General features: G+C 39.5%; 5 protein-coding genes across 7 annotated transcripts in view; all 5 read right to left on the reverse strand.

The window, feature by feature from the left end:
- The window catches only part of KRT26 (keratin 26), a 5,196-nt gene extending 4,399 nt beyond the window's left edge, over nucleotides 1-797 (reverse strand). The window contains exon 1 of the mRNA XM_014833882.3: nucleotides 279-797. Coding sequence (XP_014689368.3) covers nucleotides 279-797 — 519 coding nt within the window. The remainder of the gene's footprint in view (nucleotides 1-278) is intronic.
- Nucleotides 798-7,781: 6,984 nt separating this feature from the next.
- Nucleotides 7,782-12,584, reverse strand: KRT27 (keratin 27). Its single transcript, XM_014833883.3, has 8 exons — nucleotides 12,080-12,584; nucleotides 11,511-11,593; nucleotides 10,989-11,145; nucleotides 10,557-10,718; nucleotides 10,352-10,477; nucleotides 8,492-8,709; nucleotides 8,224-8,273; nucleotides 7,782-8,104 (listed from the first exon to the last, which is right to left on the reverse strand). Exons 1-8 carry the CDS (start codon nucleotides 12,521-12,523, stop codon nucleotides 7,962-7,964), a joined length of 1,383 nt encoding a protein of 460 aa, XP_014689369.2. The 5' UTR covers nucleotides 12,524-12,584; the 3' UTR covers nucleotides 7,782-7,961.
- A 10,864-nt stretch (nucleotides 12,585-23,448) lies between these two features.
- On the reverse strand, nucleotides 23,449-32,071 carry KRT28 (keratin 28). The gene is made up of 8 exons (XM_070482154.1): nucleotides 31,557-32,071; nucleotides 31,028-31,110; nucleotides 30,311-30,467; nucleotides 28,097-28,258; nucleotides 27,891-28,016; nucleotides 24,848-25,065; nucleotides 24,071-24,126; nucleotides 23,449-23,790 (listed from the first exon to the last, which is right to left on the reverse strand). Exons 1-8 carry the CDS (start codon nucleotides 32,004-32,006, stop codon nucleotides 23,648-23,650), a joined length of 1,395 nt encoding a protein of 464 aa, XP_070338255.1. The 5' UTR covers nucleotides 32,007-32,071; the 3' UTR covers nucleotides 23,449-23,647.
- Nucleotides 32,072-39,700: 7,629 nt separating this feature from the next.
- On the reverse strand, nucleotides 39,701-44,910 carry KRT10 (keratin 10). Of its 2 annotated transcripts, none has more exons than XM_070483236.1 (8): nucleotides 43,538-44,910; nucleotides 42,647-42,729; nucleotides 42,124-42,280; nucleotides 41,870-42,031; nucleotides 41,650-41,775; nucleotides 41,103-41,320; nucleotides 40,415-40,723; nucleotides 39,701-40,058 (listed from the first exon to the last, which is right to left on the reverse strand). In XM_070483236.1, exons 1-8 carry the CDS (start codon nucleotides 44,147-44,149, stop codon nucleotides 40,052-40,054), a joined length of 1,674 nt encoding a protein of 557 aa, XP_070339337.1. In that variant the 5' UTR covers nucleotides 44,150-44,910; the 3' UTR covers nucleotides 39,701-40,051. The 2 variants fall into 2 exon arrangements, with proteins under 2 accessions (XP_070339337.1, XP_070339336.1); XM_070483235.1 differs by having other exon boundaries at nucleotides 40,395-40,723.
- Nucleotides 44,911-56,183: 11,273 nt separating this feature from the next.
- Nucleotides 56,184-62,893, reverse strand: LOC106826315 (keratin, type I cytoskeletal 10). 2 transcript variants are annotated; one of them, XM_014833571.3, is made up of 8 exons: nucleotides 60,020-62,893; nucleotides 59,129-59,211; nucleotides 58,606-58,762; nucleotides 58,352-58,513; nucleotides 58,132-58,257; nucleotides 57,583-57,800; nucleotides 56,898-57,203; nucleotides 56,184-56,541 (listed from the first exon to the last, which is right to left on the reverse strand). In XM_014833571.3, the coding sequence occupies exons 1-8, from the start codon at nucleotides 60,629-60,631 to the stop codon at nucleotides 56,535-56,537; spliced, it is 1,671 nt and encodes a 556-aa protein (XP_014689057.3). In that variant the 5' UTR covers nucleotides 60,632-62,893; the 3' UTR covers nucleotides 56,184-56,534. The 2 variants fall into 2 exon arrangements, with proteins under 2 accessions (XP_014689057.3, XP_014689055.3); XM_014833569.3 differs by having other exon boundaries at nucleotides 56,878-57,203.
- Nucleotides 62,894-70,097: the final 7,204 nt, after the last annotated feature.

Raw genomic sequence — 70,097 nt, forward strand, 5'->3', positions numbered from 1 at the left:
AGCTTTTTCAATTATGGGTACTTTCACCACTCTTCATCAAAAAGTATGAGCTGAGAATAAGATCAACAAAGCGATTATGTCTGTTTTGAAACTAATTCTCTTTCATTAATTAATTAATTCTACCAAGTTTTATTCACAGGTACTGTCCTAAGCACTGGGAAACAGAATGAGCCAATTCTCTATCATGTAAATTTGGTAAGCCCAATTTGTATTTTGTCTTTTTTAGGTTATGCACATGCAAAGTCTGTGGCAACAGTACACGAATCCGTATTTCTTACCTGCCTTTTAAGATCTTCAACGACTGACAAGTATCTACTGTGGTCGTGAGCGAGTTCCCGGCGAGAGCCAGGCCCGTATTCCTCATGCCAGCCGTTGATTTTCTGCTCCAGGTCTGCGTTTACTTCCTCCAGAGCTCGCACGTGGTCCAGGTAGGATGCCAGGCGGCCATTGAGGTTCTGCATGGTCACCTTTCCATTTCCAGAGAGGAGGCCATGTTCATTTCCAAGAAAACCAGCACAGACGCCGCTTCCCAACCCTCCACCACTACTACTGAAAGCTCCTACAGAAGAAGCACTGCCAAGAGCACCAGGAAAGCTGCCTCCTGCTCCCAACCCACCGTGTGTATTGCCAGCCCCGAAGCCTGTTCCTCCACCAGACAGACGACCAGAGCCAGCTTGCGAGCAGATCCGCCTGGATCCGCTAGAAAGTCGGAAAGACATGGCGACACGAGAGCTGAGTGACCCTTTCTCAGAAAGGAGCAAAGCCAAAGCACACCGCCCCGTAGAAGTCAGCTCCATTGGCCTTTTATAGGATTCAGTAGGTCATTTCAGTCTTAACTCTGCCAATCAGTCATAAAATGTTACTCGTACCCTAATTGTTGTTTTTCATAATTGGGTGATTGTTAATAGTGTCCAGTCTGCAGGTGGAAAGCTGCCCAAGGATATCTTTGTATATGAAAAGGGTGCCAGGTGGAGCAATACTAAATCATAGTGTCCAAGCTCAAGATTAAATATGAGTAAATGTACATCTTTTTAACCTCTGGAATAGATTCTACTTGTTTCCCCCGTATATAACAAAGGATTAATAATTCAAATGAGAAATGTCTACTGCTTTTGTCCTGGAAATGCTTATGGACTATCTCTATTATTCATGCTTTATTGAGTGTTTTCTTATTAAAATCACATACTCTCAATATATAGCGATCCTTTTGTGGTGGGAGTTCTTCAGTGGATTTTTAAAATTGAAAACTGAAATAGAAGTTCTGTAGTACTTTGCTCATCAATTTAACTAAAATTAGTGAATACGCGACATTGACAGAAAATCATTTGTATTGAGATTTCTTGGTTTAGTGGAGGAGCAGAATGTCCATTTAAAGAACTTCTGAGTCTCCAAGTTGTTCATGTCCCTACCTCAAAAATATTGTTTACTGCCTTTTAGTTTAACTCTATGTGTTTAAGACATTATGAATTACTTTGAGAAGCGAGTTTCATATTGATAAGTGGAGAGCAAAATATATGAAGGAGAGGGGTGTTTTCATCACTACCTAGAAAACCAATAATTATGGTTCTCTGCATAGCAGATTAGCTGTCATGGGTGAGCAGACTCTTCATTCTCGTGCCTTGATGCCCGTGGGAAATTATCCCGTCTGGTTGTGCTTCATTTCCCTATTGAGCAGACGAAAATAATAATGTTGAACAGTCTCAAATGAATGTTGAGAAGTTCCAGTAATTAATGACTATAAAACAGTCTGAAGGGCACAGACATTTTATAAATGTTAATTATTTAAATTATTATAATAAAATGGACATGTCAGACAGAGTCAGGTCTCTATCACTTATAATGGTACAAATTGATTGGTTAACTGATTATGGTTTTGAAACAATAAGTTTTTCTGAATGAGATTTTTCAATGTTGTGAATATTGAATACTTAGAAAAACATCCAACATTATTGCCCCTAAAGATATGGAATATTTGATGGATCAGAACGCTTGGATTTTTGACCAAAAATATTTTGAGATAATTCATATGAAACTGTAATTCAGACAATGTTGGCACATATTTAGAACAATGTGTGATATGTTAAGAAGCGCAGCTCATATTCAGAGACTTCTTGCTGATTTTGTTGTGACTTGGTCAAAATTTTAATCTTTCACCCCTGTTTCCCATGAATAAAACAAGAAAAATAGAGTATATGTTGTCAGCGTAATAGTTTATAAGTCTTGAGTTTCTTGGATAAGAGGTATTATGAGACTGCAAAGTATTATTAACATATCTCTAGATATTTTATAAATGCTCATTAACTTATAATCTTTTGTGAAATAAGTTAAGCACATATTATTAGAACCATTTTGGAGATGACTTGGCCCTGAAGCTAAGTGGCAACACAGATCACAAAGCATTTCTATATCAAAGCAGAACTGGAATGCATGATGCTTAACTCTTTCTTGAAACATTGTTGTCTATTTACTTACAAGGGCAGATCTCTTGAATTTTCTTTTTTCTTTTTTTTTTTGAGGAAGATTAGTCCTGAGCTAACTACTGCCAATCCTCCCCTTTTTGCTGAGGAAGACTGGCCCTGAGCTAACATCTGTGCCCATCTTCCTCTACTTTATACGTGGGACACCTACCACAGCATGGCGTGCCAAACGGTGTCACGTCCACACCCGGGATCCGAATCGGTGAACCCTGGGCCGCCAAGAAGTGGAATGTGCGAACTTAACCGCTGCGCCACCGGACTGGCCCCTTGAATTTTCTTGATCATAGATTTCCTCTAAACTAATACTTACTACAGAAGTTTATGTATACTTTAATCCTTTCAGGGAGTGAGGGATAGACTTAGCAAATTTTCTAGGCCATTGCTACCTGTATGTTTCTTCCCTGAGAGTCATTTTATTCATGGTAAGAAACACAGATTCAGCTGCATATCATTTCTTGAGAATCTATTAGGTATTAGAACGTTCGTTATATAATGTGTATACTGTAGGTACTCAAAAACAATTGAATTGAATTAAACTTTAAGATACGCACTGTTAATGTCTGCTTATCTCAGGATACAGGTTTTCATTACATCATCTTATTCTAATGATCATACACTAATTTTTCCCCTGATGAATTTAGTATTTAGTTTCAAACGTGCTTCAGTATCTTTTGCCGTTGGTTGAATTCACATTGTACATTCCTGCTAGCCAAGTTTAGAAAGTATTTTTCCTGAACATGGATGTGGTTTGTTTTGTCACTAGATTCTTAGTTTTTTCTAAGAATCAGATTCTGGTGTGTGCATTCTTCCCACAAAATGGCTGGTTTGGGAAGGAGTCTCTGATGACTGCTTAGCCTTAGCCTGAGTGGAGGTAGAATGCACTTAGTTTTTAAAATCCCTTTTCTTGCCAAAAAGAAGGTTCTTACTAGCATGGTATTATGTTGTTAAGCACACAGACTCTGAGCCAGACTGCTGGGTTAGCATTCCAGCAACTGCAGTTATTAGCTGTGTGACCTTGGGCAAATTATTCAACCACTCTCTGCCTCAGTTTCTTTTATGTGTGAAAAAAGGGTGATAATAGTACCTACCTCATAGGATTGTTGGGAGGATTAAATGATACTTAGATTAGAGTTTAGCACATAGTAAGTGCTGGGTATCACTATTATTGATTTTTTCCTGGCAGTTATGTCAAAAAGCCCTAAATATACTTTTGGTTTTGTTGCCCATTGCTTTTGGTGTCAAATCTAAGAAATCATTGCCAAGGCTAATGTCAAGAAGCTTTCCTCTATGTTTTCTTTGAGGAGTTTTACAGTTTCAGGTCTTATGTTTAGGTCTTTAATCCATTTTGAGTTGATTTTTGTGTATAGTGTACAAAAGGGATCCAATTTCATTCCTGTTACATGTGAATATCCGGTTTTCCCAGCACCATTTGTGGAAAGACTCTCTTTCCCTCACTATGTACCCTTGGACCCCTTGTTGATCAGTTGACTGTGTACAGGTGGGTTTATTTCTGGGCTCTCTAGTCTGTTCCATTGGTCTATGTCTGTCTTTATGCCAGTACCATACTGTTTTTTTCCAATTTTTTTATTGTGGTAAAATACACAGAAGATAAAATTACCATCTTAACCCTTTTTAAGTGTATAGTGCAGTGGTATTAAATAAATTGATAACATTGTGCGAACACCATCCATCTCCATAACTGTTTTCATCTTGTAAAACTGAAACTCTACATCCATCAAGTAATAATTCTCCATTTCCTCCTCCCTCAGGCCCTGGCAACCACCATTCTACTTTCTGTCTCTATGAATTTGACTACTCTAGGTACCTCATATAAGTGGAGTCATCAGTATTTGTCTTTCTGTGACTGGCTTATTTTACTTAACATAGTGACCTCAAAGTTCATCCATGTTGTACCCTATGTCAGAATTTCCTTCTTTTAAAGGTTGAATAATATTCTATTGTATGTATATACCACATTTTGCTTTTCCATTCATCCATCGATGATCACTTGGGTTGTTTCCACATTTTAGTTATTGTGAATAGTGCTGCTGTGAACATGGGTGTACAAATATATCTTCAAGACCTTGCTTTCAATTCTTTTGAGTATTTACCCAAAAGTGGAGTTGCTGGACCATATGGTAATCATATTTTTAATTTTTTGAGGAACTACCATTTTGTTTTCCACAGCACCTATACCATTTTACACTCTCACCAACAGTACACAAGGTTCTGATTTGTCCACATCCTTACCAACACTTGCTATTCTCTGTTTTTTTCATAGTAGCCATCTTAACAGGTGTGAGGTGGTATCTGATTGTAGGTTTTTTTTTTTTAAAAGATTTTATTTTCCCTTCTTCTCCCCAAAGGCCCCCAGTACATAGTTGTATATTTTAGTTGTGGGTCCTTCTAGTTGTGGCATGTGGGGTGCTGCCTCAGCATGGCTTGATGAGTGGTGCTTGGTCCATGCCCAGGATCTGAACTGGCGAAAGCGTGGGCCGCTGGAGTGGAGTGTGCGAACTTAACCACTTGGCCATGGGTGGCCCCCTGATTGTAGTTTTGATTTGCATTTCAAATCGTTGCACTAATGATTAGTGATGCACCATCTTTTCACGTGTTTATTGACTGTATATCTTTTATAATGTTTTAATTTCTGTAGTTTTGTAATGTATTTTCAAATCAGGAATTGTGATTTGTTCTTTCTCAAGATTGCTTTGGCTATTCAGGGTCTTTTGTGGTTCCACATGAATTTTAGGATTATTTTTTAAGTTTCTGTGAAAAATGCCATTGGGATTTCAATAGGGATTGCATTGAATCTGTAGATCGCTTTGGTAGTTTGGATGTATTAACAATATTCATTCTTCCAATTCATGGACATGGGATGTCTTTCCATCTATTTGTGTCTGCTTTAATTTCGTTCATCAGTGTTTTGTAGTTTTCAGTGTACAAGTCTCTCACTTCCTCAGTTAAGTTTATTCCTAAGTATTTGGTTCTTTGTGATGCTCTTGTAAATGAGATTGTTTTCTTAATTTCTGTTTAGATAACTTGTTCTAAGTATAGAAATGCAACTGACTTTTTAAATGTTGATTTTGTGTCCTGAAATTTTGCTGAATTTGCTTTTTGATTCTAACAGTTCTTTTGTGAAGTCTTTAGGGTTTTCTGGGGTTTTTTTTCCTTTTCTTTGCTGAGGAAGATTTGCCCCGAGCTAACATCTGTTGCCAATCTCCCTCTTTTTGCTAAGGAAAATTTTCCCTGAGCTAATATCTGTTGCCAATCTTCCTCCTTTTTTGTATGTGAGCCCTGCCACAGCATGGCCACTGATGATTGGTGTATGTCCGTGCCTGGGAACCATACGTGGGCTGCCAAAGCAGAGCATGCCAAACTTAACCACTAGGCCACCAGGGCTGGCCCAATGGTTCTGTACATAAGATTATGTCATCTGTAAATAGAGACAGTATCACTTCTTCCTTTCTGACTTGAGTGACTTTTCTTTCTTTTTCTTGCCTAATTGCTCTTGCTAAAACTTCCAGTACTGTATTGAATAAAAGTGGCAAGAGTGGACATCCTTGTATATCAGCAACAATCCTGATATAGAAGAAAAGCTTTCAGTTTTTCACCATTGAGTATGATATTAGTTGTGGGATTGCCATAAGTAGCCTTTATTGTCTTGAGGTACATTCTTTCTATACCTAATTTGTTGAGTGTTTTTTTAATCATGAAAAGGTGTTGAATTTTGTCAAGTGCTTTTTCTGTATCTATTCAGATGATCATACAATTTTTATCTTTCCTTTTGTTAATGTGGTGTATCACATTTATTGATTTGTGTATGTTGAACCACTCTTGCATCCCAGGGATAAATTTCCCTTGATCACAGTATATGATCCTTTTAATTTGGTTTGCTAGAATCTTGTTGAAGATTTTTGCATCTATGTTCATCAGGGTTATTGACCTGTAATTTTATTTTCTTGTAGTGTCTTTGTTTGGCATTGGTATTAGAGTGATGCTGGCCTTGTAAAATGAGTTTGGAAGTGTTCCCTCCTCTTCAAGTTTTTGGGAAGAGTTTGAGAAGAATTGGTGTTAATTTTTCTTTGACTGGTAGAATTCACCAGTGAAACCACCTGATGCTGTGCTTTTCTTTGTTGCGAGCTTTTGATTACTCATTCAATCTCCTTACTTGTTGTTGGTCTGTTCAGATTTTCTGCTTCTTCGTTATTTAGTCTTGGTTGGTTGTATGTTTCTAAGAATTTATCCATCTCTTCCTAGATTATCCAATATGTTGACATATAAATATTCTAGTATTCTCATATGATTCTTTGTATTTCTGCTGTCAATTGTGATGTCTATGCTTTCATTTATAATTTTATATATTTGAGTCTTCTCTCTTTTTTTCTTGATTAGTCTGGCTAAAGATTTGTCAATTTTATCTTTTCAAAAAACCAACTCTTTGTTTCGTTGATTGTTTCTATTGTTCTTCTGGTCTCTATTTCACTTATTCTGCTCTAGTCTTTATTATTTCCTTCCTTCTGCTAATTTTGGGTTCAATTTGTTCTTTTTCTAGTTTCTTGATGTGTAAAGCTAGACTGTTTATTTGTGATCTTTCTTCTTTCTTAATGTAGGCAGTTATCACTATAAAGTTCCCTCTTAGTACTGCTTTTGCTGCATCTCATAGGTTTTGGGATATTGTATTTTCATTTTCATTTGTCTCAAGATATTTTTTGATTTCCCTTTTGATTTCTTCTTTCACCATTGGTTTTTCAGGAGTGTGTTGTTTAATTTCTACATACTTTTGAATTTTCCTCCTATTATTGATTTCTATTTTCATACTATTGTTGTCAGAAAAGATACTTGATATGATTTCAATCTTCTTAAATTTGTTAAGACTTGTTTTGTGGCCTAAAATTGTGGAGTTCCCCACTTTCCCTATCTAGTCCCCACATCTCTCTTTTCCCTTCTACCTTCAAATATGACCATTTATAGTTTTTTTCCTTTATTTTTAGGATGTTTCTGATTCTTTAATTTCTTACTTCTACTTCTATGAGCATGGTGCACTCAGGGATTAGATTCTACTAATTGTTTTATTCTCATTACCAGCATGCAGTGTGTGTGCTTAATAAGTATTTACAGAAGGAAGGAAGAAAGATTTAAAATTTTACAGAGATGTGAAAAAGGATTCCAACTAGTTTTTCTGTTAAACTTACTCCTAACTTGTGAAGATCATTGAATCAAACACAAGAAATTAAAAACAAAATTCAGCTCCCATAGGGGGGATGTGTTTAAAATGCAAAGATTGGCCAGAACCAGTGAAGATGACTTGCAACAGGAAGAAATTTTATTGAAACACCACCATAGAGAGAGCCAAAGAAATGTTACTATTCTAAAAATAGTTCATCTTAATTCACTGGAAGAAAGGCAGAAAAGTAAGAAGGCCCTTATTTAGGAACCTAGCTTCAATTTGATATTTTAATTTAGGGGCCATTCTTTCGGGGTTCAGGAGGGCACCCTCTGCTCACTCTTCATGTTGTTGACCTTGGTAGATTTCTCTTCCATTGTGTGAACTCTGGAGGAAAGAACTTTGCCACGAGGATCTATTTCTTCAACAATTGTTTTAACCACGGTGGTTTTAGATGAATCTAAAATGACGCGTGTGAATTGTTAGAATTTATCAGATTCACAAAGGGGGAATAATTAACTTTTCATTTTAAACACACACAAATAAACACTGGATGCTCAACACCGCTTTTGTTTTTACCTTTTATCTGATTTCCTGGTCCTCCGTAGCCTTTTGATTTGACACAAGAGCTGTAAATATATAGAGAGCTTGTATTAACTATTCCACTCTGTGTTTTGCTGAGGAAACTGGTAAACAACGATTTAACATGGGAGATCATTGGATTCTTAAATAACACTAGAAGGGCTTTATGTACACATGATGTAGATCACAGATACTTTGTAGTTGATTTAAAAAAATGTTTAATAACCTTAAAATCAATTGTTTTCTCAATGGAAGCAGCACTTACCCATCCTCTCCATCTATCAGGCGGCAGTAGGTCTCAATTTCTTTTTCCAGGTGGACCTTGATGTCCAGGAGCTGCTCGTACTCCAGCTTCTGGCCCTCCGTCTCAGTTCTGACCTGGTGCAGCTGCTCCTCCAGGGCCCCGATCTGAACCTGGATCTGGGCGAGCTGAGCACAGTAGTTGCCTTCGGTTTCTGTCAAGGAGCACTCCAGGGAGTGTTTCTGTGGATCAGTAAGAGATAGTTTAGTAGAAAATGTTTTGTTTTAGAATAAGGCAAAGCACTTAAGAGGTATTTAAGAGCGTTATCTTTACATAACGCAAATAACTGTATTTACCCGAAAGATTCCACTCGTTCAATATTAATTGTTGCCTTTATTGGATGTCATATGATTTTTCTATTTGAGATAACACAGTTGGTGGTGAATGTTACTCATATGCCCAGGAGTCTTAGCAAAGCTGAGGTTGTTTCCTCTGGGGCACAGTCTGAAGATCCCTCCCCCTCACCAATATAGCCCATGTCTATAGAGTCCGGCACAAATTTTCACTTTCCCCAGGAAAAGAAGTCCCCCTACACTTTGCCACTTCATTGCTAATCATGTGACAGCCTTGTCTCATGAGGATTATAGGTCTTCTATTAAATACAGGGTTATTAAAAAATAACCCTGTAGCGAGCTGCATAAACTTTCCAGAGGTAGAATGACCCGAAGAAAAGGATGACCTTTTTAGGCTTTAAACAGTTTGATTCACTGGCTTGTGACTCCAAATGGGTCCATATAGGGTTTATCCCACGGAGGGGTGCTTGCTGTCATTTTACACGAATGAAGATGAGAGTGTCTTATGCTTTCCTCTGCAAGAATTTTTTCCTTTTTTTGAGGAAGATTAGCCCTGAGCTAACTGCTGCCAATCCTCCTCTTTTTGCTGAGGAAGACTGGCCCTGAGCTAACATCCGTGCCCATCTTCCTCTACTTTATATGTGGGACGCCTACCATAGCATGGCTTTACCAAGCGATGCCATGTCCGCACTCGGGATCAGAACTGGTGAATCCCGGGCAGCCGAAGTGGAACATACGCACTTAACCACTGTGCCACCGGGCCGGCCCCTCTGCAAGAATTTTTATATAAAGTCTTAATTTTATATACATTCATAGCCTCTTTTGTGGATAAACTCTGGAGGATTACTAACCATAGTGGAAAAAGTATAGACTTGGGGAGTTAGAAAGTTTGGAGAGAAGTTCTAATTCTTTCATGTCCATCTGTGGGTCTCTGGGAAAATTGTTTAACTTCTTTGAATCTCAGATTCTTCTTTCGGAAATAAGGACATGAATTATAAACTCTGCCCTGCCCAAGCCCCAGGCTTCCTGTGGACTCATGTGGGTTAGTGCAAACCCTTAATGAAAAAGGTTATTCCGGCCATCACGTATGTTTAACTTTATAGGCAAGCTTCAGGCCTCTATTTTGCTTGTTAATGCCACTTCAAAAGGAACTTGTAAGTGCTCTTAATTAAGTAGCCAAAAGGAATGCTAGATGAAGAAGCCAGGAGGGGCGCAAACGTATTTTTGCCCTCCATGGACAGTAGTTTTTGATCTTTTGACTTGAGAGAGAAGATTCAGGGTAGAAACTATTTTGTTTTTCCAGTACCTCAAAATAATTGTACTTGCTAATTTCGAATGTTTCAGAATTATTAGCACCTAGCTATAATTTTCAGGCAAAGAGGATTCTACTGTGCAAAATGCAAATGTGTCTTATTTCAAGCATAATAATGAATGGATAGTAGCAGAAACAAGCACTATCATGCAGCAGAAAACCCTCTTTAAATTTTTTCTCAATTTCTAAAGTCAATCTTTTTTTGTAATTTTTTCTTACCGTTGCTAAGAGGGACTGAAGTTCAATCTCCAGGGTTTGAAGAGTGCGTTTCATCTCAGTAAGTTCATTCCGAGCTGAGCTGGTGGCACCAGCATCGTCAGAAATCTGCTGCTGCAGCGAGGCGCTCTGAAACGGCGGGAGGCGCGTTAGGGCAGGGCTCGCATCAGCACCCAGCACCGCGTGAGCGCGCGCAGCGTGACATCACCTTCTCGTTGAACCAGGCCTCCGCGTCCCTGCGGTTCTGCTCGGCGAGCGCTTCGTACTCGGCCCGCATGTTGTTCAGCAGAAGCGTGAGGTCCACGCCGGGCGCCGCGTTCATCTCCACGTTCACGTTACCGCCAGCTGCACACTGCAGGGCCTTCATTTCCTGAAAGAAATTTGTTTAACCGTGGTGGGATCTGAACATTTTTAAAGGAGCCAGAAAGACATGATCCATATGGTTTGAAACTTTTTTTTAAAGGGTTTGTTTCTTTTTGAGGGGGATGAATAGAAACATTTCAAACAATCTAAACCATATGGAGAAACTGACAAATTCCTTCTTGAATATGGATTTAAATTTATAAATTGTCCTCTGAAATGTATTTTCAAATTTTGGGAGGAAGGCGGATTGTGAAATCGGGGGAGACGGGACATCTACCTCCTCGTGATTCTTTTTGAGGTAAGCCAGCTCCTCGCTCAGCGTTTCCAGCTGGATCTCTAGGTCGGTTCTGCACAGAGTCAGCTCGTCGAGGACTCTGCGCAAACTGCTGACGTCCGCGTCAACGCTCTGGTGAAGGGCTTGTTCATTTTCAAACCTGAGAACAGTATTTGAAAGTTTCAGCGCATTAGTCAGATCACTTTCTGGGTCATAAAACTCAGACTAAGCTTTGCGGTCAAACTGTTAAATTATACTGAAAACTTCAGTTAGATCACCCGTAATGCAAGGAATGAATTTCTTTGAAGCCAAGAGAATGGGGACACTTAAAATTCTCTTTCACATGGTCTTGACATTCATTTGTGTTAGTCCCCAGATTCCCCAAGTAAAATATATGATTCAGCTGGTCATTCTAACATGCATTTGGTTTAAAACAAATGAAAACAAAGAATTGAGCTGACCTCAAACAGTCTGAATAAAAGAGGGAAATGCTTCACTTTTTTGGTTTCTCATCAGCTTACTTACTTCAGTCTGAAGTCATCAGCCGTTAGTCTTGCATTATCATTTTGCAGGATGACATTGGCATTACTTGTAGTTGCAGAAATTATCTGAAAAATGGAAAGTTAAAGAGTGAGAAAATACTTTAAAAAATTTCAAACTTCAGCATTTCAGATTTCCTTGACATAAAGTCCCCCATGAAATTAGAGTAATATTTCTGGCATTCTGTCTCCAATAATAAGATGATTCCTTTGAAAATGGGAAATTTAAGTATGACCTCTTTTTCTCTCTACCCCACCCGTAAAAAACTCTTTCTATATAAAAGCTTATAAATATATAGTTTGAGACATTGGGTAGTTTTTGATATTTTAATATTACTGAAAGCGTAAACATGTATACCTCATACCAGATGGTGGGTGAGCCATGTTCAAAGATTAGAATTTTAGTGAAAATTATTTTTAATATTAATAATGAACTACCAAAAATTAGAAGCTGAGAGCAAAGCTCTGCTGTGTGTGATAGCTTATACATGTGTGTACGTATGTGGTGGCTAAATACTCTTATGGGTGTTAACCCTATGCCCTTGTGCTGCTTACCTGGTTCCTAAGGTCGTCAATTATTGGAAAATATCTGCTGTAGTCATGATCAAGACCACGGCAAGAGCCAGGCCCAAATTTCTCATACCAGCCCTTGATCTTCTGCTCCAGGTCAGCATTGGCCTCCTCCAGAGCACGCACATTCTCCAGGTAGGAGGCCAAGCGGTCGTTGAGGTTCTGCATAGTCACCTTCTCATTGCCAGATAGGAGGCCATGTTCACTCCCAGTGAAGGCAGCACAGGAAGCGCTTCCCCCGCCCAACCCCCCGCCATAGCCACCTGCAGATGAGCTGCCCCCAAAGGCGCAAGAGAAGCCGCTTCCAATGCCTGGCAGATGGCCTGTGTTTCCAGCCCCAAAGCCTGCTCCCCCACTAGAGAGCCGCACAGAGCCGGCTGCCCCGCAAGAGCCAAGGCGTCTGGATGCGGAAGAAAAGCGCACAGACATGGTATCCAGACTGGAATGCTTGCTCCTGGAGGAAAGCTCTGATGGCAAATGTCCTACTCAAAAAGTTCAGTTTGTCTTTATATACACTTCATCAGGGTGTTTCTTGATGAACTTTGCTACCCATAGCAAAATGGTGTTTGCCAGCTCATCATGAATTATTCATAATTGGGTGATTTTTTTTTTTAATGAATATCTTTACCCTACTGTGTCTACTTCTGTAGGTGGATAGTTACCTTGGAGTTATTTGTTATCTCTGAAATGAGACAGTATTACGGAGATTATTATAGTGATGTATTTCAAATGCAGTATGAGTAATCCTTCCTGCCTTCCAGGCTGCAGTACTCTAAAATTCCTACAAGAATAAAAAAGTGTGACAGACAGACTTCTCTCTCTCTTGCTCAGACCAACAGCATTGCATTTTCTCCAGCAAGTGAGGCATCATAGTCATGGTTGTCTATGGATAATATGATCTTTCTTTCAGGGATGTTGAAAATAATTTCAAGACCATGGGCTCTTGGTACCAGAGGAAGGAGGCCAGGTCCTAAATGAAAATTGAGGAATTGGAAGGACTCTTCTTTGGAGACAGAATGTCTTCCCTTGATGTAACTTCCTGAGTTACCGTTTCATCTTCACTGGTTTTCTGTCTAAGCTCTGTCGTTAACCAGGTTAAGTAAAGATACTGGTCAACCTCTCGGGGCTCTGGTTTCCTCATCTGTAAAACGAAGGGACTAGACTGTGGCCTGAATATTCTGTTTTTTACTTCTAGATTTCCTGTATTTTTACATTTCTTCCTTTCATTATTTCTAGAAAAATTTTCCGCATTCTCTTCCTACTCACTCCCCAATTCTGGTCCCACCTCGCGTCTGAAATTAATTCCACAAAGATCGTCAATTATAACACATCTCCAGTCCGATCTTGTTTCTCATTTTTATTCTCCTACCTCCTCTTGGACACATTTGATACTGACCACCCCAGTCTGATGAGTTTTGAACCCTTGCTGTCTGAGAATACTTCTACATCTCTGTTTGCTCCTCCTCCTTCTTCGATTCACAGCTTCTGTGCTCTAAATTTTCTCCTTCCTTATAGTTTTGTGCTTGGCACTTCTGCTTTCTACACACTCTCCCTTTCTGATCTCATCACTTCTTGTGACTTTGGCTCTCTATGAATGGCTTCTAAACATACATCTTTAGCACTTTTCTCTTCCCCTTTCTACACCCACACTTTACTATGCCCACCAGACATTTCTACTTGGATGTCCTGTCGTGACTTCCAACTCAACAAGCAATCACCTTGACATCAAAATTTGATCTTTTGCATCTTTCTTCATTGGTTCATTAGATATTGGTGGAATTACCTTGAGTCATGCTCAAGATTACTAAGAAATCTTTAATTGCTATCGTTTTTTACCAGCCTGCATCTGATCAGTCACTAGGTCCTATTGAATCTGCTTCTGCAGCGTCTCTTGAAGCATCTTTCTCTGTTCTCTTTTCCTTGTTACTATCATTTTCTTTCAGCTCAATTATTAAAACCTTAATTGGGTCCTCATTTCAAGTATTTTTCCTTTCCATCATTGTCAGTAGGCAGATGGGTACCAAAGTACCATTCCTGAAATACAACACCATTCATGTAATTGAAGGAACCAGGCCCTTGAATCAGATATATCAGCATTCATATCCGAGTTCTGCCATTTTCTAGCTGTGGGACCAATGCAAAGTTCATTCTCTGAGCCTTGGTTTTTCATTTCTAAGATGGAGATATTACTTGTGTTGTGAGGCTATTACATGGTAGTTAAAGATGTAAAGTAACTATGCTTGTTAATAACATGTAGTCAGAAAGTATTTCTTTCCTTTTTCCATTCTCCTCCTGTTTAAAAGCCATCAACTACACATTAGATGAAGCTCCCTTGCCTGACATTTAAGACTCTTCTTGATGTAGGTTCTACCTACCTGACTTGCCCGTTCTTTTATTTTATTAATCTCCTCACCCCCACCTTTTTGTCTTGGCTCATGTTATCTTCTCTATTGGAGGTTATTTGAGATCTTGCATTTACCAATAACAACTGACATCACTTTCTATTACATAGAATGAAAATGAAGTTTCTAAAAATATAAATTTCCGTAACCTAATAAGTAAATTTGTAGAAAAGCAAGCCAGAAAAATCTGTTGATCAATCAAGAAATCACATTAATAAAGCATTATAATTTATTGTAAATAAAATTATGACACCAAAAATGTTATCTTTTTGCAATTTGTAACTTTGTTATTGTATCTCTATCACTATTACCTCTATTATCTGTTATGAATAATAAAATATTTTTAAAGAAAAAGTATTTATGTTTTAGTACCTCTAACTGAATTTTTTCCTGACTTTTGACCAAGGAGCTCAACATTTTCTTTTTGCACTAGGCTCTGTAAATTATGTAGGCATTCTGGTTGTTGGGTCTTTCTCTAGGAAAACTGAAGCATCCTGAAAAGACCTCCAGGTACAGATATGTGAGTGTCTCCCACAAAAAGAAGCTCACCACACAACCACCCTGGAGTGAAATACACACATGCCTACACAGAGCCTCCAAATATTTGAGGCCTTACTCTTGAACAGAATTCCAAAGATCACCATACACTGAAAACACTCCAGCATGAAAGACAAAGACTCAAAGAAAGAAGGAAAAATAGCACTCAGGGGAAACAGAGACAATAAAGGAAGCTGAAGAAAACTTTAAATAAAAAAGAAAAAGAAACTACTTGTATTTAATACCTTTTTAAGTAACAAAAATACTGCCTATTTGAAACATGAACAGAATATCATTAAAATTGAACAGCAGAGCACAAGAAAGCGCTCTTAGAATTAAGAATGAACTACCAAAATCAAACTTTAATAGATAGGTTGGAAAATAAACCTTAAAAAAATCCCTCTGACAGTGGAACAAAGGACAAACAGATGGATCAAAGAAAATATTAGACAATTAGAGGTTTGGGCCAAGAACACCTTTAAGTGGGTCTTCCAGAAAGAGAGAGAGGAGAGATGATGAAGAAATAATTTTATAACTGTATTCTATAGTACTACTCAGAACTAAAAGACAGAGCTCCTAAATTGAGAGAGAACATCAAGAACCATGAGTAATAAATGGAAAGGAACCACAGTGAGTCACGTGTACAGGATATTTCAGAGACCTGTAGAGAAAAAGAGAACATTTAAAGCGTGTCAGGAGAAAAGACAACACACATGCAAGGATGAGGAAATCAGAAAGGCTCAGGACTTCTCAACAGCCCTGGAGGCCTTGATTCCAGTGAAGAATGCTTTCAAAATTCTGACCGAAAGTGATTCCAACCTAAAATTCTCTACTTTGACAATTAATCATGAGTAAGAGAGGAATAAAAATATTTTCAGACATGAAAAGTCTCAAGAAACTTACCTCCCTCGCACACTTTGTCAGGAAGCCACTAGAGGGAAAAATGAACAAGGAAAGAGAAAGCTTAGGGTTTGAATACAAGAGTTCACTGAACGAACGTCCCTGAATGGTAGCTGGGTATCAGGTCTAAAAAAGAAATAGTCCATATTCAGTAGGAGGTTGGAGGATTCTGAGTGAGGTCTTCAGGGGACAGATGAAAATGACTGATGATTTTTATGTTGGAAAGAGGTGTGAGAGATTAAGATACATAAGAAACCAGGTTAGTAAAAAAATTAGAAAAATATTGCTTGCATGAGGAACACAAAGTTGTACAAGAAAACATAATGAGCATACCACTTGACACAATAATGAACAGTATTTACTTAGTCATAATGATGAAAATACTGAGCATTGATTTACCTAAATATTGGGGTATAGCTACATTAGGAAGAGGAGAAAGATGGTAAAAGCTAGATTCTCAACTTCTTTTCAAGAGGACAATATGTAATGTCTAAAATGGATAAATCAAGACATATCGACTAAAGCGTGTTACTTAACGTATACAGATAAAGACTACAAGAAATAGCTAAAAGAGTTTTAAGTGGTAGCCTGTGGAAAGCACAGCTGGAGGTGGAAGAAGGTAGGGAACAAGAAATTGCTGCTGTTTTTGTTTTGACTTTTAGTACAATTTGACTTTTAAGGTGCATTCATCACTTGATAAAAAGTAAAAATCAATTTAAAAATAACCAAGAAAAAACCCCAAATATACAACAGAGCTTTCTTTGTAAAGTTAACAAATAAACTTGCTATGGAATCCAATTTGAAAAACAGACACTATGATATTTCTATGTCTGGCGGTTAAATAAGATTAGACACAATGAATTTCCCTTCCACCACAAAGTACCCTAACACTAGATAAATTACAGTACATGTCCTTCTAAATTCATTGCTAAGCTCAAAAATAAATAAATAAAGGAAGCCAAAAAAAAAAAAAAAGAAAGAAAGAAACAAAAAACAGAGAGCTGAAACATGAGTGGTGAGCAAACACAGAAGTTTGAGCTGTCCTGGAAATCTGCTCAAGCCAGAAATAGATTTTCTGGTTTAGAGCCCCGCTGATAAGTAAGATTTGAAACTGATCAAGTGCCACAGCTGAACTTGAGACTCACTAAAGGCTGTGCATCCCCAGAGCCTATGTCTTCAGTAGAAAAGGTGAAGTTAGAAAAATCTGCATGCTGACAAAATGGGCAAATCAGAAAATCGTTCTGTTGCTGATGGTACTGGGCAAAAATTCAATAGAATTAAAATTATTGGTATTTGATAATAACTTGTAATCATGGCCTTGCTCTGATACAGTCTTGCAATTTGAATTTACGCTCCCTCAGTCTGAGAACTCCAATTCAAGAAATTAATCAAGAAATTTTTAGGTTGGTATGGCTCCATAGTACCCAGGAGAAATAATCTCAGTCCTGGCCTTGCAGGATTCCCACAGTTAAATTCCAACCACAAATAAACTTATAATAAAATAAAACAAATACATGAGGACACAAACCACATATGACTAAGAGTCAACTAACTGCAGTCTACCGAATAGCATATGAAAGATATGAAAGGATAATGAAATGACAAGAAAGTGTATACAAAAAAGTGTAGTTTTAGTGTTTAAGAATCAAAAGAGAGAACTAGAAGTGTTACAAATAAACAAGTGACTATCAAAAATGACCAGGTAAATTTAAAAAAGAAATGCAAAATATAACTAAAATTGAAGATTTAACTGATGATTAAGCAACTGATAAGACACTACTGAGGAGAAAGTAAGTAAACTATAGGAAACATGAAAGATTATTTTTCTAAATGAGAGAGAGAGAGAGAGAGAGAGAGATTGAAGTTCAAACACACTTTTCATTGGAATTCTCCTAGAGACAATACTAAGAGAATGGGGCGGAGGGTGAGAACTTTCCTAGGGTAGATTAGAAACATCAGTTCTCCAATTTAAGAGGCAAAGTAAAGTTAAAAACCTACTTCTAGTGATGTTGAAGAACAGCAAAGACAAGGAGAGGACCTTACAGCAGCTGGAGAGAAAATAGAGATCATCTATGAAGGAAGCATAATTAGACTGTCAGCAACTTCCCATTAGCAACAATGGAAATCAGAAGACACTGGAATGATTTCTACAAAATACTAAGAAAAAATCATCATCCTGTTAAAATTGAGTACCAAGCAAAACTATCTTATAAGAATAAGGTATGAATTGTGGGAAATCACGGCCATGGTGGCAGAAATTTTGAATCCTCACATAAAAATTGCACAGAGTAATTATATCACAAAACCAAAGACCCATGTACAGATGATACAACAAATCTGGGTGACAAGGTATGACCACAAATCCCAAAATATAAGCTGGTAGAACAAACTACCATTAGCTGTAAGACCTGCATGTTATAAACATTTCTGTAGGAAGAAGAGGGAATCCAGAGGCATCTGAAGTCTGATGACAGGAGAATCCCAAAAGAGCCAACTGAAAATAACAGCAGGTAAATTTGAGAAAAACATATGAAACTGAGAGAGTTTTGCCCATCCAGTCGTAGGCAAGTGAAAGTAGTCTTCCATGCAGTCAGAAGGGAATGGAGCAGACTAGACCCTGTGAATTCTCAAAACTGTGAGCCATGGTTCCCTCCCAGAAGAGCCCCCCACAGTGAGGAGAAACTAATGGAAAGAAACCAAAACTGATCCAGATAGGGTCAGTAGAGAGGAAGAAAGAGACGGTCCAGACACAGGTGGGGGAGGGGAAAAAAGACAGGAACTTTCAGAAATCAAGCCAACATACTTTTTTTTTCCCTTAGGAAGATTTGCCCTGAGCTAACATCTGTTGCCAATCTTCCTCTTTTTGTATGTGAGCTGCCGCCACAGCATGGCCAGTGATGAGTGGTGTAGGTCTGGGCCAGGGAAGTGAACCCGAGCTGCCCAAGTGGAGCATGCTGAGCTTAACCACTAGGCCACCAGGGCTGGCCCAGTGAACCTTAGATGACAACAAGAGAAAAGGGAGCTCTGTAAAGTTAGAAAAGCTATGTGGAGCTATACTTAATCTAGAAGTTAAGGAACATGAATTACCTACAAAAATGAGCAAAAAAAAAAAAAAAAAAAGAGAATCCCACAAAATGTTAATACACAAAAATAAGAAAATGAGGATCTGAATTACATCCTACTAGAAAATGAAAGTGTGCCAGAAAGACATGCCCACAAAACAGATTAAGATATAATTTACCATTTCAAAATGACCTAAAATGCATTAAAAATGATAGAAGGAAAAAAAAAAGCAAAGTAAACCAGAATTGGGAAAACTTAGAAAATGGGGCGACAGAACTTAGGAAAGGATTAGAAATAAAAGAAAAAAAATCATTACAATGAGTAAGATGCAATCACAGGAAATGAGAAGTTTAGGGGAAATCAGTTCCCAGAGAAAAGATATATTCTGGAAATAGACAATCTTAAGCAATCTTAAATAAATATCTTGAATAATCTTAAGTAAAATATTAACAAATACAATTCAACAGTATATTAAGTAATATATAATTTTTCAAGGGAGTCCCTTATAAAAAATGAGAGTAGTTCAATATTACATGCAGCAGATAAAAATGTCACATAAAAATCATATGAGCCTCTCAGAAGTACTAAAAGAAAACATGGGCAATTGTATTTAAAATGTTGGAATGACAAAGACTTCTCAGCAGATGTAAAACTCAGAATCTATGATGGAAATTTTTATGAATGTGACAATGAATGATGAATTTCTGTATGATGACAAAAAAATCAAAAGAAAAATAGCAATATCGAAACATCTGCAACACCCAATAACAAGTGGTAATTTACTTCCCTTGCAATGAGCTCCCGTAAATCTTGGGTGTTTGTTTTTTTTTAATGGTTGGCATCTGAGCTAACAACTGTTGCCAATCTCCTTTTTTTTTCTTCTTCTCCCCAAAGCCCCCCTGTACATAGTAATATATTCTAGTTGTCAGTGCCTCTGGTTGTGTTATGCGGGGCGCCGCCTCAGCACGGCCTGATGAGCGGCGCCGTGTCAGCGCCCAGGATCTGAATAGGTGAATCCCTGGGCTGCTGAAGTGGAGCATGCAAACTTAACCACTCGGCCACGGGGCTGCCCCTTGGGTGTTTGTTAAAAGAAGGAATAGGGGCTAGCCTGGTGGGATAGTTCTTAAGTTCATCTGCTCTGCTTCAGCATCCCGGGGTTCACAGGTTCAGGTCCCAGGTGTGAACCTAGTACTGCTTGTCAAGCCACACTGTGGTGGCATCCCACATAAAATAGAGGATGCTTGGCACAAATGTTAGCTCAGCGACAATCTTCCTCAAGCAAAAAGAGGAAGATTGGCAACAGATGTTAGCTCAGGGGGAATCTTCCTCACACACACACAGAAAGAAGGAATAGCAGTTTGTGATTTCCACTTTAACAACCACCCAGGTACGGTCTCTGAACTCCTTTCCCTTTAGGTGGAGACCAATTCCTTGGAAGTACCTCTGGTGTAGAAACTCACCACAGCAAAAAGCAACATGAACCTTCAAGAATTGGAGAAGGACACATAATCAATTAGCAGAACTCCTAAAGAACTCAGGAGCCCTAGATAATTCTACCAAGCAAAGGAAAGTAACAGACCTAAAGGCCAAGGTCGATTCCCACACTAGGAAGGAAGGAGAGATTCAAGACTCTATGGCCTGAGGATGGGATGTTTCCTTCCATCCTGTGAACTCAACAGAATGTAAAGGAAATGCACCCAGAATTTAACTTTACATCCATTCCTTTGCTAAATAGATACATAGAGTACACAGGGAATTCTGGTTTATTTCTTTGGCAAGAAATGCTGAATTAGAATGATTTGTTTTCCTTTTTAATCTTTTCACATCAATAGTACCCTTACCACAAAGAGCAATATGTACTCCCTGAACTCCAGTGTTCTTGCCATGGGAAGCAGATCACCGGGAAGACAGTGTTTTTAAAGATCCCTGTGTTCTGAGCACACCTGATAAGCAGGGCTGGCTTCACGGGCATGAAACCTGGGCAGTTGCACAAGGTCTCATGTTCAGAAGGACCCCACACTTGTTATAATGCTCTTCTTGCCATCTTGATATTTTTAATAATTTTATCTTTGAACTTGTGTCTTGTAAGTGGAGTCTGACGGGACAATGGGGCACACAAGGGAGCAGAAGAGTGTTCAAAATGTGCTTGTCTGCAGTTCCTTACCACAGTCGCATGGAGCATACGCAGTGCCCATGTGCACGTCCTTCTGGTGGGCCCACGATGCATCAGAGTTCAGTGAGACTCAAAGCGAGTATAAAGTAAGTGTGTAATGTTTATGACTGAGTAAGCAGGGTCTCTGACAACCCCAAGAGGCCAGGTTTTCCACTCAAACAGAACTTGCTTCGAATGCAGAAAGAAGGCAATGGTGTTCTAAGAAACACGAACAATACAGGAACTCTATCATACACTTGAGTTACATTCATGCTATTAGTCAACCACTTAGGCTAAAAACAATGATGTAGAAAGAAAGGGCAACCCACAGTTCCTTTTCTTGTCTTTTCTTACTCATCAGTAAACCAGTGGTGGAGAGTGTTGGTAGAATGTGAGCACACAAAGAAGTGAAATAAAAATGAGTTGAGTTTGTTTCCACTGTTTTGGTAAGAACAAAATACATATGCATGTATGAACTACAAAATATGAATTGTGTAATTTCAGTGATTCTCTATACAAGTTAAATATTCTTATACTTGTATATAGAATTGGCATTGCACAATATAAAAATGAATAGTAAAATTTATGCCAATATTGGGGCTGGCCCTGTGGCCGAGTGGTTAAGTTCGCATGCTCTGCTTTGGCGGCCCAGGGTTTTGCCAGTTTGGATCCTGGCCGTGGACATGGCACTGCTCATCAGACCATGCTGAGGTGGCATCCCACATAACACAACCAGAGGCACTCACAACTAGAATATACAGCTATGTACTGGGGGCTTTGGGGAGAAGAAGAAAAAATTTATGCCAATAACTTAAAATTTTAATTCTTATTTATTTAGAATGACATTAAATGGTAAATTAGAAAAACATGACAAGTCAAGAGTAAGATTGCTGAAGAAAGGAAAAACTTTATATTTTAGTGCCTTTTTTTTCTCTAAATATGGGCCCTGAGCTAACATCTGTTACCAATCTTTTCTTCTTCTTCTTCTCCCCAAAGAGCCCCAGTACATAGTTGTATATTCTAGTTGTGGTCCTTCTGGTTGTGCTATGTGGGGGTGCCACCTCAGCATGGCCTGATGAGTGGTGCCATGTCTGTGCCCAGGATCTGAACCAGTGAAAGTGCACGAACTCAACCACTTGGCCATGGGGCTGGCCCATTTTAGTGCCTTTAATGATACTTTTTCCCTGATTATAGGGAATTATAAGGGGCTTCACATTTTCATCTTACACTGAGCTCTGCAAATCATGTAGCTAGCCCTCTACATTGTACATTTGGGAAGTTACTTGCCCATGAATTTCTAGTATTTGCTTCATTTGGTGACTTTTGGCTCAAGATTTTATAAATTTCCCATTCTGTGCCACTTCTTTAACTCCCACCTGACTGTTGGGTTGTTGGGTAGAATTCTTGCCCTGACTGGAGCTTGTCATTAGAATCAGGCCACATAATAGAAAAATATGAGAGCTGCTCTCCTTTTAGGGAATTCAGTATGTTTTGGGAATCTCTACCATACATTTTGATCCAGAAACATAGAAAGACATAATAACCGAACTGTTCATCAGCTGCATGAGAGTTTAAGTTCTAGAACAGGTATGTTCTAGACAGGTTGAATGTGGTCTGCCACTTGTTACTGTACAGCCCATGAGCTAAGAATGCTTTTTACATTTTTAAATGGTTGGGAAAAAAAAACCCAAAGAGGAATATTTCATGACATGTCAAAATTATTTGCAGTTCAAATGTCAGCGTCTGTAAATAATGTTTTATTGAAACACAGTGATGCTCATTTTGTCTATCTATTGTCTATGGCTGCCTTCTGCTACAATGGCTGAGCTGAGTAGTTAAAGTAAGAGACCTTATGGCCTGCAAAACCTGAAATACTTACGATCTGGGCCCCGACAGAAAAAGTTTGCCGATCTCTGCTCTAGGAAAAACGTCATTAGCACGAGGCTCATTGCCGTGGATCTTTCCAGAGATAATCCTGATTATATGGGAAATGGTTTCCTGGGAAGTACCCATACCTCCAGAAGAGTCTGAGATAGGCTCACGGGTGAAAATACCATGAATGCACCATCTAGTGGTGGGACTTTTCAATCACAGGGAAATTTCTGAATTTTTTACAGATTATTTTTGCCCATGCAAAAGTGGTGAGATTTAAAGATTATGTCTAGTGAATGTTTAATATTTAAATGTCATGTGGTATTGACTACTATTTAAAACTAGAGTGGAAGGCAATTAGAATATATTTCACAAATGTCTCCCTATGAATTAGACACAGAAAAAAACCTCAATTATTAGTCATGAGTGAATGGAAATGAATGCACATCGACTTTTTTATTTATTTGAAAACAAACACCCAACATCCTGTAAAGTTAAGAAAACAAGTATTTTTTCTAAGTAACTTATCTTTAAGGGTAGAGAGGGTTTTTATTATCTCTTTGCTATTTAGAATAATACAGCTGTGCGGGATCCCTTCCCAAATTATTCTTTTCTCAGTAATGGCAGCTAGAAAGAAACCCTTTGCTCTGTCTTGCCATTGGCCATTTTAGATCTCTTTTCTTCAATGGACTGAACCCTCGATGAAAGAACTTTACCACGTTGATCTATCTCTTCAACCACCGTCTTTACCAGTGTGGCTTTGGATAAATCTAGAAATAAAACATATGTGAATACATATTCAACCTAAAGGATTACATGACAAAGAATTCCACTGTTGGCTGTTAATACAATATATCATGTACATTTTTGCTGAGGGAGTAAGCATAGGTTTATAATAATAGTTTGGGATAGTTTTATCCATTCAAAATAATACTTTAAATTCAGAGCACTTTAGTTAAAATTACTTAAACATAGACTGTTGCCATAGTGTATAACTGCCATTAATGTAAGAGCATTTGCTGCAATAGAAATAGAACTAGATTTCATTACCTTTAGATGAATTCCCTGAGCTTCCTGATCCAAAGCCCTTTGATTTAGAGCATGAGCTGTAAAACAAAAAACAGCTTATTCTTTAATATTTCTGCTTATCACTTAATAAATATTCATTGAATCAACAGATGAACATAAACTCAAGTGAATGTTGTATGCCAAAAGCAGACCTTAGTTTTCTATAAAGGAAAATAAAAAATTTTGTGCAGGAGCTGGAAGCAATTAAATGTTATCTAAAGAGGATACAAAACAACCTTGTTTCCATTTGATTTTTTTTTTTTTTTTTGCTGAGGAAAATTTGCCCTGAGCTAACCTCTGTGCCAATCCTCCTCTATTTTGTATGTGGGTCACCACCACAGCATGGCTGGTGAGTGGTGTAGGTCCATGCCTGGATCTGAACCTGTGAACCTGGGCTGCTGTAGTGAAATTGTTTTACATATAGATCCCGGGATTTTGTACAGAGGACATTTATTTCAGGGCAGCAGTGATATTAGGAGTGAACTGAGGGGTGGGGTGGAGAGAATCTTGAAACCCACAGTGATTAACATGGACAACTAATGGGGGTTCTTCAGGGACGGCTGGGGTCATCCAAGGCAGATGAGGAAGAGGCTGTGAGGTACAAAATACAGAAGAGATGACTGCAGAGGCAAGAGATGGGCATGCCTTTCTGCAGTGGGAATGAAGAAGAAAAGGCTTGGAGGCATGGAAGGTAAATGGGCAGTATATGGTTGTGGTTTAAAATAGGTAAAAACTGGATTTTCAAATGGTGTTACTTACTTTCCATCTCCATCTATCAGGCGGCAGTAGGTCTCAATTTCTTTTTCCAGGTGGACCTTGATGTCCAGGAGCTGCTCGTACTCCAGCTTCTGGCCCTCCGTCTCGGTTCTGACCTGGTGCAGCTGCTCCTCCAGGGCCCCGATCTGAGCCTGGATCTGGGTGAGCTGCGCACAGTAGTTGCCTTCCGTCTCTGTCAGGGAGCACTCCAGGGAGTGTTTCTGAGGACGGAAAAGATGCAAGATAAAAAGGAGCAAGGGATGAAACCATTTTGAGGACTGTGTAGACCAGTGTTTCTCAGCAAATGGCAGTACTGCTCTGTAGGCGAGTTTAGAAAATTTGTGGGGCTCATCACAATAAAACGGGAGGGGGTGAGGAAGGGGAAGTGACGGGCATTTACTGGGTGGAGGCCAGGCCTGGGGGGTGACGGGATAAATGACCCTTTCCCATGAGACTTTTGACTGTTCCAATGGATAGTCATGATATTTAGATAATATTTCATATGATGGCCAACCTATATATTAAAACACTTTTTTTGGGGTAGCACAATAAGAAATCAATATTGGAAATTATTTTTTTTGAAATTACATATCTCCTTCTGGGCTGGCTGCTGTTTTCAGTATTATTCTGCTCCTGTCTCCAGAGACCAGAGATCTGTCTCACCACTGTTCCAAGGCCTTTTGAGCTGCTGTTTCTTTTTTCTAATCTGTCCTCGATTTTCTGTCATCAAAGGCCGTTCATTAAGCATTTGAGATTGAATGAATGCCTTCACAGGGGTGGGATTTCAAGGCAAGAAATAAATTTCATAACACAGTACAGGTCATTATTTCAACACTACTCTTATGAACATTACACCTCCTCATTCCTACTTCCATAGTGTGTAATTTGTCTTGTCAGAGGATCCCTCCTTCAATTAAAGTAATTTTCCTCTTCCCTTTATCATACATAAATACATCTGGGTTATTACTTCTCCTGATATTAGTTATTATCTGATCGTCCACCCCCACTTCCACTCTTTCATTTTCCTTTTTTTCTTGTGTGGGGCAACTCCTGATCTTACATTATTAAAAATAGAACATTTATCAAAGGAAGATGTAAGCCTCTGACTCTTTTATTACATGTTCCAGGGTAGTTGGCCCTGAGTATTTACATTTTAAATATATTTTATTTTAAAACACTTATATTTTTCCTTTTTATTGCAGTTATGACATTAGACGGGTTTTTAAAAAATTTTTGTTCGTTGCTCAATATATTATCTATTGGCTTCATTCTAGGATTGTGAAAAGGGAGTTATAAAATAGTGATCATAACATGCAGACATTGGTTGTATTGGGGCTAAGAACCATGGACTTGGACACATAGGCTGACAGATGCATTGCATGGGTGGTGCTGGGCAGGCCCACTCCAGGGGCAGAGGAGTGTGGAAGGTGATCAGATGGTAATGGGAAGGGTGAAGCAACAAGTCACAAGATGTCAGTGAGATGTGTGCTTGGCTGTTCGAACCTTTAATTTCCCTGATGATGTACCCTCATGTGGCGTTCCTTCTTAGGGTTGCTAATACTCTCCTAAATCAGAGGGGACAGCATCTCTACCTCACAGCCTTCTGCTGTAAAGCTTGGCTTGTAGATGAGAAAGGAGGACAAGATGAACCTGGAAGTTTGTGTATTACAGGAAGCGTGTGAAACATTTATATATTTAGACAACTCCCAACTTACAGGTGATTTGTGTACTAAATTATGGAAGATCACGCTTAGAATTCGTCTTATGACAAAAGAAGCTCAGGTATGGCAGTTGAGTTCTATGCTACCGTTATTCTATTCAGTTATCTTGTGTTAAAATGGGCTTTTTATGGATTTTCTCATGAGCCCAAACTATAGTACTTCTGGCTTCGCAGAATCTCATTACTTTCTAGCACCATTGCTTCCATGTGAAAATGCTTACAATTCTGTTCTGGGAACTCAGGAATTTATTTCCTTCAACATAGCTCAGAAATGAGAGGGAGGATTCATACTCAGGGGTACAGCAGCGGGAACAGGTCCTCAGGGGTCTTGTTGCAGGAAAGAAGGGAGTGGGGAAGAGAGGAGGTTTCTAGGAGCCCAAAGCAGCAGGGAAGGTCTCTGGTACCAGCCAGCAGCGAGGAGGTGACGAGGGGGAGGAGAAGAGGGGCATGCTGGTTAAGTTGGGTTGGTCAGTGGTGAAAACAAGTCTCCAAGCTGAATACAATAAGGTAAGAAAGCAGCTCAACTTTTTAAGTGGGCTAAATCAAAATAATCTTCCTATTGTTTTGAGTCCTCCGTTCCTTCTGCACTCATTTGTGTCAGAGCAGCCCTTTCCTTTGTGTTACAACATGGTGACCTTGGAGAGTGTGAAACCTCTGATGAAGACAGGGAACCCTTTGGCCACATTGGTGCCATAGCTCTCCACCCCAGAAGGGAAGCCAGTTTTAGTCCTGAGTTTTCTCCATGGTAACCTCTGAAGTCACTGGGGTGGGTGCCAGGGTGCCTGAATGCCCAGCTCTGCGAGGTGTATTGGAATGGGACCTCTGCCCTGGACACTGTGGGTCTGAAGAGGCCAATGGTGCTCATATGGAATCAGATGTGTACCCTCTTTTCCTCTGCCTGATGAAAAACACAATGTGGCTTTGAATAGGCCTTCATCAATACTAGGATTCAATTTAACAGGGCTTCATCAACAGTAGGAGGTGCTGGTGACCTTAGCTCTGCCCTGGATGGTCGCATGACTGTAGGGTGCTGCTTGATTTTCAGGTGGAGCACAACTGCTGCTGCTAGCTCTGTGGGGCTGAGACGAACAACCCCAAGGAAGAAACAATTTTATGAAATGAGCACTGAGCACCGACCAGGAAGGAAATTCTCAGTGACCTTAGGGAGGAAGCAATGCTCTGTCTGTGTCTCTTTCTGAGTGCCTCGGTGTCTGTCTTTCCTGCTCTCTTCATCTTGTGGGTAAAGCCATAACAAGGAAGAAGGGAAGGGTTTCAGGTGGACTTCGTGGAATCACAAAGTCCAGGCTGACCGGCGCTCTCACCTACCATCGCCAGGAGGGACTGCAGCTCGATCTCCAGGGTCTGCAGGCTGCGCTTCATCTCCGTCAGCTCGTTCCTGGCCGAGGTGGCTGCGCCCGCGTCATCGGAGATCTGCTGCTGCAGAGTGGCGCTCTGGAAGGTGGGGCCAAAGGGGTTAAACGGGCCTGTACCCACCGGGCTGGTGTGGGCAGGGCTGCTCGCGCTGCCCTCACCTTCTCATTGAACCAGGCCTCCGCGTCCCTGCGGTTCTGCTCGGCAAGGTCTTCGTACTCGGCCCGCATGTTGTTCAGCAGCAGCGTGAGGTCCACGCCGGGCGCAGCGTTCATCTCCACGTTCACGTTGCCTCCAGCCGCGCACTGCAGGGCCTTCATCTCCTGGAGGGAAACGTGAGCGTGACCTTAGGGGCAGTTTACGATCACCTGCAGTCCGAGACGAGTGTTCCCAGGGGTTACTTTATGTCTCAAAGTTTGTGGTTTAAATTCCAGTGTATAATTTAAGGCACACGATTTTTAAATTGACTTATTTGATCCATAGTCATGCCAATCATCAATTTAATTAGTTATTTGTTAATTAAAACAACCACAAACAACACCACAACAAAAACGGTCACAGCATCTCAAGAGAAGTGTTTTATTCTTTCAAATGAGAAGGGGTTACAGAGACCAGAGAGTTATGAAGCACATAATTATTGACTAAATGTCAGGCAGCATTCTTATTGATGGGAATAGAGCATGGGAAAAAACACACAAAAATCCCTGTTGTCATGCAGCTCTCATCTTAGGGACAACAGTTATCATTTAGTGAGTACTTGTCATATGCCAGGCACTGTTGTAAACAGTTCACATGCATTAACTCATTGGAGTCTTTTCACATCTCTCTGGTAGGTACTATTATTAGACTTATTTTGCAGATTAGGAAACCGAGGCATAGAGAGGTAAAGTAACTCACCCAAGATACTTAGTACTTGAAAGGACTGAGATATGAACACTCCTGGATTTGAACATTGTGGGTACCCTGACTCCAGAGTGTCTGCTCTTAGCAACTATACTCTCTGGCCTCTCTGTTCTAGGATATGCTCCAGGTTCGAATCATTGAATAGTCAGATCTAATCAGAGAATGGATTTCTGGACAAATCAGCCTATCAATGTCCTGAACTTGGTTCTTTAAGTAGCTGACCTTTTTCGTTTTTCAACTGCTTTTGATGGATTGCAGAAGGTACTTCTGCTTTCTTAAGCTATCTTTGTATGACCTTAGATCAAGTGGCTCGCCAGTATCCATCAGAGCAAAAGATTTACATTGTGCAAGGAAACCACTGATTACTTTAAATTATTTCCGTATTTTGGGATTTTATGTAAGATTCCATGTGAAGAAAAATTCTTCTTGTTATAAAAGTTTGCAAATGGAATTGCTTGCAGTTATTTTAGGGGCATTGGTCACTGGTGAATGTGGTAAATAGGACACTCTCAGGAGATGTTGAGATGTGGTGACTCTTTGTTCCTACCCTCAGTGCATTCAGAGCTACCTTCTTTTTGGTTAGTGTGGCTTTATGGGGACAACGAATGCTGCTTTGATCCTGACTCTAGCCTGGCTGGGCTGCTGTGGTTGCAATTTCTTCTCTTCTGAGACTCTTTCTTATCTTGGTGTCATACTGTCTGCAATGCATGGGTCTGCTTGTCACTCTCCTGCCAATACCCTCTGGTGGCCTGTCTCTTCCAGCACTCTGCTCTGTGACTCTCTTCCCTCTCCCTGTTTCTCCTTTATTTTAATTTTTCCCTTCCAATTTTCCTTCTCTTCCCCTCTCCCATAATTTTCTCACTTGGGGCAAGTAGATTTGGTGTTTCAGGAATTTATAACGAATGATGAGGCACTTTTTGTCATAGGTGTTTTCTGAAAATTTGTCATCCATTGTTTTGGAGACTTTTGCAATTACTTTTGGGGTAATAATTTTTTAAGGGTTTGAAGTTATCTGGTATTATGTGTCAAGCAATGGATTTATTTTTGTGCAGATTTCAACATTAAAGAAAACCCAGGCTCATTAAATGGAGAAAACATTGACATTTTTTCTTAATCAGAGACGTCCTTTGTGAGAAGGTTAGCCTCAGAATAGGCATATATGAATGAAAGAAATAATCTAGTGGAAAGATAGATGGTTGTATTAGTGCAAAACTAATGTATTATTTTCAGGAGGATAGAATATTGTATCAGCCTAAAAAATGGAAGGATACAGATCAAATTGTTAATATTCAGTACCTCAGAGGATGAGATTAGAAGAGTAGAGTGGGAGGAATGAAATTCTTTTTTTTAATATGCTCTGGCTTTGTTTGAATGATTATAATGAGTGCAAATTGCTATTGTAATTTAATGCCCCCCAAAAGTATTTAAAATGTACAAATTTGTGGTTTGCCTGGAAGTAAAGCTTCTCCTACCTCTTCATGGTTCTTCTTGAGATAGGTCATCTCTTCACTCAGAGATTCATACTGCAGCTCCTGGTCGGTCCTGCAGAGCGTCAGTTCATCCAGGACTCGCCGTAGCCCGTTGATGTCAGCCTCTGTGTTTTGGTGAAGGGCGAGCTCATTTTCATACCTAGGGGGGCGTTAAATGAATTTCAGCATGAGATCACCTCAGGAGGTGGAGAAATATAACCCAACTGCTTTGAACTGAAAGTTAGAAATTGAATTAGGACTCTAAATATTATAAAAATATACAAAGAAAGTCTTCCTTCACCTCTTTCACCCAATTCCGTGCAGGATAATTGGCAGCTATTTAGTCACAGAAATTCCAATAGCATATCTCAATAAATACAAATGTACCATTTTAGAATTTTACCTTAGTTAATATTTTTACTTAGTTGACAAATATTTATGAGCGTCTACCTTGTGGTTGGCACAATTCTAGGCAGTCGTAGAAATATAATGGTATTTTGTCCCCCAAATGTAATAAACATGTGCACATTGTGAGTACGGTTGATTGCGATATTATAAGATGCTTTGTATTGTATGGTATTATAGTATTATAACTTGCTTTACTTCCTTTAATGTTTTAGGTTATAGTTTATTTAACTTGGGATAAAACTGATATTTTATTTATCAAATTAAATACATATGAAACTTTTTTATAGAACATGATTGTTTTCTATCACTTACTTTAGCTGGAAATCATCAGCAGCCAGTCTGGCATTATCAATCTGCAGGATGACATTAGCATTAGCCGTAGTGGAAGAGATAATCTAGAAGAAATCAAAAGGGAGAACACAACAAATAAGTCTGCTCTTATAATTTGTTATTTCAGGAAATAAAAACACAATTAAGCTTCTGTGTAAAAATCTTACTTCTTTAAGTAACAACCAAAATGTTTAAAATTTAAAAATTACAGATATGATTTTATTTTTTCTCATATACTCATTTAACTTTTAGAATATAATACTTTCTTGTTAATGAATACATTTCAAAATAAACAATAATGGAAATGGTAACATTGAAGCTACATTGAAATCCATGAAACAAAGGACCTATTTTTGAGAAACAGGAAGAATTATTTATCAAAATAAATAATAAATACAATATAAATTACAGATAACAGCTGTGAAGCATTTCCTGTTGTAGTTCTATGTCTTTTGCTAGGTAATTCTTAGTTTTAAATTCTTTGAATAGTTCCAAATTTGTGATTTCTCACCTTATTCTTAAGGTCTTCAATTGTTAAGTGATATCCACTGTAGTCACGATCAAGTCCACGGCAAGATCCAGGTCCATATTTTTCATACCAACCCTTGATTTTTCTCTCTAATTCAGCATTTGCCTCCTCCAGAGCTCGCACGTTATCCAGGTAGGATGCCAAGCGGTCATTAAGATTCTGCATGGTCACCTTCTCATTCCCAGAGAGGAGTCCCCCTTCACTTCCAGCAAAGCCAGCACAAGCAGAACTTCCAAGGACACCACCAGCATGATTCCCCCCAGGAACACGGCCCAAACCCCCTCCCAAGGCACAGGAAAATCCACTTCCAGCAACAGAGCTGCCACATGCATTGCTGCCTGCAAAGCCTGTGCCTCCATTGGATGGTCTGACAGATCCAGATCCAGACCGTAAGCAAATATGCCTGGACCCACTAGAAAATCGGAGAGACATGGTATATGAGAAGTGTTCACCTTGTCTGTGGATAGCCGCAACTTCAAAGGAGAACAGAATATTGTACCCTGTTGGTTTCTTTGGGCTTTTATACACAATTATTGGGGTGTTCTTATTTGAGTTATGCATGCCATAAGAAAAATGGGATCATACAGATTAGCTTGAAATTATGTATAATTGGGTGATTTTTTTTTTAAATTAGTGTCTGACATCTCTAGCTGTTGCTGCAGGATATTTATTATCTTAAATATAATAGGGTTCATTCTATGTTAAGTTCATTACTTTAACTCTTAATTTTGAGTGAGTAATCCTTTACTTTCATCTAGACCCTAGGAATATACCATCATTATCTGGCACAGGGTATTATAAAGTTTAAAAAGTTGAGTAAGATTGTGGTAGGGTACCATCAGCTACACAAGGGTCTTAATTACCGGAGAGGTGTATAAAGAACCATTAACTGGAGAAACACTTACTTTATCCCATGAGAACAAAAAAATGTGTTATTTAAAAAAGTATGATCCTGGTAACTTCTCTGGTCTTACCATGATTATAACATCTATTTATTTCCTTGAACAATAGCATAAATATTGACTGATTCCTTTATTTAACATGTATAGGTACTATGCCTGGTGTTCAATTCTAAATGCAAAAATGAAGACATGATGGCAAATAAATGCAGAGATGAAAAAGATATGGTTATTATCTTTAAGAATTGTATGTCCAGGACCAGACAGTGGTGTTTCATGTTTAGCCTTCTGTGTTAGTCTAAAGAATTTGGAGTGAATCCTAAGTAAAAAGTAGAGGGCAACATGATCAGGTTGAAATGAAAAAAGGCCAATTGTAGGGTTAGGACAATGGTCCAGGTGGGAAGGCTGAAGGTGGTGGGATGAAAAAGTTGGGAGGACTTGGTGTTTTATTGAATTTGGAGAATGAGAAAGAAAGAAGAGTTGGGGATGACCCTTAGGTAGTTGATTTCAGATGCTAGAAATCCTACAATATTAACTGAGATAGGGAATATAGGAGCAGGATGATACTGAATTTACTTTTAGACCAACTGGGTTTGAGAGGTTGGTGGAATATCTTAGAAAGAGATGACTGATAGGAAGTGTGACTGTTTAGAATAAGTACATGGAATTGGGAAAAATACCTGAATAACAATGTGTAAAGGGATAGTCAGAAAGAACTGAGGGCCCAGCTTTCATTTGTAACGACATTCAAATGCATCCAGTCATGAGCCGCAGAACAACGTTTGGTCAATGACCGACCGCATATATGATGGTGGCCTCATAAGATTAGTACCATATAGCCTAGGTATGTCGTAGGCTATACCTTCTAGGTTTGTGTAGGTACACTCTATAATGTTTGTACAATGATGAAATTGCCTAGTGATATATTTATCAGAAGTATCCCTTTCGTTAAGCGAGGCATGATGGTATTGGAAAGTTATTCTGATGTAGGAATAGAGAAGATGATGATCAGGCTGATGTGCATTTTGGAATTTGAAGCTAGATTCAGAAGATAGAAAAAGTAGCAAAGAAATTTCTAGTGCTCTTGAGAAAATGGTTGAGGTGATTGAGCATACGGTTACATATAAAGAAGGAAGTAAGACCAGAGGGACAGATACACTGAAGAAAAAGAAAAAAGTTGACTCATGGGACATCTTTATGAGGTCATGGAGCAAGAAGAGTGTGAGAAGGACATTGAGAGAGGTGAAGGAAGATGGGTTAAAGTCGGACAGTGGAAGACAGAGTTTAGAATTTTACAGTTGGCACAACCCCAGATCTTGACAAAGTTCGGTGAACAGCCATGGGCACGGGACCCAACGGTCACTGAAATAAGAGATCAGAAGTGGACTGCCCTGAAAGTCAATGGAGTAGGAGGTTAGGAACTGTTAGACTGTGGTGTTAAGTGGGCCATCTACATAGGCATGAAGTCTCCCATGGTGGCAGGAGATGGGAGAGTAGTGGACTGTGAGCCAGGTGCCAAAGTGCTGGGATGTTGGGAAGGTGTGGTGAGGCGTTAGCTTCAAAAGAAGAATTTAACTTAAGAGTTGATCCATGTAAAGCTGTATGTGGCAGTGGGATTTAGGGAATAGAGAGTCTGCCTTGAAGTTTGTATATTAGTTATGTGGAGTGGGAGTGCAGATTAGAGACTGAAAAGAGAGGTGGAAGGGGAGATGGGGAGAGGAGAGAGGGAGGAATGGAAATGAGATGGGGAGAGGTCTACAGAAAGGGTTTAGGTAGTTGTTAAAATGTGGCTAAAGAGAGTTTCCACCTCATAAGGTTGGTGAGACAATAAAAGAGATCATGCTTAGCACAGTGCCTGGCAAAAAAAAATGCCTCAATGAACTGCAGCCATTATTATTACTGTTGCTGTTGTGTTACAAAGTGGATGTGTGTGTGGAGAGATCTGGGGAGGTCAAGCTGAGAGAGAAGGAGACATGAGCAAGAAGTGCCCTAAGATGACTCCTCTTGAGGCAGTGGCAAGGAGAGTGGGGGAAGGAGGTGGAGAGGACAGGAAAAGGGGGATGCAAGGACTTGGTTGAACTTGACTGGTTTCAGGTTCTGCAGATTACAGGTATAAAGTTGTTTTGCCACCAGAAGCATCACAGTGTCTCCTGGAACTGTGTTGGTGCAAGCAATCTGAAGCACTGTGGCCGGCATCAACATGGCCTTTAAATGCATTTTCTGGGCAGAGTTATAGGCTCTTTTGAGAGCTGCAGAGAGCCGTAGACATCACCTAATTCAGCCCCTTTATTTGTCAGATGAGACAAATGGGACCGAGAAACGTGAGAGTTTGCTTGGTGTCACCAGACACATGCCAGGTAAAGACTTGGCTTATGTTCAAGACGGCCTTGAGATCCTGGCATCATGAGTGTATTTTAGATACAAATAATTACTCCAAATGATCCATGCTAATACGAATACCCACTTTATATCTTGCCATCAGTAGTCTTAACATGTTGTATGAATTGTACAATTATTCTTTTAATTAAATTATTGAATTATTGAAATTGAAACAGTGAGGAATTAGAATATGAAATATATAAAGAATTGTAAATCTCTTCAGGGCCTGCTTATTAACTGTAAATAAACATAATTAGATAAGTAATGGGTGTAACGTGTCTCCATCCTGCATATATAAAGAAAATATTTCCAAAAGAACATTTTGTGACAAAAAAGAGAAAGACACCGTCCTTTTAGAAAGCGTAGATAAGTGGTTTCTCCTTTTCAGTCAGCATCACCCATGTCGTTAACCACACTTGCCCCTGCTGTCCTGCTGACACCAGGTGGCAGTGCTCACCTTCAAATGGATGTTGCTTGGGCCTGAACCTCCACTTGAGCCTGGGTCCCACCTGCCCTCAGCAGGAAATTATTAAATCCGATAAAAAACAGCCTCAACATTTGTCTTTTCAAAGTTGCAGAGCAAGATGACTATAAAGACAAAATTTCCTTATATTTATATGATACTTTACAGCTTCCAAAGTGCTTTCTTGTATGGCATGTCATTTGAACCTTACAAGGAACCTGGGCATTAGGAAGAGAGGTTTCCTTCCTCTGAGTTAAAGAAGAGGCAGCTGAGGAAAAGGACTGTTCAGGGATATGCAGCATGAAACTGGGAGAACCAGGCCAGAATGGGCCTTGTGACTCAGTGTGATGATCCTTTCAGTAGACCTAATCTTCTTTAGATCAGGTAGAAAAATAAGACTCAAACAACACAAAAATCCCTCTTTAATGAAAACCATAAACATGCTTCTTACAAAATCCCTCTCAGAATTTCTAGTTACTAGCAAAAGGAAACGTTTACCTACAGATATATTGCCTTTCAGATGTGATGCATTCATTCTTTTGCTCATTCAAGAAATAATTCCTGAGCACCTGCTATGCTCCAGGCACTGTGCTAGTGGCAGGGGACATGGAGGGGAAGAAAATAGATGCCTTGCAAGCTCTTATTGTGAATAACGCTGCTGTGGACATGGGATGGACAAGTATCTCTTCCAGACCCTGATTTCAATTCATTTGACTGTATACCAGAAGTGGAATTTCTGGATCATATGGTAATTCTATTTTTAATTTCTTTAAGGACCTGTCATCCTTTTTTCCACAGCAGCCGTATCATTTTACATTCCTACAAATAAGGCACAAGGATTCCAATTCTCCCCCTCCATGCCTGCACTTGCTATTTTCTCTTTGTTTGATAGTAGTTTTCCTAATGCTGTGAGGTGGTATCTCACTGTAGTTTGGATTTGCATTTCCCTAATGATTAGTGATGTGGAGCATCTCCAATACCCTACTTGCTTTTGTCTTTACAACAACTATTGTCAGTCTTCAAGATCCATTTTGGTGCCATTTTATTTTCTAGTCTTCTCTTCAAATTTCTTACTTTATAAAACCTTACAGAGGCTCTATAGATCAAAACTTTTAATGAGAGTTCCTCTTCCAAAGGAACTTGGAAGGTTGATTAGCTTGGTCTTGGTTGTGCTAAACTTTAAAGCCAGTTATTCACGCTTTTCAAGCATTTCTCTTGAGATAACTTATTGTGAGTAGAAAAGGTTAATTAAAAGATTAAGTGTGTGATTTTTTCTTTGGTAAAATCCAGCAGGTCAAACTAGTTTCAGAACACTACCCACATTCTTCCCTGAGGTAATATTCAATATTTACATCAACGCACAATAATTTCTTGCTTTTCTGTCTGGTACTACCCTGGAAAGATCTCTTACTCCATGATGGAATGTGGATGGTGTTTGTGATTTTATCTGGAGACACTGAGGAGTAAGGTGGCAATTCAAACAGTCCTTCCTCCTTTGCCATGGTGTTCTGTGGAACAATCTGGTTCAAAAAGAATCCTTCAAGAAATATCCTTCATACCTGGCTTCCAGACTAGACTCATTTCTTTTGTGATAAGTTATTTCTCTTTGTCACCCAAGGACACAGTTTGGATAGTCTGCATCATAATTAGGGTGACCACAGCTGCAGCTTTAAGGGATAGTCAAGTATCTCCAAACATTGGGGCAATCATCTCGTCCTTCCCACTTACTTTCGTAAACCTCCTGCTATGTTTTATTGGACCCCAGCTCACAGGGCTAGATTAATCATAATCCTTTGTAATGTACTGTCATCATTATTCCTACTGTCTGGAATTTAGTTTTGCAGCTCTAGGATGGCAAGCTGACCTTGTTCTCTACCCTTTGGCGGGCCACGTTAATGATCACCCACTCTAACAAATTATTGTGATGCTTATGTCTGTCTTTTGAGAAACTATGTTATTTATCCAAGAAGCATATTTCTTTGTAGATGAACAGAATGCTGTTTCTTCATTACCTACTCTCTGATGGGCATTTTTCTAAGGGCTGTATAGATATTTAACTCCTTTTATCCCCACAACAGTCTCAGCTGTGGTAGTCATTATACCTATTGCATAGACAAGAAAACTGAGATTCAGAAGAGTTGAAGCAACTTGTGCAAAAATTACCTGATTTGTAAATGCCACTGCCAGGATATGAAGTCTAGGAATCGTTGATTGTGAAATGCATGCTTCTCACCACAAATGAGCTCTTTCCCTAATTCCCCCGCTCAACATGCAGTCTAGATGGGAAATACTGGATGGACCTTATTTAAACATGCTCAAGCTATTTCCCTTATAAAGCTGACCACAACAGTTACTCCTCCATTCCCAAGAAAAATATCAAGCCATCACGGACATCAAGGTCAGAGTCCAAAGCTTTCAGGCCTATAGCAGCATAAGGCAAAATCTTTGGAGAAGCAAGCTTTTGTTGTTTAGTGTGATTCCACGTGAATGCCAAATATTGGCCCTGCCAGTGTCTTTGCACACTGTCTTGCTTAAACAGGAGGACCCGGTAACAACTTTAGAATCTGTAAGAATGTGTACAGGAGTTTTTGATCAATAGCTACATGATAAAACGATGTGGTAAAAACAGTGACCTGTACATTTCACAATAGTTTTTTAAAAGATAAATACCAATGTCCTTGTTAAAATAGAAGTGTTCATTTAGACAGTCTTATTAAACTGTAGTTTCAGAGTCTAGTCAAGAAAGTAGTTCTCTTTTAGTGTTTTATTGAGATATAATCGACATTCAGCCTGTATAAGTTTAAGGTGTACAGCATAAGAAATACATTGAAATACATATACAGCAAAATGATTAGCACAATCAGTTTAGTGAACGTCAAGAAAAGTAGTTCTTTGTCAGAGAGAATTTAATATAAAGAATGGTTTAAGGAGATATTGGAAGATTGAAAAGGTGAGAAGATAGGACCACCATGATTCACCTTTCAGGAATGAAGGTTGGGGTCACTACCCAACCAGATAAAAAACTGTGACCAGCTGAGAGCCTGGCCTTGAGTGCGTGAGTGTATGTGGGGTGGTGGGTAGAAGAGAGAAAGCTTAATAACAAACACAACTATCTCATAATAACGTATTTGTATTTGTCTCAAATTAGTGTCATTGAATATGAAAACACTTATTTCTTCAGAATAAAGAGAATGGTCATCTCAGATTGTGAACAATACCCTGGGTGCCAGGGACATGGTTAACTTTGTTAGATAATAAATATTTTAAAAGACAAGTGTTTTTAAAGAGCAGTCAGTACATACACAGTAGGAGCTCCAAGAGTCCTTACCCAGCTACATTGGATTCAGGGCTTTACGATGTGGTCTGTTAGGACTTCAACAGTGAACCTTAGAAGCCTGGCCCCCGAGAAGGGTGGCTGGTACACATATAAACAGACATGTGAACTAAAGTGGAGAGTCTCTGAACTCTGGGTAACATTTAGTGCCAGTTAGGGCATGGAGCCTTGACTATTGGGAAGTACATTCACATTAAAATAGGGCTTCAGTCATCACTTTGGGGTGCAGAGGGTAGAGTTTACCCAGCAGGAGTCCCAACCAAATGTCCTGGGGACCAGGGCTCAGGTCCTAGGAAAAACTGGAGCTCAAATCAGGAAGGAAACTGAGGAAGGCTGCTACTCGGTGAACATGGGTAACCCAGGAACCAGCCAGGGAACACAGGTGGTCTTAGGGGCAGAGAATAACTTTAGCCCTTACCTACTCCATATACTAGCAGAGTACCAAGTAAAGTCACTTGGGTTCTTAATGGTTGAAGGATGTGATTGGCTTGACCCTACAAGACTAGGTCTGTAGGACTGATCACTGGGCAGGGTTGGTGAGCAGGGACCTAGAGGTGTCTTTTTGGTCAAACTGGCATCACCACGTATCAACAGTGCTTCTCCTGTTCATCTGATAAACACCAGACAATTCTGTTGAGGTGATATGAGCAGAAGTAATATAGTAATGGGGAGAAAATAAGGGCAGATAAATGTGAGAAGTCAAGTGAGGAGAAAATGTGAAATTTCCAATTAACTTTATTTTGGGGGTCCTATTTGAGCTATTTCCGAATTTCCGGGATCAAAGAAATTCAAAGCCAGAGAACTGGGAGCTTTCCACATTCTGCGTATCTTTAAGAAAGACTAAGACTGGGGACTGACGGACTTTTTACTCAGTGAGATTACTGACGTTGGTCCAACACACCCACAAGATGAAAACATTTACTCACAGAAACCATAGAGACAATCATTCTGTCTTCAGAATTTCTAGGTAACCAATCTTCAAATGCTATTGTGTACTAATATTTAAGGTTAGAAACATCTAATTTAAATAAAGAATTCTGACCAAATTGGATAGTTTGCATCAGTATGAAAGTTTATTGAAAGTCATTAGTAAATGAGCATAGAAAGGTTTTTGTGTTTTTTTTCCCATTAAAGAACACTTTCTGGCAAAGTGAACAGAAGAAATATAGAAACCGCAAAACACCTTTTAGACACCTTATTTTCTAGACCATTAAGATTGAAGCGTTTTCCTGGAGAAGATGTTTCTCATGATTCTGTACATAATGGCCTGTGTGAAGGGAGACTCTTTCCTCTTGATGCGGTTTAATAGTAGTGTTTCTTGGTTTCTGATTCAACCATAGATGAAAGGACTCTACCGTCAGGTGCCACCTCTTCAATAATTGTCTTGATTACACTGGCTTTCTTAGTATCTGTATGCAAATCCCAAAAGAAAACGAGAATTCAACCCAAGCAATTTGTGGGGGTCCTTACTAATTAACAAGCAAATTTCTAAAAGAAAAATACACTAAATTTCAAAAAAGAAACTTCAATTTTTTTTATTTTGCTTTAAAAAACCAAAAACCCTCAGCAATGTTTAATCTACAGCATTTTCGACCACGCCATTTTCCCTTCCAGATTGGTGTAAGAGTACAGTTCATTAAAAAACGCAAGCGGGAAACTTCTGTAAGAGTTTAATTTTCTTAAACTGCTCTAGAGCTGAAAAAGCAACAAAACCATCACAGAAAGTCAAAACTAGTTCTGATTACCCCAGCTAGTTTCTGCTGACCTTGGTCCCTTAGATGAGGACTCGCCAGCGGACCCGGAAGACGAGGACTTGTGGCCTCCGCTGGAACTGCTGCCACCGTAGCCGCCGCCGGAACTGCCGCCGAGACCTCCGCTGGAACCGCCGGCCTGGCCGCCCCCGGAACTGCCGCCGTGTCCGCCACCGCTGGAGCTTCCGCCGCCGTAGCCGCCGCCGCTGGAGCTTCCGCCGCCGTAGCCGCCGCTGGAGCTGGCGATCCTGTAGCCGCCGACGGAACCGCCTCCGTAGCCGTCGCCGGAACGTCCGTCATAGGCGCGCCCGCCGCCGCCGGAACTACCGGGAGTAAGTGTCACATCGGTTAACTCTAACGTTGGGCGACGGTCGGTCGCTTTCCAGATTATTGTTGCTTTAGAAAATAAGCAAAACGTTGTTGGGAGAAAAGACAGCCTTGCTAACTATGAATTTAGAAATCCATTCTTAAAAAAATTCTCTAAAAACAATTCTGTATAGTATGCACAACCCTAAGGATCGTTCTCGGGCCAAATTCGTGGGAAGTTGAGACTGGTCACATCTGCCTTTTCCTGGGCTCTGCCTCCTCCCTTCTCCCCACTTTCTCCCATCCTGTGGCACTTCCTCGGGTTTTGGAGAAGCCTTGCAATTTGGAATATTGCATCTAAGCAGTGGGGATCCTTTAAACACTTTTGTCATTTACCTTCCCTCTCCTTCTAGCAGGCTGCGGTAGGTTTGAATTTCATTCTCCAGTCTGATCTTAATATCCAGGAGTTGCTGGTACTCAGCATTCTGGCACTCGGTTTCTGCTCGAATCTGCTGTAGTTGTTCCTCCAGAGAGGAGATCTGGGCCTGGATCTGTGAGAGCTGTACACAGTAGCGGCCTTCCGTTTCTGCCAAGGAGGCTTCCAGAGATTGTTTCTGAAAAAAGGAGAGAATATATTGTGGCTTAGCCACCTCCTTGTTCAGTTGAGTGCAGTGAAGCTTTTCAATAGTTTAATATGACATCATGTAGAAGAATAAAGAAAATGAATAGAATTTTTTTTTGCTTAATGGCAACATTTCAATTTCAGCACTTTTAGATCGATGCCAATAATGCTTTTCTCCGGTTAACAAAGAACTCCAATTTTATTTCTACTTTCTTAGCCCAACTCTGCATTTTGTTTTGTGTTGGGTTGCATATTCTCATGTGAGCATGAAACTTTGTAGGAGAAAATCGAAGTCATTTTATAAGACAGTTCTTAACATACCAGGGCCAATTGGGACTGTAGTTCAATCTCCAGACCTTGAACAGTGCGTCTCAATTCAGTAATCTCAGATTTATGGCTGGACATTTGTTCGATGTTACTATTGATTTCTGTAGTCAGTTCCTGGCTCTAGAGTATTAAAAACAGGGGAAAGATGAAGAAAATCGGACATGATAACCAAACCGAACCTCCATTGGCTTCAGTATGAAGGAAGATGCATGACCTTTTCATTGAACCAGGCCTCAGCGTCTTTGCGGTTCTGTTCAGCAAGTTGTTCATACTGATTTCTCATGTTATTCAGAAGTTCGGTCAGATCAACACCTGGGGCAGCATTCATTTCCACATTCACGTCACCAGTGGACACGTTTTGGAGGTCTCTCATTTCCTGTTTGAGGATCAGAAAGATTTAATAACTGCACTGTGATTACAATGAGCCCCTTTTGTTTTGGCTAGGGAAAGTATAACTTTCTGTGTCACCTCCTCATGGTTCTTCTTCAGGTAGGCGAGCTCTTCAGTCAGGCTCTCAATCTGCATCTCTAGGTCAGCCTTGGTCAAGGTCAGCTCGTCCAGCACCCTGCGCAGGCCATTGATGTCGGCCTCCACGCTCTGGCGCAGGGCCAGCTCATTCTCATACCTGAAACAAGCGTGATCCAAATACTGGCTTTAACTTATACTGGAGGCGTACCCAGGTAGAGACTGTTTAAAAAGTAAGTATAGAGTTGATTTCCCATCATGGCAACATTTATCATATACAATTTCACATAGGGATGTTAGTGGTTTAATGCAAAGAAGCTTAGTGGTTACTTTAAAATGCATTTTCTTCTTTTAATATTGCCCAAAAGGTAGCATTGAAATGGAGGATTTCTCTGATGACTCCAATAGTGTTTGACTTTGAATGAATTCAGGAAAATGTAAATGCTATTGTGGGTACGCAAAGTCATTGTTAAGAACAAGGTCTGTATCTGTTGGGACAGTATTGTACCACATTCACTTAGCTTACTTCAGCCTGAAGTCATCAGCTGCCAGCCTGGCGTTGTCGATCTGAAGCACCACATTGGCATTATCATTGGTTAGATTGATGATCTGGAGAGAGAGGCAAAGAAATTAGATACAGATATGGCTTTTATAGAGGCTTGCATAGATGAACTGCGTTTTTATGTTGTTCTCTTGGAAAATCTGGGAGGCATTTCTTAAAATATGAAATATGACAGACTTACCCATATACTGAAACTTGAGTTATTTGTTCTCTTGAAGTTTCTATACTCTTTGATTTCCGTGTCATCCCTTTCTGAAAACTAACTGGCCTTATTTGGATGTGTTCCAGCTAGTGTGTCCCCCCGTTTATACTTTGTGATTTCTCTGTATTTCAGCGAACTTTTGACTGATTCATACGTGTTTTTGCTTTAACTTGTCATAAATATATCTTCTGAATGAATACACTCTGAGCCGGCACACAGTAGGTGCAATTCACAAATTCGCTAGAGCCAAACAATACCCCATTTGCATACTAGAGAATTCATGTTTCTTGCAATGAGTATTTTTTTGTTATCAATCTGAATAAATTTTGTTCTGGTTCATTTCATAATTCTTTCAGTTACTATATTTGAAATATCTAGTGTATTTTAACTATAGACTCATTATACACTCATTGAGCCCTAAAACCTTCTCAGTAATCTGCCATCCTATAAGCGAAAGAACACACTCGTTGGATGAAGATTGCAATGACCATAGCCTCACAAATATCTTTGATGAGACTTGGTTATTTTTGGAAGCAATAAAGTCAGATAGGCAAACAGAGAGAATAGCTATACTGTGCTTAATTTAAGTTCATCCGCCTGGATTACGTTGATGAGAAATAGGCCTAAAGTTGGATTTTCAAAATGCCGCTTACCTGATTTTTAAGATCTTCAATGATTTGGTAGTATTTGCTGTAGTCACGAGGCTCCCGCTGGCCTGCGTTGCCATGCTTTTCATACCACTCCTTGATTTTGCCTTCCAGCTCATAGTTTGATTCTTCCAGAGCCCTAACTTTGTCCAAGTAGGAAGCCAGGCGGTCGTTCAGATTCTGCATGGTTACTTTTTCATTTCCAGAAAGAAGGCCGCCATCTCCTCCAAATCCACCACCGAAGCCTCCTCCAAAGCCGCCCCCAACGAAGCTGCCTCCTCCGAAGCTGCCTCCTCCGAAGCTGCCTCCTCCAAAGCTGCCTCCTCCGAAGCTGCCTCCTCCGAAGCCCCCACCTAAGCTGCTGCTTCCATAGCCTCCAGCAAAGCTGCCTCCACCAAAACCTCCTCCTGATCCTCCTCCATAGCCTCCCGATGAGCCACCAAAGCAGCCTCCACCAGAGCTGCCACGGCTAAAAGAGCCACCACTGAACCCCCCTGAGCTAAATCCTCCAGCAAAGGAGCCTTTGCTGCTTGAAATTCTGAGAGATGATCCCCCTCCTCCTCCGCCTCCACTGCGGGAGGAAGAGTATTGCTTGCGTGAGCTGTATCGAACAGACATGGTGATGCTGTTTAGCCCAGAGAGTGCCTGCTACCAAGGACAGTGACAAGCCTTTATATACTGACAGGGTGTGTCCCGTGTGTGTTGGAGTTTGCTTGCTTGCATGATTTTCTTTTTGCCAGTTTAGCATCTTTGGCTTATGATTGCATAAGTTTTCTTCAGTAATCACCAATTCCAATAGGCATGGTTTTGAATTTGCCCTAGGAACAAACAGGAGGTTTGCTATGTTGAAATTGAAAATGGGTGTAGTTCAGGTGAGTGTGTGTTTCATTATGTTTTTTCATCTTTTGAAGACCATTGGGCAACTCTTAAAATCCTGTCTTTTCTCAGCACTATGTAGGTAGCACAGAACGTTCTCAAAGTTTGGAAAAAGAATTTTAGCTACAAAATTATAGTTAAAATAAGATGTTTGTTTAAAAATGTCTATTTTAAACAGTTTCAATTAATTAGAACAAGAGTTAGCATGAAGCCTTCCAGAATCATGCTATAATAAGGATCTTGTACAAAACTGTAAGCTGCCAAAATGAAAATACAAAACATATGCTAAACAATTTAATTAGTGTTTAAAAGTTGCCACACATAAAAATTTAAGGCCATAAGGGCACAATTTAGGAAGTATATGTGTGTATCTTTATAGGGAATCTTTTAATTTATTTGGAGAATGAAAGTATATTGATATTTTGCCTGGGAAATTGGAAGTGAGGAATTATTTAGGAACCTTTAATTTAATGGTGCTATTCTTTTTAAAATAAAAAAATCTAAACTCACGAAGTTCTCTTGGAGGTTTTTGACTTTTAAATTCATTGTACTTAAGGTTTATGTGAAGACCATAATGCAGAAATTCTTGGTCCCAGATATGAAGAACTAAGCTCCAGTAGGTTCTTTATACTAAATTCGATAGAAAAGGGAGAATTTAAATGTTATGATTTTGAGTAAAAATTCGTTTGCAAGAATAGACATCCAAATTAGGGATTAATACTTCAAAAATTATGAACTAGACTGTGAACATACGTTTCCAAGCTACATTCTTTTTCTCAAAAAAATTTGTTTGTATATACTGTGATATATTTGGATATAGAATTTGGCATAACAGTTTATATAGTGCAGTATTTAATTGGGACCTTAAGACATGACATAAAATTATTTTGTATCTACTGACAGGCTATGATATTTCTATTGTTCAAAAATACATTCACAGCTATATTTATACATATATATCCACATGCATTTTACAATTCTACAGTGCTATTTGTGATGCTGTGATTTTATAATCTCAGAAACAAGCTGCTGAGATATGGGTGGTGGTTATCTGTAGTTTATAGAGGAGGTAGTTGAAGCTGAGAGACGTTATGATTCTGCCTAAAGAGATATAGTAGGTGGTTGAACTGAGGTTAGAAACTTGGTCTTTGATGCCCGGTGTTTTGCTTTTTCTTACTCTACCAATATATATGTATGTGTTCTGGTGGATTTGGTGTGATAGAACTGAATGCCTCTATTTCTTATCATAAACTTCTCCACATGGGAAAAAACAAAACAAACAGTACTTGGAAGCATGAAAATATTGAAAGGGTATTTGGCAGGCACTCTTCTATGAGAAATTGCTTTTCAAATTCAGTTTGTAGCTGCACATTCCAGTTTATGAAAACTGTAGAAATAGGTTCTGCAGGGAAAAGGAATGTGGTTGGGAGCATTAACGAAGCGTTGATTGTCAGAGTGGAGCTTACTACCCAACAAATGACAGCTTCTCCAACTTGTTAGCACATGCAACTGGGGCGGTAGTTGAGAGAAAAACGAAACGCAACCATGGGAATTGATCCTTGATGAAGATAACATGCAGTAAAGAAAGGCTATGATAAATCAGGAAAGGAAAATACAAGATTATACTAAGTTCAGAGAGCATGTTGAAGCCTTGATATTAACGACAGCAATTTGGAAAGAAAGCATTTTATTTACAGAGAGATTTTGATAGGTTTTACCCATAATTGTTGCAAATTTTGGATCTTGATCGTACCAGATTTGCTTTAGTATTAGCCTTTAATTTCTTCTCCTGGTGGGAAAATATAAAAATTTCCATCTAGTTTCACTTAGTTAACAAACGGTATGAAGAGATCTATTACGGTCATATCAAATCAAAGAATATGTGAGAGGAAACTTTTGCATAAAAGTACAAGAGAACAAATACGTGTATAGAGACTCTTCTAATACTGACTGTCACATTTCATTTAAGCTACCTTTGATGTTATTATCAAAGATTACTTATTAACTTGTATACTCTAGAAATTGATTTGTTTTTATTTTCACTGTCATTTATTGAAATCAGCCTTTGGCATGAGTGACATTACAGAGGTGCCATGGAATAATTCTGCAGCTAAATTGAATGAAAATGTACGACTGTCAATTCTAGTCTTGGCACCTTTTACACTTGGTTACCATATTCCAGTGAAACTATAATTTCTTTGTTTTCCATTTTTATTTTGTCTCTCTTTAAGGCTCATTGATAGGCGTTTAGAAGGTAGAAAGATGAACAAGATTCAGCTCCTGTCCTTAAGGATCTCACCAGTTGTTACGGTACTTGAGGATTCTGAGCATAAGCTGTCAACTTAAGTGCTATGCTGTGCAAATGGTAAATGAAGTGAGAGGGAGGTGTGGCGGGGAGAAGGAGTTAACATTTCCTGAACATCTACTATGTTCTAGTTGGTTTACTCTCCTTTAATCTTCCCCCCAATTCCCTGTGACAGGTATTATTTACCTCATTTTATAGCTTAAAGAAATTAAGCTTTAGAAAGCTTTAAGAAGTTCCCCAGAGTAAGACAGCTGGATTATGCTAGAGCCTGGTTTTGATTCAGGCCCATTTGCTTCAAAGATGATGCTATTTTCATGACACTGAGCTGCTGCTGTAAGACTGATGAGCAAGGAGTGTTGTTGGAATAGGGTCACCTGCCCAAGTTTCATGGTGCAGGTGGAATTTAAGCTGAGTCTTGTGAAGGATGAGTAGGACTTTTCCGTGTGTGCAGCAGCAGAGAAGTGGGGAAGTGGGGACTGTGAAAATGCCAAGCAGGTGGAGACTCTGAATGGGCAAGTTTGGCTGGAACAGATCGTCCATATTTATAAATTTCTCTTAACAGATTTTATTGAGTGCCTGCAATATTTCCTGGGGATACATAGATGACTAAGATGTAATTCCTGCCTCTCAAGGAGTTTAAAATTTACTTGGAGGGGCAAATAAACATACCCATGAGTCAGAGATTGTAATCCAGTACAGGGTAATCTGGGCTACAGTTGAGGCATGGGCATGGTTTTGAGGAATGCAGAGAGGTGTTCTAACAGTCTGATGTGAGTGTTTTTGTCTGTGTGCTCACTCGTGCATGTGTGTGAGGGCACAATGAAAGAGTAGCTGTGTCGAGTTTTGAGGAGAAGATTAGTTTGGTTTAATATGTGACTTTGGAGTAATACCAGGATATTCATGTAAAGCTATCTTTGAACGGTTAGAATCACAGGACTACAGTTCAGGAGAGAGATGAGAGCAGAAGACATCAGGATAGTTAGGATCTCTCACGGAAGGGATTTAGAAAGAAATGAGCAGAAGGTCTCAACTTGAACTTTTGGTGATGGCCACTTTAGGTGCTGGGAAGAAGAGCCAGCAAATCCTGGTAAGAAGGAGGGCACCTGGAAGTGTGGAAGAGGGAAGAAGGATCATGGAAGCTAAGGGAGAAGAGAACCCAGATAAGGTGGGGTGGTCTGCAGAGCGAGATGAAGGAGAAAGGAGATTGAAGGACTGTTGATTTGGCAATTAGGTTCCAATGGTATCCTTCCGGAGGGCAGGTTTAGTCAACTTGTGGTATGGCAATCCACAGTATATACCCAATATTGGAATTGATGACTTTGCTTATGGTATTTGATTTTCATGTGTAGTGTAGTCCAGTTTATCAATTTCTTCAGTAATTTCTTCTGGATTTAGGACCACGGTTAGGATGAGTCTAGGTGCTATTTTCATGGAGTTAGTTTGGCTCTGGAAGCATGTTGTTGGTTCAGCTTTGTTATCAACTTGTGTCCCTGTTGGGATTTGGATCTTTCCTTTTTCTTTCTTATTTTGCTTCAAGTAAAGTCCTTTTTTGAAGTTTCTAGATGAAGATTCTATTTGCAAGTTTTTTTCTCTGAGTAATTGAAATATAATGAATAATTTAGGTAGTTGCAGAAAGATGAGTCTGGTAGCGCAGGTTATGTCTCAAGATAGCAAAGTTGATGAGCTAAACGTTTCACGGTTTCTATTGTTTAGCACATAAAGTTTGAGAATTAGACATTTTTTGCATGAATATTCTGTGACTTTGTGAGATTGCTGAATGTGCCTTTGTGATTACCACCCATGGAGTCAAAGCCAAGTGGAAAGCTGTACAACAGTGTGATGGATGTGTTACCTGCCTCCTAGACCATTGAGCAATTAGGACAACTACGATATTGAAAAGTCCGTGTCTTCTCCTTGGCAAACTTCTAAAATGCAGGGCTCTGAAATCTGCAGACACTGCCATATTACAGAAGTTTTCTAAAACTTCTGGGACTGCATTGTGATGGAAGTCACAAAAATGTGAAAACATGAAGGCTTTCGAGTGTAGTGTAGCAGAGTGGTTAAGTAGGTGCGTACTGGAGTCAGACTGTTTGGGTTAAAATCCAGGCAGAGGGCAACATGATGAGGTTGAAATGAAAAAAAAAGGCCTATTGCAAAGTTAGGACAATCGTCCAGGTGGGAAGGATGAAGGTTGTGGGATGAAAAAGTTGGGAGTACTTGGTGTTTTATTGAATTTGGAGAATGAGGAAGAAAGAAGAGTTGGGAATGACCCTTCAGTAGTTGATTTCAGATTCTGGGAATCCACAATATTCACTGAGATAGGGAATATAGCAGGAGGAAGATACTGAGTTTACTTTTAGACCACCTGGGTTTGAGAGGTTGGTGAAATATCTCAGAAAGAGATGACTGATAGGAAGTGTGACTGTTTAGAATAAGTACATGGAATTGGGAAAAATACCTGACTAACAATGTGTAAAGGGATAGTCAGGAAGAACTGAGGGCCCAGCTTTCATTTGTAACGACATTCAAATGCATCCAGTCATGAGCCGCAGAACAACGTTTGGTCAGTGACCGACCGCATATATGATGGTGGCCTCATAAGATTAGTACCATATAGCCTAGGTATGTCATAGGCTATACCATCTAGGTTTGTGTAAGTACACTCTATAATGTTTGCACAATGATGAAATTGCCTAACAATTCATTTCTCTGAAGTATCCCTTTCAGTAAGCGAGGCATGATGGTATTTGGAAGTTATTCTGATGTAGGAATAGAGAAGATGATGATCAGGCTGATGTGCATTTTGGAATTTGAAGATAGATTCAGAAGATAGAAAAAGTAGCAAAGAAATTTCTAGTGCTCTTGAGAAAATGGTTGAGGTGATTGAGCATACGGTCACATATAAAGAAGGAAGTAAGACCAGAGGGACAGATACACTGAAGAAAAAGAAAAAAGTTGACTCATGGGACATCTTTATGAGGTCATGGAGCAAGAAGAGTGTGAGAAGGACATTGAGAGAGGTGAAGGAAGATGGGTTAAAGTCGGACAGTGGAAGACAGAGTTTAGAATTTTACAGTTGGCACAACCCCAGATCTTGACAAAGTTCGGTGAACAGCCATGGGCACGGGACCCAACGGTCACTGAAATAAGAGATCAGAAGTGGACTGCCCTGAAAGTCAATGGAGTAGGAGGTTAGGAACTGTTAGACTGTGGTGTTAAGTGGGCCATCTACATAGGCATGAAGTCTCCCATGGTGGCAGGAGATGGGAGAGTAGTGGACTGTGAGCCAGGTGCCAAAGTGCTGGGATGATGGGAAGGTGTGGTGAGGCGTTAGCTTCAAAAGAAGAATTTAACTTAAGAGTTGATCCATGTAAAGCTGTATGTGGCAGTGGGATTTAGGGAATAGAGAGTCTGCCTTGAAGTTTGTATATTAGTTATGTGGAGTGGGAGTGCAGATTAGAGACTGGAAAGAGAGGTGAAAGGGGAGATGGGGAGAGGAGAGAGGTAAGAATGGAGGTGAGTTGGGGAGATATGGAGGGTGAAGAGAAGAGGGAGAGGAGATGGGAGAGGAGAGGGGTACGGGAGGGGATGTAGGGGTGGCGAAAGAGTTGGGAATGGAGATAGGGGATGAATGATCAGTCTCTGATAGCAAAGTTGCTAGGCCAGTTCGGGAGAAAGGCACTGTAAGTGATTAATGACATTAAAAAAAGTCTTTTCAACTTAACCCTTCTGCAGAGAGGCCTGCAGAAAGAGTTTTGTAGTTGTCAAAATGTGGCTAAAAGGAATTTCCACCTCATAAGGTTGTTGAGACACTAAAGGAGATCCTGCTTAGCACAGTACCTGGCAAATAAAAAACCTCAATGGGGGTCGGCCTGGTGGCCCAGCGGTTAGGTTCGCAAATTCCGTTTCGGCGGCCTGGGTTCGTCGGTTGGGATCCCGGGGGCGGACGTGGCACCGCGTGGCACACCATGCTGTGGTAGGCATCCCACATATAAAGTAGAGGAAGATAGGCACGGATGTTAGCTCACGGCCAGTCTTCCTCAGCAAAAAGAGGAGGATTGGCAGCAGAGGTTAGCGCAGTGTTAATCTTCCTCAAATGAAAAAAAGAAAGCCTCAATGAACTGCAGCCATTATTATTATTGTTGTTGTTGTGTTACAAACTGGGTGTGTGTGTGTGGAGGGATCTGGGGAGGTCAAGCTGAGAGAGAAGGAGACATGAGCAAGAAGTGCCCTAAGATGACTCCTCTTGAGGCAGTGGCAAGGAGAGTGGGGGAATGAGGCGGAGAGGACAGGAAAAGGGGGATGCAAGGACTTGGTTGGACTTGACTGGTTTCAGGTTCTGGGGTAATGACAGTATGAAGTTGTTTTGCCACCCAGGAGTGTCAGAGTGTCTCCTGGAACTGTGTTGGTGCAAGCAATCTGAAGCACTGTGGCCGGCATCGACATAGCCTTTAAATGCATTTTCTGGGCAGAGTTATAGGCTCTTTTGAGAGCTGCAGAGAGCCTTAGACATCACCTAATTCAGCCCCTTTATTTGTCAGATGAGACAACTGGGACCCAGAAACGTGAAAGTTTGCTTGGTGTCACCAGACACATGCCAGGTGAAGACTTGGCTTATGTTCAAGACGGCCTTGAGATCCTGGCATCATGAGTGTATTTTAGATACAAATAATTACTCCAAATGATCCATGCTAATACGAATACCCACTTTATATCTTGCCATCAGTAGTCTTACCATGTTGTATGAATTGTACAATTATTCTTTTAATTAAGTTATTGAATTATTGAAATTGAAACAGTGAAGAATTAGAATATGAAATATATAAAGAATTGTAAATCTCTTCAGGGCCTGCTTATTAACTGTAAATAAACATAATTAGATAAGTAATGGGTGTAACGTGTCTCCATCCTGCATATGCAAAGGAAATATTTCCAAAAGAACACTTTGTGACAAAAAAGGAAAAGACGCTGTTTTTATAGAAAGCGTAGATAAGTGGTTTCTCCTTTTCAGTCAGCATCACCCATGTCGTTAACCACACTTGCCCCTGCTGTCCTGCTGACACCAGGTGGCAGTGCTCACCTTCAAATGGATGTTGCTTGGGCCTGAACCTCCACTTGAGCCTGGGTCCCACCTGCCCTCAGCAGGAAATTATTAAATCCGATAAAAAACAGCCTCAACATTTGTCTTTTCAAAGTTGCAGAGCAAGATGACTATAAAGACAAAATTTCCTTATATTTATATGATACTTTACAGCTTCCAAAGTGCTTTCTTGTATGGCATGTCATTTGAACCTTACAAGGAACCTGGGCATTAGGAAGAGAGGTTTCCTTCCTCTGAGTTAAAGAAGAGGCAGCTGAGGAAAAGGACTGTTCAGGGATATGCAGCATGAAACTGGGAGAACCAGGCCAGAATGGGCCTTGTGACTCAGTGTGATGATCCTTTCAGTAGACCTAATCTTCTTTAGATCAGGTAGAAAAATAAGACTCAAACAACACAAAAATCCCTCTTTAATGAAAACCATAAACATGCTTCTTACAAAATCCCTCTCAGAATTTCTAGTTACTAGCAAAAGGAAACGTTTACCTACAGATATATTGCCTTTCAGATGTGATGCATTCATTCTTTTGCTCATTCAAGAAATAATTCCTGAGCACCTGCTATGCTCCAGGCACTGTGCTAGTGGCAGGGGACATGGAGGGGAAGAAAATAGATGCCTTGCAAGCTCTTATTGTGAATAACGCTGCTGTGGACATGGGATGGACAAGTATCTCTTCCAGACCCTGATTTCAATTCATTTGACTGTATACCAGAAGTGGAATTTCTGGATCATATGGTAATTCTATTTTTAATTTCTTTAAGGACCTGTCATCCTTTTTTCCACAGCAGCCGTATCATTTTACATTCCTACAAATAAGGCACAAGGATTCCAATTCTCCCCCTCCATGCCTGCACTTGCTATTTTCTCTTTGTTTGATAGTAGTTTTCCTAATGCTGTGAGGTGGTATCTCACTGTAGTTTGGATTTGCATTTCCCTAATGATTAGTGATGTGGAGCATCTCCAATACCCTACTTGCTTTTGTCTTTACAACAACTATTGTCAGTCTTCAAGATCCATTTTGGTGCCATTTTATTTTCTAGTCTTCTCTTCAAATTTCTTACTTATAAAACCTTACAGAGGCTCTATAGATCAAAACTTTTAATGAGAGTTCCTCTTCCAAAGGAACTTGGAAGGTTGATTAGCTTGGTCTTGGTTGTGCTAAACTTTAAACCCAGTTATTCACGCTTTTCAAGCATTTCTCTTGAGATAACTTATTGTGAGTAGAAAAGGTTAATTAAAAGATTAAGTGTGTGATTTTTTCTTTGGTAAAATCCAGCAGGTCAAACTAGTTTCAGAACACTACCCACATTCTTCCCTGAGGTAATATTCAATATTTACATCAACGCACAATAATTTCTTGCTTTTCTGTCTGGTACTACCCTGGAAAGATCTCTTACTCCATGATGGAATGTGGATGGTGTTTGTGATTTTATCTGGAGACACTGAGGAGTAAGGTGGCAATTCAAACAGTCCTTCCTCCTTTGCCATGGTGTTCTGTGGAACAATCTGGTTCAAAAAGAATCCTTCAAGAAATATCCTTCATACCTGGCTTCCAGACTAGACTCATTTCTTTTGTGATAAGTTATTTCTCTTTGTCACCCAAGGACACAGTTTGGATAGTCTGCATCATAATTAGGGTGACCACAGCTGCAGCTTTAAGGGATAGTCAAGTATCTCCAAACATTGGGGCAATCATCTCGTCCTTCCCACTTACTTTCGTAAACCTCCTGCTATGTTTTATTGGACCCCAGCTCACAGGGCTAGATTAATCATAATCCTTTGTAATGTACTGTCATCATTATTCCTACTGTCTGGAATTTAGTTTTGCAGCCCTAGGATGGCAAGCTGACCTTGTTCTCTACCCTTTGGCGGGCCACGTTAATGATCACCCACTCTAACAAATTATTGTGATGCTTATGTCTGTCTTTTGAGAAACTATGTTATTTATCCAAGAAGCATATTTCTTTGTAGATGAACAGAATGCTGTTTCTTCATTACCTACTCTCTGATGGGCATTTTTCTAAGGGCTGTATAGATATTTAACTCCTTTTATCCCCACAACAGTCTCAGCTGTGGTAGTCATTATACCTATTGCATAGACAAGAAAACTGAGATTCAGAAGAGTTGAAGCAACTTGTGCAAAAATTACCTGATTTGTAAATGCCACTGCCAGGATATGAAGTCTAGGAATCGTTGATTGTGAAATGCATGCTTCTCACCACAAATGAGCTCTTTCCCTAATTCCCCCGCTCAACATGCAGTCTAGATGGGAAATACTGGATGGACCTTATTTAAACCTACTCAAGCTATTTCCCTTATAAAGCTGACCACAACAGTTACTCCTCCATTCCCAAGAAAAATATCAAGCCATCACGGACATCAAGGTCAGAGTCCAAAGCTTTCAGGCCTATAGCAGCATAAGGCAAAATCTTTGGAGAAGCAAGCTTTTGTTGTTTAGTGTGATTCCACGTGAATGCCAAATATTGGCCCTGCCAGTGTCTTTGCACACTGTCTTGCTTAAACAGGAGGACCCTGTAACAACTTTAGAATCTGTAAGAATGTGTACAGGAGTTTTTGATCAATAGCTACATGATAAAACGATGTGGTAAAAACAGTGACCTGTACATTTCACAATAGTTTTTTAAAAGATAAATACCAATGTCCTTGTTAAAATAGAAGTGTTCATTTAGACAGTCTTATTAAACTGTAGTTTCAGAGTCTAGTCAAGAAAGTAGTTCTCTTTTAGTGTTTTATTGAGATATAATCGACATTCAGCCTGTATAAGTTTAAGGTGTACAGCATAAGAAATACATTGAAATACATATACAGCAAAATGATTAGCACAATCAGTTTAGTGAACGTCAAGAAAAGCAGTTCTTTGTCAGAGAGAATTTAATATAAAGAATGGTTTAAGGAGATATTGGAAGATTGAAAAGGTGAGAAGATAGGACCACCATGATTCACCTTTCAGGAATGAAGGTTGGGGTCACTACCCAACCAGATAAAAAACTGTGACCAGCTGAGAGCCTGGCCTTGAGTGTGTGAGTGTATGTGGGGTGGTGGGTAGAAGAGACAAAGCTTAATAACAAACACAACTATCTCATAATAACGTATTTGTATTTGTCTCAAATTAGTGTCATTGAATATGAAAACACTTATTTCTTCAGAATAAAGAGAATGGTCATCTCAGATTATGAACAATACCCTGGGTGCCAGGGACATGGTTAACTTTGTTAGATAATAAATATTTTAAAAGACAAGTGTTTTTAAAGAGCAGTCAGTACATACACAGTAGGAGCTCCAAGAGTCCTTACCCAGCTACATTGGATTCAGGGCTTTACGATGTGGTCTGTTAGGACTTCAACAGTGAACCTTAGAAGCCTGGCCCCCGAGGAGGGTGGCTGGTACACATATAAACAGACATGTGAACTAAAGTGGAGAGTCTCTGAACTCTGGGTAACATTTAGTGCCAGTTAGGGCATGGAGCCTTGACTATTGGGAAGTACATTCACATTAAAACAGGGCTTCAGTCATCACTTTGGGGTGCAGAGGGTAGAGTTTACCCAGCAGGAGTCCCAACCAAATGTCCTGGGAACCAGGGCTCAGGTCCTAGGAAAAACTGGAGCTCAAATCAGGAAGGAAACTGAGGAAGGCTGCTACTCGGTGAACATGGGTAACCCAGGAACCAGCCAGGGAACACAGGTGGTCTTAGGGGCAGAGAATAACTTTAGCCCTTACCTACTCCATATACTAGCAGAGTACCAAGTAAAGTCAGTTGGGTTCTTATTGGCTGAAGGATGTGATTGGGTTGACCCTACAAGTACTAGGTCTGTAGGACTGATCACTGGGCAGGGTTGGTGAGCAGGGACCTAGAGGTGTCTTTTTGGTCAAACTGGCATCACCACGTATCAACAGTGCTTCTCCTGTTCATCTGATAAACACCAGACAATTCTGTTGGGGTGATATGGGCAGAAGTAATATAGTAATGGGGAGAAAATAAGGGCAGATAAATGTGAGAAGTCAAGTGAGGAGAAAATGTGAAATTTCCAATTAACTTTATTTTGGGGGTCCTATTTGAGCTATTTCCGAATTTCCGGGATCAAAGAAATTCAAAGCCAGAGAACTGGGAGCTTTCCACATTCTGCGTATCTTTAAGAAAGACTAAGACTGGGGACTGACGGACTTTTTACTCAGTGAGATTACTGACGTTGGTCCAACACACCCACAAGATGAAAACATTTACTCACAGAAACCATAGAGACAATCATTCTGTCTTCAGAATTTCTAGGTAACCAATCTTCAAATGCTATAGTGTACTAATATTTAAGGTTAGAAACATCTAATTTAAATAAAGAATTCTGACCAAATTGGATAGTTTGCATCAGTATGAAAGTTTATTGAAAGTCATTAGTAAATGAGCATAGAAAGGTTTTTGTGTTTTTTTTCCCATTAAAGAACACTTTCTGGCAAAGTGAACAGAAGAAATATAGAAACCGCAAAACACCTTTTAGACACCTTATTTTCTAGACCATTAAGATTGAAGCGTTTTCCTGGAGAAGATGTTTCTCATGATTCTGTACATAATGGCCTGTGTGAAGGGAGACTCTTTCCTCTTGATGCGGTTTAATAGTAGTGTTTCTTGGTTTCTGATTCAACCATAGATGAAAGGACTCTACCGTCAGGTGCCACCTCTTCAATAATTGTCTTGATTACACTGGCTTTCTTAGTATCTGTATGCAAATCCCAAAAGAAAACGAGAATTCAACCCAAGCAATTTGTGGGGGTCCTTACTAATTAACAAGCAAATTTCTAAAAGAAAAATACACTAAATTTCAAAAAAGAAACTTCAATTTTTTTTATTTTGCTTTAAAAAACCAAAAACCCTCAGCAATGTTTAATCTACAGCATTTTCGACCACGCCATTTTCCCTTCCAGATTGGTGTAAGAGTACAGTTCATTAAAAAACGCAAGCGGGAAACTTCTGTAAGAGTTTAATTTTCTTAAACTGCTCTAGAGCTGAAAAAGCAACAAAACCATCACAGAAAGTCAAAACTAGTTCTGATTACCCCAGCTAGTTTCTGCTGACCTTGGTCCCTTAGATGAGGACTCGCCAGCGGACCCGGAAGACGAGGACTTGTGGCCTCCGCTGGAACTGCTGCCACCGTAGCCGCCGCCGGAACTGCCGCCGAGACCTCCGCTGGAACCGCCGGCCTGGCCGCCCCCAGAACTGCCGCCGTGTCCGCCACCGCTGGAGCTTCCGCCGCCGTAGCCGCCGCCGCTGGAGCTTCCGCCACCGTAGCCGCCGCCGGAACCGCCTCCGTAGCCGCCGCCGGAACTTCCGCCATAGCCGCCGCCGGAACTTCCGCCATAGGCGCGCCCGCCGCCGCGGGAACTACCGGGAGTAAGTGTCACATCGGTTAACTCTAACGTTGGGCGACGGTCGGTCGCTTTCCAGATTATTGTTGCTTTAGAAAATAAGCAAAACGTTGTTGGGAGAAAAGACAGCCTTGCCAACTATGAATTTAGAAATCCATTCTTAAAAAAATTCTCTAAAAACAATTCTGTATAGTATGCACAACCCTAAGGATCGTTCTCGGGCCAAATTCGTGGGAAGTTGAGACTGGTCACATCTGCCTTTTCCTGGGCTCTGCCTCCTCCCTTCTCCCCACTTTCTCCCATCCTGTGGCACTTCCTCGGGTTTTGGAGAAGCCTTGCAATTTGGAATATTGCATCTAAGCAGTGGGGATCCTTTAAACACTTTTGTCATTTACCTTCCCTCTCCTTCTAGCAGGCTGCGGTAGGTTTGAATTTCATTCTCCAGTCTGATCTTAATATCCAGGAGTTGCTGGTACTCAGCATTCTGGCACTCGGTTTCTGCTCGAATCTGCTGTAGTTGTTCCTCCAGAGAGGAGATCTGAGCCTGGATCTGTGAGAGCTGTACACAGTAGCGGCCTTCCGTTTCTGCCAAGGAGGCTTCCAGAGATTGTTTCTGAAAAAAGGAGAGAATATATTGTGGCTTAGCCACCTCCTTGTTCAGTTGAGTACAGTGAAGCTTTTCAATAATTTAATACGACATCATGTAGAAGAATAAAGAAAATGAATAGAATGTGTTTTTTTGCTTAATGGCAACATTTCAATTTCAGCACTTTTAGATCAATGCCAATAATGCTTTTCTCCGGTTAACAAAGAACTCCAATTTTATTTCTACTTTCTTAGCCCAACTCTGCATTTTGTTTTGTGTTGGGTTGCATATTCTCATGTGAGCATGAAACTTTGTAGGAGAAAATCGAAGTCATTTTATAAGACAGTTCTTAACATACCAGGGCCAATTGGGACTGTAGTTCAATCTCCAGACCTTGAACAGTGCGTCTCAATTCAGTAATCTCAGATTTATGGCTGGACATTTGTTCGATGTTACTATTGATTTCTGTAGTCAGTTCCTGGCTCTAGAGTATTAAAAACAGGGGAAAGATGAAGAAAATTGGACATGATAACCAAACCGAACCTCCATTGGCTTCAGTATGAAGGAAGATGCATGACCTTTTCATTGAACCAGGCCTCAGCGTCTTTGCGGTTCTGTTCAGCAAGTTGTTCATACTGATTTCTCATGTTATTCAGAAGTTCGGTCAGATCAACACCTGGGGCAGCATTCATTTCCACATTCACGTCACCAGTGGACACGTTTTGGAGGTCTCTCATTTCCTGTTTGAGGATCAGAAAGATTTAATAACTGCACTGTGATTACAATGAGCCCCTTTTGTTTTGGCTAGGGAAAGTATAACTTTCTGTGTCACCTCCTCATGGTTCTTCTTCAGGTAGGCGAGCTCTTCAGTCAGGCTCTCAATCTGCATCTCTAGGTCAGCCTTGGTCAAGGTCAGCTCGTCCAGCACCCTGCGCAGGCCATTGATGTCGGCCTCCACGCTCTGGCGCAGGGCCAGCTCATTCTCATACCTGAAACAAGCGTGATCCAAATACTGGCTATAACTTATACTGGAGGTGTACCCAGGTAGAGACTGTTTAAAAAGTAAGTATAGAGTTGATTTCCCATCATGGCAACATTTATCATATACAATTTCACATAGGGATGTTAGTGGTTTAATGCAAAGAAGCTTAGTGGTTACTTTAAAATGCATTTTCTTCTTTTAATATTGCCCAAAAGGTAGCATTGAAATGGAGGATTTCTCTGATGACTCCAATAGTGTTTGACTTTGAATGAATTCAGGAAAATGTAAATGCTATTGTGGGCATGCAAAGTCATTGTTAAGAACAAGGTCTGTATCTGTTGGGACAGTATTGTACCACATTCACTTAGCTTACTTCAGCCTGAAGTCATCAGCTGCCAGCCTGGCGTTGTCGATCTGAAGCACCACATTGGCATTATCATTGGTTAGATTGATGATCTGGAGAGAGAGGCAAAGAAATTAGATACAGATATGGCTTTTATAGAGGCATGCATAGATGAACTGCGTTTTTATGTTGTTCTCTTGGAAAATCTGGGAGGCATTTCTTAAAATATGAAATATGACAGACTTACCCATTTACTGAAACTTGAGTTATTTGTTCTCTTGAAGTTTCTATACTCTTTGATTTCCGTGTCATCCCTTTCTGAAAACTAACTGGCCTTATTTGGATGTGTTCCAGCTAGTGTGTCCCCCCGTTTATACTTTGTGATTTCTCTGTATTTCAGCGAACTTTTGACTGATTCATACGTGTTTTTGCTTTAACTTGTCATAAATATATCTTCTGAATGAATACACTGTGAACCGGCACACAGTAGGTGCAATTCACAAATTCGCTAGAGCCAAGCAATACCCCATTTGCATACTAGAGAATTCATGTTTCTTGCAATGAGTATTTTTTTGTTATCAATCTGAATAAATTTTGTTCTGGTTCATTTCATAATTCTTTCAGTTACTATATTTGAAATATCTAGTGTATTTTAACTATAGACTCATTATACACTCATTGAGCCCTAAAACCTTCTCAGTAATCTGCCATCCTATAAGCGAAAGAACACACTCGTTGGATGAAGATTGCAATGACCATAGCCTCACAAATATCTTTGATGAGACTTGGTTATTTTTGGAAGCAATAAAGTCAGATAGGCAAACACAGTGAATAGCTATACTGTGCTTAATTTAAGTTCATCCGCCTGGATTACGTTGATGAGAAATAGGCCTAAAGTTGGATTTTCAAAATGCCGCTTACCTGATTTTTAAGATCTTCAATGATTTGGTAGTATTTGCTGTAGTCACGAGGCTCCCGCTGGCCTGCGTTGCCATGCTTTTCATACCACTCCTTGATTTTGCCTTCCAGCTCATAGTTTGATTCTTCCAGAGCCCTAACTTTGTCCAAGTAGGAAGCCAGGCGGTCGTTCAGATTCTGCATGGTTACTTTTTCATTTCCAGAAAGAAGGCCGCCATCTCCTCCAAATCCACCACCGAAGCCTCCTCCAAAGCCGCCCCCAACGAAGCTGCCTCCTCCGAAGCTGCCTCCTCCGAAGCTGCCTCCTCCAAAGCTGCCTCCTCCGAAGCTGCCTCCTCCGAAGCCCCCACCTAAGCTGCTGCTTCCATAGCCTCCAGCAAAGCTGCCTCCACCAAAACCTCCTCCTGATCCTCCTCCATAGCCTCCCGATGAGCCACCAAAGCAGCCTCCACCAGAGCTGCCACGGCTAAAAGAGCCACCACTGAACCCCCCTGAGCTAAATCCTCCAGCAAAGGAGCCTTTGCTGCTTGAAATTCTGAGAGACGATCCCCCTCCTCCTCCGCCTCCACTGCGGGAGGAAGAGTATTGCTTGCGTGAGCTGTATCGAACAGACATGGTGATGCTGTTTAGCCCAGAGAGTGCCTGCTACCAAGGACAGTGACAAGCCTTTATATACTGACAGGGTGTGTCCCGTGTGTGTTGGAGTTTGCTTGCTTGCATGATTTTCTTTTTGCCAGTTTAGCATCTTTGGCTTATGATTGCATAAGTTTTCTTCAGTAATCACCAATTCCAATAGGCATGGTTTTGAATTTGCCCTAGGAACAAACAGGAGGTTTGCTATGTTGAAATTGAAAATGGGTGTAGTTCAGGTGAGTGTGTGTTTCATTATGTTTTTTCATCTTTTGAAGACCATTGGGCAACTCTTAAAATCCTGTCTTTTCTCAGCACTATGTAGGTAGCACAGAACGTTCTCAAAGTTTGGAAAAAGAATTTTAGCTACAAAATTATAGTTAAAATAAGATGTTTGTTTAAAAAATGTATATTTTAAACAGTTTCAATTAATTGGAACAAGAATTAGCATGAAGCCTTCCAGAATCATGCTATAATAAGGATCTTGTACAAAACTGTAAGCTGCCAAAATGAAAATACAAAACATATGCTAAACAATTTAATTAGTGTTTAAAAGTTGCCACACGTAAAATATTAAAGCCATAAGGGCACAATTTAGGAAGTATATGTGCGTATGTTTATAGGGAATCTTTTAATTTATTTGGAGAATGAAAGTATATTGATATTTTGCCTGGGAAATTGGAAGTGAGGAATTATTTAGGAACCTTTAATTTAATGATGCTATTCTTTTTAACATAAAAAAATCTAAACTCATGAAGTTCTCTTGGAATCTTTTTGACCTTTAAATTCATTGTACTCAAGGCTTATTTGAAGAGCATAATGCAGAAATTCTTGGCCCCAGATATGAAGAACTAACCTCTAGTAGGTTCTTTATACTAACTTTGATAGAAAAGGGAGAATTTAAATGTGATTTTGAGTAAAAATTTGTTTGCAAGAATAAACATCCAAATTAGACCATAATACTTACTCCAAAAATTATGACCTAGACTGTGAACATATGTTTCCAAGCTACATTCTTTTTCTCAAAAAAATTTCTCTGTATATACTGTGATATATTTGGATATAGAATTTGGTATAACACTTTATATATACATATGTGCAGTATTTAATTGGGACCTTACAACATGACGTAAAATTGTTTCATATCTATTCACAGGCTAAGACATTTATATTGTTCAAAAATACATATATACATATATACATGCATTTTACAATTCTACAGTGCTATTTGTGATGCTGTGATTTTATAATCTCAGAAACAAGCTGCTGAGATATGGCTGGTTGTTATTATCTGTAGTTTATAGAGGAGGTAGTTGAAGCTGAGAGAGGTTATGATTCTGCCCAAAGAGATATAGTAGGTGGTTGAACTGAGGTTAGAAACTTGGTCTTTGATGCCCGGTGTTTTGCTTTTTCTTACTCTACCAATATATATGTATGTGTTCTGGTGGATTTGGTGTGATAGAACTGAATGCCTCTATTTCTTATCATAAACTTCTCCACATGGGAAAAAACAAAACAAAAACAAAAAGTACTTGGAAGCATGAAAATATTGAAAAGGTATTTGGCAGGCACTCTTCTATGAGGAATTGCTTTTCAAATTCAGTTTGTAGCTGCACATTCCAGTTTATGAAAACTGTAGAAATAGGTTCTGCAGGGAAACGGAATGTGGTTGGGAGCATTAATGAAGAGTTGATTGTCAGAGTGGAGCTTACTACCCAACAAATGACAGCTTCTCCAACTTGTTAGCACATGCAACTGGGGCGGTAGTTGAGAGAAAAACGAAACCCAACCATGGGAATTGATCCTTGATGAAGATAACATGCAGTAAAGAAAGGCTATGATAATCAGGAAAGGAAAATACAAGATTATACTAAGTTCAGAGAGCATGTTGAAGCCTTGATATTAATGAAAGCGTTTGGAAAGAAAAGTTTTAATTAAAGAGAGATTTTGATAGGTTTTACCCGTAATTGTTGCAAATTTTGGATCTTGATCGTACCAGATTTGCTTTAGTATTAGCCTTTTATTTCTTCTCCTGGTGGGAAAATATAAAAATTTCCCTCTAGTTTCACTTAGTTAACAAACGGTATGAAGAGATCTATTACGGTCATATCAAATCAAAGAATATGTGAGAGGAAACTTTTGCATAAAAGTACAAGAGAACAAATACGTGTATAGAGACTCTTCTAATACTGACTGTCACATTTCATTTAAGCTACCTTTGATGTTATTATCAAAGATTACTTATTAACTTGTATACTCTAGAAATTGATTTGTTTTTATTTTCACTGTCATTTATTGAAATCAGCCTTTGGCGTGAGTGACATTACAGAGGTGCCATGGAATAATTCTGCAGCTAAATTGAATGAAAATGTACGACTGTCAATTCTAGTCTTGGCACCTTTTACACTTGGTTACCATATTCCAGTGAAACTATAATTTCTTTGTTTTCCATTTTTATTTTGTCTCTCTTTAAGGCACGTTGATAGGCGTTTAGAAGGTAGAAAGATGAACAAGATTCAGCTCCTGTCCTTAAGGATCTCACCAGTTGTTACGGTACTTGAGGATTCTGAACATAAGCTGTCAACTTAAGTGCTATGCTGTGCAAATGGGAAATGAAGTGGGAGGGAGGTGTGGCGGGGAGAAGGAGTTAACATTTCCTGAACATCTACTATGTTCTAGTTGGTTTACTCTCCTTTAATCTTCCCCCCAATTCCCTGTGACAGGTATTATTTACCTCATTTTATAGCTTAAAGAAATTAAGCTTTAGAAAGCTTTAAGAATTTTCCCAGAGTAAGACAGCTGGTTTATGCTAGAGCCTGGTTTTGATTCAGGCCCATTTGCTTCAAAGATGATGCTATTTTCATGACACTGAGCTGCTGCTGTAAGACTGATGAGCAAGGAGTGTTGTTGGAACAGGGTCACCTGCCCAAGTTTCATGGTGCAGGTGGAATTTAAGCTGAGTCTTGTGAAGGATGAGTAGGAGTTTTCCATGTGTGCAGCAGCAGAGAAGTGGGGAAGTGGGGACTGTGAAAATGCCAAGCAGGTGGAGACTCTGAATGGACAAGTTTGGCTGGAACAGATCATCTGTATTTATTAATTTCTCTTAACAGATTTTGTTGAGTGCCTGCAATATTTCCTGGGGATACATAGATGACTAAGATGTAATTCCTGCCTCTCAAGGAGTTTAAAATTTACTTGGAGAGGCAAATAAACATACCCATGAGTCAGAGATTGTAATCCAGTACAGGGTAATCTGGGCTACATTTGAGGCATGGACAGGGTTTTGAGGGATGCAGAGAGAGGTTTGAACAGTCTGATGTGAGTGTGTTTGTGTGTGTGCTCACTAGTGCATGTGTGTGAGATGTGTGAGGGCACAATGAAAGAGTAGTGGTGTCAAGTTTTGAGGAGAAGATTAGTTTGGTTTAATATGTGACGTTGGAGTAATACCAGGATATTCATGTAAAACTGTTTTTGAGCGGTTAGAATCACAGGGCTACAGTTCAGGAGAGATGTGAGAGCAGAAGACTTCAGGATAGTTAGGATCTCTAAGGGAAGGAATTTAGAAAGAAATGAGCAGAAGGTCTAAAGCTGAACTTTTGGCGATGGCCACTTTAGGTGCTGGGAAGAAGAGCCAGCAAATCCTGGTAAGAAGGAGGGCACCTGGAAGTGTGGAAGAGGGAAGAAGGATCATGGAAGCTAAGGGAGAAGAGAACCCAGATAAGGTGGGGTGGTCTGCAGAGCGAGATGAAGGAGAAAGGAGATTGAAGAAAGACCGTTGATTTGGCAATTAGGTCCCAATGGTATCCTTCTGGAGGGCAGGTTTAGTCAACTTGTGGTATGGCAATCCACAGTATATACCCAATATTGGAATTGATGACTTTGCTTATGGTATTTGATTTTCATGTTTAGTGTAGTCCAGTTTATCAATTTCTTCAGTAATTTCTTTTGGATTTAGGACCACGGTTAGGATGAGTCTAGGTGCTATTTTCATGGAGTTAATTTGGCTCTGGAAGCATGTTGTTGGTTCAGCTTTGTTATCAACTTGTGTCCCTGTTGGGATTTGGATCTTTCCTTTTACTTCCTTATTTTGCTTCAAGTAAAATCCTTTTTTGAAGTTTCTAGGTGAAAATTCTATTTGCAAGTTTATTTCTCTGAGAAATTGAAATATACAGAATAATTTAGGTAGTTTCAGAAAGATGAATCTGTTAACGCAGGTTATGTCTCAAGATAGCAAAGTTGATGAGCTAAAGATTTAGTGGTTTCTATTGTTTATGGCATAAAGTTTGAGAATTAGACATTTTTTGCATGAATATTCTGTGACTTTGTGAGATTGCTGAGTGTGCCTTTGTGATTACCACCCATGGAGTCAAAGCCAAGTGGAAAGCTGTACAACAGTGTGATGGATGTGTTACCTGCCTCCTAGACCATTGAGCAATTAGGACAACTACGATATTGAAAAGTCCATGTCTTCTCCTTGGCAAACTTCTAAAATGCAGGGCTTTGAAATCTGCAGACACTGCTATATTACAGAAGTTTTCTAAAACTTCTGGGACTGCATTGTGATGGAAGTCACAAAAATGTGAAAACATGAAGGCTTTCCAGTGTAGTGTAGCAGAGTGGTTAAGTGGGTGGATACGGGAATCAGATTCTTTGGGTTACAATCCAGGCCCCTCCACTTGCTGGTGTCTTTGTCTCAGTTTCCTTATCTCTAAAGTACTAATAATAATTTTGCTTACTATATAGAGTTGTAGAGGGAGTTAAATGCATTAATAAATATAAACCATTTAGAACAATGCCTGGCACATATAGAATGAGTGCTTATTAATAAATGTCTTTTGTTATTGTTATTACTCTTACTGTGATCTCTGTTTCCCAGAGCCTAACCCACTGTCTAACCCACCACAGGCCAGCAAAATGTATGTGAGTGAAAGGAAAGGGTTAGAGGACGGAAAGGGCTAGTGAGGAGAAGGCGGCTGGGCAGGAGAGAAGGGACGGGGACAGGGATTTTCTTGATAACTTTATGGTAAACCCTGCCATCTGTTTTTCTCTGAATGATACTTGCTTTCATTTTAAACTTTATTCTTTTCTTTATCTCCTACATCTACCAAGTCACCAATTTTGTCACTGTTTCCTTTGTTATGTCATATATTTGTTTCTTTTTGTCTAGTCCCACTGGAACTACCCTACTCCAGACTTTCACCACTACTCTCATAGGTTGCATCACCAGCTTCTGAAGTGGTTTTCTTGGCTCAATGCTATGTCACTTAGGATCTATTCTGTTTAGCGCTGGAAGATTAATGTTTTTGAAAAAGTGTTGTCATCACTTCATCAACATAGTCAAGCACCTACAATGGGTTTCTCTGGTGGATGGATGAAATCTTTTCCATAACCTTGCCCTGTCTTGTCTGTCCAACTTCATGCTCCCTGTGGTGGGTGAGTGAGGCTGGTGGAGTGGAAGGAATGCTGCATTCCTCGTAAAGTAATTATGTGGCCTTGGGCAAGACACTCAGCCTTTCTGTGTCTCATTTTATACCCTATACAATATGGATAATAATAATAATAGTAAATATTAAAATACGTATAATCATCATCATCATCATCATCATCATCATCCCTGATCCAATGAAAAAAATGTGTTGTTTCCTTAAAAATATCCTTCAGTTATAAGCAAGACTTTCTTTCTAATCTTGACCAAGACACTATGCTTTATTCCATTTGAAGGCCTTTGTTGCTCTTGGTTTGGAGCCTCCTTCCTCCACTTTGCTGCTTATTCCAGTCATTCTACCTCAACTCCAAGCTCTGGCTGAAACGCCATCTCCTTTATGAGGTTCCTCACTGTTAGTTTAGTTATTACTGTCTCTTTCTTTTCATTTCCTTTGTGTACAAACTAGAATTTTATAGTGTACTATTTTGTTATTTTCCCCAATGAGATAAGACATTTAATTTCCTTTAGAGAAAGGAGAGTGCCTTATACTCTTCTGTACTTGGTAGATACTCGTTCTCTGAATGTTTTCATGTCATCTCCATGCCTTTATCCACTGTCTTTTCTTTGCCTCTATTTTTTTTTTAAGATTTTATTATTTCCTTTTTCTCCCCAAAGCCTCCCTGTACATAGTTGTATATTCTTCGTTGTGGGTTCTTCTAGTTGTGGCATGTGGGACGCTGCCTCAGCGTGGTTTGATGAGCAGTGCCATGTCCGCGCCCAGGATTCGAACCAACGAAACACTGGGCTGCCTGCAGCGGAGCGCGCGAACTTAACCACTCGGCCACGGGGCCGGCCCCGTCTTTGCCTTTATTTTGTTCTCTAAACTCTTCTTCCATATGTTTTGACAATGGTGCAAGTTCAAATTTAAACAAAGGCTTCTTGAAGAAGACTAATTTAATTTTGCTGTAAAGCAAGTTGTAATACTTTTAGATGTGAGAATATTGTGTAAGAATGATAAGAAATCCAAGATTCTGCATGGGAATTTTAAGATATCTTAAAATATATAAAGAAATATACCTTAGAATATATGTATATATACTTTATATACGTTAAGAAGGCACTTTAACCCTCACTTTTTCCTCTTCATTAAAGGTCCCCTTTTTGGTCTTGGATCTGTTGAGATGATCTTGATATTAGTAAACTGGTAAAATATATCTGTATTTCTAAAATTTCAATTTTTTAAATTAGAATTGACTATTTTAGCTGGTTTTCTGGTTAGCTAGCTGATGAGCGTGGTATAATTTAAAGATTAAATGTAACATGACTTAGCTTTTGTTTCATTAACATGTCATAGGTTTCTTTCTTTTGATCAAGTTAACTTCATTCTGTTAAAGACAATTGCTAACTCTGAATTACCCACATCAGGAGGGGAATTTACTGACACAGAACAGAAAATAGAAACATAATATCTCTTTTAGTTTTCATAAAAAGTGGTAAAGCTGAAAGTACCAAACCAGCCAACCAAGCTCTGCAGACTCCAACTTTAAGATATTGAAACTGGACATTGTCAAAAATTCAGTGGCTGTTCCCCCCCTACCCCCATTCATAAATGCAAGACAATTCCTTTTGGTTCAGTTGTGGTTATCAGAATCGATCATCTCAAAGATGGCTGGTAATGAGAGAAAATAATTTTATTACCAGGTCTTGTTAACTTTTACTTAGAGAGTCTGGGCAAGTCTAAAAAGAATAGAGAAAATTTTGGGCTAGAAATGGTACACAGAGAGGTTAAAGTATATAATGAAAGCAGTAATCCCCCAGTCCAGTCATTTTAAATGAAGAGATGTAAAGTGGTTAAATTTAAAAGAAAAAGCTTATGAAGTTAATCTCTTAATTTTATTGTTTAGAGATTTTTAAAATAGTCGATTTAAAAAAAATCAAACAACTTGTCAGTTTCATAACAAATTGAGAATAGCTCCTTGTCCAAACCACCTTTGTCTTTGGTGGTGAGAATGGTAAGGAATAGAATTAAATAATTATTTAAATGTAGCACACAATAGCCATGGAAAAAATTTACCATAACCATTCTGTAACCTCCCTCCACAAGGCTGAAGATTGATAACACCCAAAGAACTTTTAGTTTCTTGGATTAAACCTATTAAATAAATATGCAAGTAAGATTTGCAAAGTTAATCCTCAGATAATTAGAGTTTATAGAGCTTATAACTTTTCTATGTTCCAGGGCCTTGCTAAGCACTTGACCTGAATTTTTGTGTCATCAAATCCTGGCAGCAACTGTATGAGGCGGCTTTTATTTTAACTTAGAAATGAAGTAGCTTGCCCAAAATTATTCAAAAATAATTTGAAATATATTTCAAAATATTTTCAGAATATATATTCAAAAGTAATTTGAAAAAATAATTTTAAAAAAGCTGGGATTTGAACACAGATCTATCTTCAAAGCTTTGTTTTAACACAATGAGTAACTCTTAAATCTCTCCTGTAGTGATCAGGAGTTGTATTTTCCAGTCTTGTGACTTTGAAAATTACCAGGAACATAAGTGATTTTATTTTCTCTCTCCAACTGGACAAGCCTTCCTTATCATGACTTTTGTGATGGAAAAAACAGACTAATTTGAAAGGAAAAAGAATTAATGGGGCAAGAGTTCCTGCTCTTGATGAAGTCAGACTTGTATATCTTGTCTGTACCCAGGCTGGACTCGGCCCTAACTTTTTGAGGGTCCCTCTTGCTTGGGTTTCTGGAGATTCCTAACTATTGGCAGGATCGTCCTCAGCTCCAGACAGATCATAAAATAACAAATCAGAGCAATTAGCCACCATGTATAATTGCAGTGTTAATCCTTTTATAATACTGGCTTTTCCAGACTGAGCTAACACCCATTATGGAGATAAATTGCTTTTTATCAGGTTTTTACTCTAAGTCTTGAACACATGGTATATATCTGAATTAGTTCAATAGTAAACTATGACATGAAGGGGTTCTGTTGCTTTGCGATTTTCCAATTTCCATAATTCAAAAGCTATCAAACTTTGTTTTGGTGTCTCTCACAAATATTTCCCAGATAGATTATTTTGGTTGAAATGTGGGGCTGAAGTTAGAGTCCTAAAGTTCTAGTCCTAAAGCTTAGATATGTGAGTGGATATTTACAGAACTGTGAGATGTTTTTTTTTTTTTCTTGACATCTAGAATATAAATGCTACAATCTAAATATGACCTGGTAGAATTGCTTTTTCTATTTTTAACCAACTAGCCAAGGATGAGGATCCCACAGTGTATATTGGAGTAACTATTGTAACAATCCATCACACTGATAGCCATCAAGTTAGTCTAAGCACAAGAATATTAAGACTAGCAAGAACTTTCACCACATTTAATCACTAACATTTATTTAACACTTACTCTGTGCTGGATCCTATGTTAAAGGCTTTATGTATATTTTCTCATGCAACCCACTTAACAACTCCGTAAGGGGTGCGATTATTAGACCCTTTTTACAGAGGAGGAAACTGAAGCTTAGAGCGGTTGTACACAGTGCACAGGGTAATACAGCTAATAAGTTGGTAGCTGAACCAGAACTGAAACCAGATCTGTCTTTTCTAGATCCCACACTCTTATCCACTACTTTTCATTGCCAAATATTTAATTAAACTTTGTGTTTTCAAAGACTGCCCCCGAAATCTAAATGACAGTGGTGAGGATGGAACTTTTTTATTACAGCAGGACTGTTTTAGGATAGGCTTGCATTTCCTCCTTAGAAATGAACTAAATGGGATTTTTAAGGTAAGCAGATTTGAAGAACGTTCCTTTTTATTTAGCTGGTTTAAAAATGTTATTTTCAGAGATGTTCTGCAAACACTTTGTGATGGGGATGTTTTGAGGATAGTGGATTTGACTGAGTTAGGGGTGAGTCACTTACAGTGGGAAATTATTTTATGACAAATGCTACTTGGCCGGATATCCTAGGTTGGAGTAAGTATGCACAATCAATTTAAGAACTGAATATTTAA

Source organism: Equus asinus, chromosome 13 (assembly GCF_041296235.1).
Source record: "Equus asinus isolate D_3611 breed Donkey chromosome 13, EquAss-T2T_v2, whole genome shotgun sequence".
In the NCBI taxonomy this organism is placed as follows: domain Eukaryota; kingdom Metazoa; phylum Chordata; class Mammalia; order Perissodactyla; family Equidae; genus Equus; species Equus asinus.

What these genes read in the sequence shown, in the direction of transcription:
- KRT28 (XM_070482154.1), bottom strand. Translation starts at nt 32,006, where the DNA reads ATGTCTCTCCGATTTTCTAGTGGGTCCAGGCATATTTGCTTACGGTCT. An exon ending in TTGAAGACCTTAAGAATAAG is followed by an intron (nt 31,111 to 31,556) that starts GTGAGAAATCAC and finishes GATTTCTTCTAG; the next exon opens with ATTATCTCTTCCACTACGGC. An exon ending in TCAAGAAGAACCATGAAGAG is followed by an intron (nt 28,259 to 30,310) that starts GTAGGAGAAGCT and finishes GTTTCCCTCCAG; the next exon opens with GAGATGAAGGCCCTGCAGTG.
- KRT10 (XM_070483235.1), bottom strand. Translation starts at nt 44,149, where the DNA reads ATGTCTGTTCGATACAGCTCACGCAAGCAATACTCTTCCTCCCGCAGT. An exon ending in TTGAAGATCTTAAAAATCAG is followed by an intron (nt 42,730 to 43,537) that starts GTAAGCGGCATT and finishes CTCTCTCTCCAG; the next exon opens with ATCATCAATCTAACCAATGA. An exon ending in AGGCCTGGTTCAATGAAAAG is followed by an intron (nt 41,776 to 41,869) that starts GTCATGCATCTT and finishes TTAATACTCTAG; the next exon opens with AGCCAGGAACTGACTACAGA.
- LOC106826315 (XM_014833569.3), bottom strand. Translation starts at nt 60,631, where the DNA reads ATGTCTGTTCGATACAGCTCACGCAAGCAATACTCTTCCTCCCGCAGT. An exon ending in CTGCTAGAAGGAGAGGGAAG is followed by an intron (nt 57,204 to 57,582) that starts GTAAATGACAAA and finishes TACTCCCGGTAG; the next exon opens with TTCCCGCGGCGGCGGGCGCG. An exon ending in GTCAGCAGAAACTAGCTGGG is followed by an intron (nt 56,542 to 56,877) that starts GTAATCAGAACT and finishes ATTTGCATACAG; the next exon opens with ATACTAAGAAAGCCAGTGTA.
- KRT27 (XM_014833883.3), bottom strand. Translation starts at nt 12,523, where the DNA reads ATGTCTGTGCGCTTTTCTTCCGCATCCAGACGCCTTGGCTCTTGCGGG. An exon ending in TTCAGTCCCTCTTAGCAACG is followed by an intron (nt 8,710 to 10,351) that starts GTAAGAAAAAAT and finishes ACTGATCCACAG; the next exon opens with AAACACTCCCTGGAGTGCTC. An exon ending in ACCAGGAAATCAGATAAAAG is followed by an intron (nt 8,105 to 8,223) that starts GTAAAAACAAAA and finishes GCGTCATTTTAG; the next exon opens with ATTCATCTAAAACCACCGTG.